Source organism: Lithobates pipiens, unplaced genomic scaffold, assembly GCF_037356315.1.
Source record: "Lithobates pipiens isolate NorthernLeopardFrog02 unplaced genomic scaffold, aLitPip1_a1.2 Scaffold_13, whole genome shotgun sequence".
Taxonomy (NCBI): Eukaryota; Metazoa; Chordata; class Amphibia; order Anura; family Ranidae; genus Lithobates; species Lithobates pipiens.
The window spans coordinates 407237172-407309260 of NW_027507718.1; the positions used below are offsets into that span (position 1 = coordinate 407237172).

The following is a 72089-nucleotide window of genomic DNA, read 5'->3' on the forward strand; positions in this document are numbered from 1 at the left end:
TCCGATTCTGCTGCGGACCAAAAAAAGGGTCCCGTACGAGTTTGTGGCGGGTGCGATGCGAATTCAGCCATACTATCTGTATGGCTGAACTCGCATCGCACAGAGATCGGATGTGATTTGCACTGCAGTGCGGTGCGAATCACATCCGGTTCTCGCTTCCGCAGCAGTGTGAACCCAGCCTTAGTGCTGGTTCACAGTGCAGCAATTTTCAACATCAGATGTGATTTGTACCACACTGCAGTTAAACTCACATGCAATCTCTGTGCGATGCGATTTCAGCCATACAAATAGTATGGCTGAATTCGCATTGCATTCGGACCAAACTCGCACAGGACCATTTTTTTGGTCTGCAGCAGAATAGGAACACGTGGGTGTTCACGCCCATGCGATTCCGATTCCTGTCCAAATTTTCAGTTTGCACTGTGATATGCAAACTGATCTGGGGGTGTCATTAACTTTTAACTGACACTCCCAGCAGTTCGCATAGGGCAGTGTGAACTGCCACCGGGAGACATGCGATGCGGGAACCCGCAGTGGATTCGCTGGGTTCCCACATCGTTGCAGTGTGCACTTAGGCTTGGTTCACATTGGTGCGATGCGAGAACCCTGCAAATCCACTGCGGGTTGCCACATCACACCTGACTCGCAGGCAGTTCACACTGCCTTATACGAAAAGCTGGGAGTGTCAATACAAAGTTAATGACACCCCCGGGTCGGTTCACATATTGCTGTGCAAACTGTCAATTCAGACATGAATCGGATCGCATAAGTGTTTACACCCATGCAATCCGGTTCTGGTGCAGACCAAAAAAGGGTCCTGCATGACCTGGGTCCAAATGCGATGCAAATTCAGCCATACTATCTGTATGGCAGAAATCGCATAGCACAGACTTCACATGTGATTTGCACTGCAGTGTGGTGCAAATCATATGTGAGGTTGCACAGCACGCTGGTGTGAACCGAGCCTAAAGACTGCCCTATAACTGTAATGGCCCAAGGGCTATGGCCGACACTACCATATGGCAGCTTAAGCAGCCACCTCAGGGCGCCAGGATAGGGGGGCAGTAAAATCCTAATCCCCAGCCACTTGCTGGGGATTCTGATTTTTACAGTGCTGAATGTGTTTTTTTTTTACAGACTCCCAGCCCCTATAGTAGCTGGGAGTGTGTGTACTTTAGTAAAGCTGACTGTCACCTTTCATGTGGAAGTGTTACAAGTGGCTGTGAAGCCGCCTATCACTTCCACCATTGCCACGATGTGCAACCCTCTTCACCATGTTTACCAGGCACCACTGTCCCACCTGTGGGCTCGGTGCTGTCATGGTGGGTGGCACTGAGAAGGGCGGCGGTAGCTCAGCAGACCTTCGTCCACTCAGCCACCCTCCTGTACACAGACTGGGAAGTGTCATGTATGATGTCAGGGGCGGACTGGGCCGGGAGGCAGAGTTACAATTGCCCCCTAGGCCACTCTAACCTATGTTAAAAACAGCTGGCAGCCGCTGCCTTTTTTTTCTTCTGTAGGAAGTTGGGCCGGAGGCCCAGCCGGCCGCTGTTTTTTTCCAGGAGTTGTAGTCTGCATTCAAGCTCCTAAGCAGGGCAGAGGAAACTACCACTCTGGTGAGCCTGCATTTATGAACACTGGTGAGGCTGTGGGCACTGATGAGGCGGCACTGGTGAGGCTGCATTGAAAAACCAGGTGAGCATGGATGAGCAGATTCAGTGGTTCAATGGGCCACTTGATTGGACAGGCTGCCAGCCCTCCCCTGTATGACTTCTTGGACCAGGGATAAACAAAAATCCTTGCACCGGCCCTGCGCAGTTTGTTGTTGCCATTTAAAGGGGGACCTCACCTTCTCTCATTTTTTTGAGTGCACTCGAAAACCACTAGGAAACTGCTATTCCTTTAGACACGTTTAAGTTACAGTTGTGTTGCTAAATATTGATTTACCTATTCTCGTATTGATTTTTCTGCTATTGATATAGAGCTGCTTTTATAGATATATTTGTTTACCTTTATTACCTGAGGGCAGTTCTACTCTGCTTTGTGAACTGCGCTTTTTGCCATTTATGCAAGTTCCTAATTCTAGACAAATAATGTCTACCACTAAGCACGTGTGTAATTGTTTAGTGCCTATATCCTACAGTAAGGTGAAAGGTACTATATGCTATGTGTGTTTGTAGTGATTCAATCAACCAGGTGTGTCAGGCCGCGTACACACGCGCGGACTGTTCGCCCAACTTTGTCCGTCCAACAGTTTCGGCAAACAGTCCGCTCAAACTTAGCATGGACGGACATGCCCACACACGACGAACGAACAGTTTGCTGAAACCGTGCGCGATGACGTGAACGGCACGTACGACGGGACGAAAAATACGACGTCCTATACACTGCATTATAGCTTTCGGCGTGAAAATCCTTTCTGAGCATGCGCGCAACTTTGTTTGACGAACAAGCCTACACACGGGCGGACTGTTCGCTCAAACAAGGTTTCAGCGGACAGTTTTTCGGAATTTCCGAAAAACCTTGTCCGTCCAACTGTCCGCTGAAACTGTCCGCTGAAAGCCCACACACGAGCGGACTGTCCGCCCAAACACTGTTCAGCGGACAAAGTTGGGCGAACAGTCCGCCCGTGTGTACGCGGCCTCAGAGGGACTGAGGGTGTTCTTGGAGTTGAGGCGCAGAACAGGGAACCCAAAATTGCCAAGCTGCTCCTTCAGGGGTAGTGCGACACACATTACCCTAGTTGCCCTGTCTCACTTAAGTGCGCCGAACATCTGATCTGTAGCACTTTATTTTAGAGGTGACAGGACATGTTAATACCACTGTGTGAAGGCAACGTTAAGAGCCCTGTTACACTCACCTCTCTTGTAACCTAAGACTCCTGATGTTCTGCCTGCCAGCCAATGAGGACTGATGTTGCATCCGCGCACGTCACTTTTCCTATCCACCACACAAACATCTCAATCTGGGAAGGCCTGCAGCATAGTTCAAGGGCATCAGTGGGGCCTCATGTCTAAGTTTTGCCTAAGGCCTCACAAAGCCTAGAGCCGCCTCCGGGGTTTACTCACTTTTGTTGCCAGCGGTTTAGACATTAATGGCTGTGTGTTGAGTTATTTTGAGGGGACAGCAAATTTACACTGTTATACAAAGTCTAATTTCTTCAGTGTTGTCACACGAAAAGATATAATAAAATATTTACAAAAATGTGAGGGGTGTACTCACTTTTGTGAAATACTGTATATAGAACACCTTTGAGATGAATTAGAGCAGAGACTGCGAGCCAGGTCTTCTCGCCCACATCAGTGCCTGACCTCACAAATGCGCTTTTGGAAGATTGGTCAAACATTCCCATAGACACACTACTAAACCTTGTGGACAGCCTTCCCAGAGGAGTTGAAGCTATTATAGCTGCAAAGGGTGGGCCAACTCAATATTGAACCCACGGACTAAGGTCGTGTGTGTAAAGGCAGGGATGCATTTCTTACTGGATGAATGACCCCTTTTTTTATTTAACTCTACACGGGGACTTAAGCCCATCAATGCAGACACTTTGTGACGGTCAACATTCATAGTTGCCAACAGTCACGGATTTCCCGGGACACTGGCAGGAAACTGACTGATATCCTGGGGAGACTTTGTTCTGAGGAGAATCCTGAAAAATGAACAACATCACTGGCAGCAGCCAGCTTAGACAGCTTAGGCTTTCTCTGGAGCTCAATTTCTGTGGAAAATCACAATAGCTGGGCTTTTTGTCTCTTTTTTTGGGAAAACAAAAGAGAATACCCTCTAGATGGGATTTTGAAAGGACCACCAACACAAATATTGAGTTGAAAATTATTTAATGATAAATAGTAGTAGATCAAATAGAATAATCAATGATAAAAAGACACAAAACATCTAAAAAGTTCATACAATAAAAACAAATGACAAAAACCAAAATATGACCCTAATTGTACCCTAATGCCCGTCACATTTCCAGTTTTTATTACACCTTTGTCAGTGGTAAGGATGAGCCGAACACACCCCGGTTTGATTTGCACCAGAACCTGCGAACGGACTGAAAATTTGCGTGAACTTTAGAACCCCATTAAAGTCTATGGGACTCGAACGTTCAAAATTAAAAGTGCTAATTTTAAAGGCTAATATGCAAGTTATTGTCCTAAAAAGGGTTGGGAACCCGGGTCCTGCCCCAGGGGACATGTATCAATGCAAAAAAAAGTTTTAAAAACTGCCATTTTTCTCGGGAGCAGTGATTTTAATATTTAATATTTCTTTAAATTTCGTACCTAGGGGGTGTGTATAGTAAGCCTGTAAAGGGGCGCATGTTTCCCGTGCTTAGAACGGTCCCTGCACAAAGTGTCATTTCTGCAGGAAAAAAAAACATTTACAAGCACTCGCGGCTATAATGAATTGTCGGCTCCCCGTAATACAGAGAACAGTCATTGAAAGTCATTGATAAAAAAAAATGCGTGGGGGTCCCCCCAAATTCAATAACCAGGCCCTTCAGGTCTGGTATGGATATTAAGGTGAACCCCATGTCAAATTAAAAAAAAAATGACGTGGGGTTCCCCCCAAAAATCCATACCAGACCCTTTATCCGAGCGCGCAACCTGGGTGACCGCAGGAAAAGAGGCCACATGCCCTGAACATTGGGAGGATGTTTTGGGGGTCTGTGACCCCTCAAAGCACCATGTCCCCATGTTGATGGGGACAAGGGCCTCATCCCCACAACCCTTGCCCGGTGGTTGTGGGGATCTGCGGGCAGGGGGCTTAACGGAATCTGGAAGCCCACTTTAACAAGGGGACCCCCAGATCCCGCCCCCCCTGTTTGAAATGGTAACGGGTATATTGTACCCCTAACATTTCACAAAGAAAGTGTAAAACATTGTATAAAAACACACAGACACCATTGGGATAAGTCCTTTATTAAAAATAATAACAAAAAGATTCCAGCAGTGGTAATCCACTCTTGGTATCCTGCGATGGGTGATCATCTCTCCGGGGTCCAGCAATGGATGATCTCTCCTGATGATGTCCAGTGCAGTGCATTCTGTCTCCACCGGAGACCCCGTGGGAATCCTGGCCAGGCTGCCGGGATTCCGTCTGCAGTCTCTGACCATCTCCTCTACCATGCCCACAGTCTCTGACCGTCTCCTGTACCAGTCTGTAAACATCTCTTGTATCATGTCTGCAGTCTCTGACCATCTCTTGTTTTATGCCCGCACTCTCTGACTATCTCTTGTATTGTGTCTACAGTTTTGGACCATCTCTTGTATCATGTCCGCATGCTCTCTGACCATCTCTTGTATCATGTCTGCAGTCTCTGACCATCTCTTTTTTCATGTCTGAAGTCTCTGATCATCTCTTTTATCATGTTCACACTCTCTGACCACCACTTGTATTTCCTGCAGTCTCTAACCCTCTCTTGTAACATATCTGTACTCTCTGACCATCTTTTATATTGTGTCTGCACTCTATGACTATCTCTTTTACTATGTCCGCACACTCTCTGACCATCTCTTGTATCATGTCTGCAGTCTTTGACTATCTCTTTTTTCATGTCCGTACTCTCTGACCATCTCATGTATCATGTCCGCACTCTCTGACCATCTCTTGTATCATGTCTGCACTCTCTAACCATCTCTTGTATCATGTTCGCACTCTCTGACTATCTCTTGTATCATGTCTACAGTCTCTGACCATCTCTTGTAATATTGTCCACACACTTTCTGACATCTCTTGTATCATGTCTGCAGTCTCTGACCATCTCTTTTTTCATGCCCGCACTCTCTGACCATCTTATGTATCATGTCTGGAGTCTCTGACCATCTCTTGTAAAATGTCCACAGTCTCTGACCATCACTTGTATCATTTCCTGCAGTCTCTGGCCCTCTCTTGTATCATATCTGCACTCTCTGAACATGTTTTATATTGTGTCTGCACTGTATGACCATCTCTTGTATCATGTCCGTACACTCTCTGACCATCTCTTGTACCATGTCTGTACTCTCTGACCATCTTTTGTATTGTGTCTGCACTCTCTGACCATTTCTTGTATCATGTCCGGACACTCTCTGACCATCTCTTATACCATAGAAAAGGGGGGGTTGAGGTGCGCTATGGACGTTAAAAAAATTTCTTTTGAAGTCCGAAAACCAAAATGTGAGAACTTATAAACAAAGGAGGATTAATGATGAGAGGAGGGGCTGCCACTACCTTAAATATTCAACCCAAAAGGTTGAAAAACGTAGACAAATATTAAAGAGGTAGTTATGGCGCTCACCTGCTGTTAATTACACCTAGTGTCTGCAGGGAACTCACCTGCTAATAATTGTACCTTATTGTTAAATTATTTGCTGATAATTCTACACATGAATGAAATTAAAACATAAAAATGAAAAATAAAAATAAAAATAAAAATTCCATATGTGCAATATACAAATAACAGTATGAATCGTGCATGAAGGTGTTACAGAAATACTGTTTTAAATTGTCACTAAGTTACTATATATTAGTGCAAAAAATTCAATATACTTTCTATAGAAAAAAGTGCATATGTGCGTTTTTACAAATCACATGTTAAAAAGTGCTAAGTGCTTATGAAAGTGCTACAGTTTCAATATATACTGAAAAAAAGTGTTACGTGCGTCTGTAAGTGCCACAATATGTAAATACAGTACTTTATATTTAGTAGAGTCGCTAAATAAAAGTCGCTAAATAGAAGAATGCAAATGTAAGTTAATACACAAGTCCAGCAGCAGAAAGTTAATATCAGAAAGTCCTTTCTGAAACTGTAGCACTTTCATAAGCACTTAGCACTTTTTAACATGTGATTTGTAAAAACGCACATATGCACTTTTTTCTATAGAAAGTATATTGAATTTTTTGCACTAATATATAGTAACTTAGTGACATATTAAAACAGTATTTCTGTAACACCTTCATGCACGATTCATACTGTTATTTGTAAATATTGCACATATGGAATTTTTATTTGTATTTTTATTTTTCATTTTTATGTTTTAATTTCATTCATGTGTAGAATTATCAGCAAATAATTTAACAATAAGGTACAATTATTAGCAGGTGAGTTCCCTGCAGACACTAGGTGTAATTAACAGCAGGTGAGCGCCATAACTACCTCTTTAATATTTATCTCTTATACCATGTTCGCACACTTTCTGACTATCTCCTGTATTGGGTGTGCACTCTCTGATCATCTCTTGTATCATGTCCTCACTCTCTGACCATCTCATGTATCATGTTTGCACCCTCTGACCATCTCTTGTATCATGTCCACACTGTCTGATGATCTCTTGTATCATGTCCGCACTCTCTGACCATCTCTTGTGTCATGTCCACACTCTCTGTCTATCTCTTGTATCACATCGGCACACTCTCTGACCACCTCTTGTATCATGTTCGCAGTCTTTGACCATCTCTTGTATCATGTCCTCAGTCTCTCACTATCTTTTATATCATGTCTGCAGTCTCTGACGTCTCATGTACTATGTCTGCAGTCTCTGACCAACTCTTGTATCATGCCTGCAATCTCTGACCATCTCTGTACCATGTCTGCAGTATCTGACCATCTCTTGTATCATGTCTGCACTCTCTGACCATCTCCTGTAGCATGTCCGCACACTCTCTGACCATCTCTTGTAGCATGTATGCACATTGTCTGATCATCTCCTGTAGCATGTCCTCACTCTCTGACCATCTCTTGTATCATGTCTACACTCTCTGACCATCTCCTGTAGCATGTTCTCACTCTCTGACCATCTCCTATATCATGTCTACACTCTCTGTCCATCTCCTGTAGCATGTTTGCACACTCTCTGACCATCTCCTGTATCATGTCCGTACTCTCTGACCATCTCTCGTATCTGTTTGATGGGATCTGCCTGGGGGATGGTGTTTGGGGTATCTTTATTTGCTGATTGTTACACTTTCTGGAATACACATATTGCTGTTGTTGTGAAGGATCTGGGCCTGCTGTCCCTCCATCCCTCTTTTTTTCCTTCCTTCTCTCCCTATCTCTTTTTTTCTCCCTCTCTTTTCTTTTCTTTCTTTTTCTCTCTCCCTCTATCCCTCTCTTCCTTCTTTTTCATCTCAGATTCTATTCTTCTCAGACTCTGTTTAACCACACCCCCTTTAACCATTTAAGACCCGGCCCATTTTGCAGCTAAAGGACCAGGCCCCTTTTTGCGATTTGGCACTGCGTCGCTTTAACTGAGAATTGCGCAGTCATGCAACGAGGCTCCCAAACAAAATTGGCGTTATTTTTTTCCCACAAATAGAGCTTTCTTTTGGTGATATTTGATCACCTCTGCGGTTTTTATTTTTTGCGCTATAAACAAAAATAGAGCGACAATTTTGAAAATCCAATATTTTTAACTTTTTGCTATAATATATATATATATATATATATATATATATATATATAAAATATATATAAAAGAAATTCCTCAGTTAAGGCTGATACGCATTTTTCTACATATTTTTGGTTAAAAAAATCGCAAAAAGCGTTTATTGATTGGTTTGCGCAAAAGTTGTAGTGTCTATAAAATAGGGGATCGTTTTATGGCATTTTTATTAATCATTTTTTTTACTAGTAATGGCAGCGATCAGCTATTTTTATTGTGACTGCAAGATTATGGCAGACACGTTGGACAATTTTGACACATTTTTGGGACCATTGGCATTAATACAGCGGTCAGTGTGATTAAAAATGCATTGACTACTGTAAAAATGTCACTGGCAGTGAAGGGGTTAAGTGTGACCTAATGTGTGTTTCTTACTGTAGGGGGGCGTGGCTTGGCATGTGACATCACTGATCTTCGTTCCCTATGACAGGGAACAGACGATCAGTGACAGGCTCACTAGGAAGCACGGGGAGAGGTTTGTTTACCTGTACGTGCTTGTGCCCAGCCGTGCCATTCTGCTGACATATATCGGCGTGAGGTGGTCCTTAAATGGTTAAGCCTTACCCAATATTTAGCATAGTTTTAACCACACTCATTGTCCACGCCATCTAGACCATGCCTACAAATGAATGCCTCTCCCCTAATTAAAATGATACTCTGACAAAAAATTGTCCCTAGCAATTTTTGGAGAATATTGGCAGCTATTGTGACAGGCCACTGCTGTGGGATGTAGTTTAGTACATACTGTATTTGGGGTGGGAGGCTGGGTTACTTTAGATCAGAGTGACTTTTTAACCAAAGTGTTTGTCAAAGAACCAAATATGTCATTTTACGATGTAGAAGAGAATCACCACTTTTCTAAGGCTGAGATCACATGGGTGGTGAAAAGGTGGTAAAAACTGACAGCTGATATGCATTTGATCATCAACCTACATGGTGATATGGCAGCCACTCAGGTCTACCTATATTGCTGCACCCATAATTCTTTGTTTTACAGTACAGCAATTTTATGTCAGCATGTTGGGTTTGACAATGGAGAGAAAACTGTCTAAAAGACACTATTCAGAGAGTAATGATTCATACTCTGAATGGTCTAAGGTTATCAGTACACATGTGCGCTGTCAATAAATTTGTTTTTTCTTGTTCTGTTCCATTTCGTATTAGCCGTTAATTCGTATTTTGTAATTCGTGCCCGAAATTCATTTTGGATTCGTACGAAATACGAATGTTCGTTAGGTTTGTTAACTTTTCTTAACAATTATGAACGTTTGTTATGATAAATTTATCATTATGAGGGGCTCCCATCATCCCTGTGCTGTGCTCATTATGAGGGGTTCTCACCATCCCTGTGCTGTGCTGACTTCCTGAGTTTTTAACTTCCTCATAACGAATAATCGTAATTAACGAACATTCTTATTTTGTCCGATTCTGAATCTCCCATCGACTACCAGTACCAGTCTCCCACTCCCATATTAAAAAAGGTTATTTTCCCAACCCTCACTCAGCAGCAGAAGAAAACCTCTGATTGGTCAACAAAACACCAGTCCCGTTTCCGTTGTAATGGAATTTGGATCCGAAATTCATAAACAAAATTTCGTATTTCGTACAAAATTTGGAAGCATAGCAATTCGTATTTCGGATCCTCCCGATTGTACAAATTTACAGAAATTCGTATGAATTTTCGATTCGTATGGAACTAATCGCACATGCCTAGTTATCAGTGGTGTACCCCAAGGTTCAGTGCTGGCACCCTTACTTTTTAATATCTTTATAAATGATATTGGGTCTGGGATTAAAAGTACCATTTCAGTCTTTGCAGATGACACCAAGTTATGCAGTGAAATAACGTCCTTACAGGATGTCTCCAATTTACAAGCCGACCTCAATAATCTGTCTAATTGGGCAACTATGTGGCAAATGAGGTTTAATGTTGATAATTGTAAATTTATGCATCTGGGGGGCTAAGAATATGCATGCATCATACATACTAGGGGGAGTACAACTGGGGAATTCATAGTAGAGAAGGATCTGGGGGTTTTGGTAGATCATAAGCTCAATAATAGCATGCAATGCCAAGATGCGGTTTCCAAAGCAAGCAAAGTCCTTTCTTGTATTAAGAGAGGTATGGACTCCACAGAGAGAGATATCATTTTGCCCCTGTACAAATCATTAGTAAGACCTCATCTGGAATATGCAGTTCAGTTTTGGGCACCAGTTCTCAAAAAGGATATCGGGGAACTGGAGAAAGTGCAGAGAAGGGCAACCAAACTGATAAGAGGCATGGAGGAACTCAGCTATGAGGAAAGATTAGAGGAACTGAATTTATTCTCTCTTGAGAAGAGGAGATTAACCACTTATGGAAAGCCCGCCGTCATTATACTTTGACTGTTTGAAGAGGGATATCATTGTTATGGCAGCAGCTAGCTGCCATAACCCTGGTATCCCCTTCTTGAGTGAGCGGCCTGCTTTCAGATAAAAGTGGTCTCTGCAGCAGATTTGCCACAAGTTCACTTTAATCGGCGGCGGGAGAGGGCCCCCTCCTCCCACCGCATTCCGGTGCTCTCCGTTGCTTACCGGAGCCACCGGCAGCGGTGGAGGCGATCGTGTCCTCTCCCTGGCTTGGTATGGAGATGAGTGAGGAGAAGATGGCCCCCACCTGTCTCCATACCATTGCAGGGTGGAAGCGACGTCAAAACGTCACCTCCACCCATAGTTCTTAAAGGGACATTTTTTTTTCAAATTACATTTAATTTGTTTTTTTTTATTATTGCATTTTAGTGTAGATATGAGATCTGAGGTCTTTTTGACCCTAGATCTCATATTTAAGAGGTCCTGTCATGTTTTTTTTATATTACAAGGGATATTTACATTCCTTGTAATAGGAATAAATGTGACACATTTTTTTTAAAGGAACAGTGTAAAAATAAAAGGTAAAATAAATAAGAAAAAAAAAACATTGCTTAAATGCACCCTCCCAGCTTGAGTGCAGAAGCGAACACATACGTGAGTAGCATATGAAAACGGTGTTCAAACCACACATGTGAGAAATAATTCTAGCCATAGACCACCTCTGTAACTCAAAACATGCAACCTGTAGAATTTTTTTAAACATCACATATGGGGATTTTTAAGGGTAAATGTTTGTCACCATTCCAACTTTGAAGCGCGACATGTTGGGTGTCAATTTACTCAGCGTAACATCATCTTTCACAATATAAAAATTGGGCTAACTTTACTGTTGTCTTATTTTTCAATTCAAAAAAGTGAATTTTTTCCAAAAAAGTGCGCTTGTAAGACCGCTGCGCAAATATGGTGTGACAAAAAGTATTGCAATGACTGTCATTTTATTCTTTAGGGTGTTAGAAAAAATATATAATGTTTGTGGGTTCTAAGTAATTTTCCAGCAAAAAAAAATTATTTTAACTTGTAAACAATAAGTTTGAAAAATAGGTCCGGTCCTTAAGTGGTTAAAAGGGGATATGATCAACATGTACAAATACATAAGTAGTCCAAATAGCGAACTTGGTGTTGAGTTATTCACTTTAAGGTCATCACAGAGGACAAGGGGGCATTCTTTACTTCTAGCGGAAAAAAGATTTCATCTTCTTCACAGTAAGAGCTGTGAAAATGTGGAATACAAGTAGGACAACAATGTTTGTTGTGCTAAAGCACTTCTAGGCTGAAGCAGGGACACTGGTGGATGGCAATCAACATTTAGTTATAGTGCAATTGCTACATTTTTAATAGAAATAAAAATCGTAAAAAAAAAAAGAATATATGGCATAGGTGAAAAATAGGGGGAATGCTGGGGTTATGTGGGCTGGTAAAAGAGTATAAAAACTGGGTAGTCCAAAGGGGAACAGTCCATATATCCTGGGTTACCTCAGTGATACCTCAGTGAAATGTGACAGTCTGGAGGTTAACACTGAAAGGCAGCACGCTGGAGAACAGAAGCAACTCTGGTAGTAAAGTCATAAAAAACAGAAAAAGCAGCGCCAATCTGAGTGCAGAGATTTTTTAAGGCAAGGTTTAATGACAAGTATTAGGGTCCTTTCACACTGGGCGGATCAGTGCTGATCCGCCCCGTGGATATCCGTTTGCTCAGCGGGGATCACTCCGTCGATCCCCGCTGAGCAGGGAGATGACAGGTCCGTCTCCGCACACTGTGCAGGGACAGACCTGTCACAGCGCCGCTCTGCCCTATGGGAGATCGGATGATGACGGGCCGCAGTGTCCGTTGTCACCCGATCCAATCCGCAGACGGATGGAAAAATAGCTTTTTCCTCCGTTACACTTTTTCGGATCGGAGCAGGTCGGATGTCAGCCGACATGTCACCGCTGACATCCGAAGCTCCATAGAGGTCTATGGAGCATCCGTTCAGGTCCGCCTGAAAAACTGACAGGCGGGCCTGAACGGATCGTCAGTGTGAAAGGGGCCTTACACTCACTAGATCAGCCTTTCTCAACCTTTTCAACACAGAGGAACCCTTGAAATAGTTCTCGGGTCTCGAGGAACCCCTGGTAAAAATTAGAAATCTACAACTCATGATACATTAGTGTAATGATCAGTGAGAGGAATGGTCCTTACACTTGTGGTCATTGGGAAGAATTACCTAGTTACAGATGGCTAAAAAGATCAATGGTGTCGGTGTAAACTTACCTGAGAGGCAGAAAGTGCCCAATGCTGAAGGAACCCCTAGAAACCTCTGGAGGAACCTTAGGGTTTCACGGAACCCTGGTTGAGAATCATTGCACTAGATAGTGGTGGTTATAAGGCACATCTGTGACGGCAACCAAAAACGTCTCAGGAGTCTAGGGCGGCTTCAGACCAGCGCAGTGGTATTGTACTCGGTGGCCTCTGATGTCCTAGGCAGGATGCGGAATGCGCAGTAGGAAGTAGTCAGCAGGACGTCACAGGCGCTCGGCGGTCAGATCCAGGATGATGCATAATTATTAGCATCCTCCTGGAGCTGACCGCCCAACACCTGTGACGACCTGCTGACTACTTCATCTTGCGCACTCCGCATCCTGCCCGGGACACCAGAAGCCACCAGTGCCACTGAGTATGATGCCATTGCGCTGGTCTGAAGCCGTCCTAGACTCCTAAAACGTTCTCGCCTTCTCGGACGCCATCACAGATGTGCCTTATAACCACCACTCTCAAGTGAGGGTAAGCCTTTGTACACACGGTCGGAACATTCCGACGGAAAATGTCTGATCGGACCGTGTTGTCGGATAATCCGACCGTGTGTGGGCTCCATCAGACTGTTTCCGTCGACGTATCTGACGGACCAAGTTTTCCAACTTGTCCGTAAAATTTTCCGACAAAATGCTCCGATCGAACTTTGTCCAATAATGTGTAGAGAATTGCGATCAGACAAAGTGCCACGCATGCTCAGATCAAATTCCTACACCAAAGCTATTGGCTACTAGCCTGAACGTAGTCCCGGCGTAACGAAATAACGTCACCACGTTCTGAACGATCGGATTTTCCCACAACTTTGTCCGACCGTGTGTATGCAACAGTTTCGGACAAAATCCGTCAGAAAAAATCAGACGGATTTGGTTGTCGGAATGTCCGACCGTGTGTACAAGGGCTAATACTTGTCATTAAACCTTGTTTAAAAATCTGCACTCAGATTGGCACTGCTGTTTCTGTTTTTTATTAAAATGTGAAATAGACTCCCTCCAGAGATGGTTCTGGCCAGCTCAGTAGATTGCTTTAAAAAAGGCCTGGATTCTTTCCTAACTGTACATAATATAAATGGAAAATGGATACTCACATTTATAGGTAAAGTTGATCCAAGGAAAATCCAATTGCCTCTCGGGGGATCAGGAAGGAATTTTTTTCCCTGCTGTAGCAAATGGGATCATGCTTTGCTGGGGTTTTTCGCCTTCCTCTGAATCAACTGTGGGTGAAGGATTGTGTATATGGGATTGTATGAAATGATTATTTTTTTGGTTGAACTAGATGGACTTGTGTCTTTTTTCAACCTGACTAATTATGTAACTATGTAACAAGCAGTGCCACTTGCCAAACTCACCCACTGAAATGCACAAGACCGTGCTGAAGACACATGTCAAATGCTTGGCACAGCATCACCTCCTGAATGCCTGTAAACCATCTCTAAACTGCCTCTGAAAAAGTTATCCACCAAAGATTGCTTTTCAAAGGGAATGTAGAGCCTGTGTGAATGAGCCTGTTGTTAGTAGCATCTGAAGTTCTCTGTCCATAGACACCACACTCAGTGGAGCAGAGTAAGAAAGTAGGAGGTAAACAGATTGAGCTGCGTTAGCTCCCAATACTTTTCAAGTATTTGTGAAGGTTCAAATTTTTTTGCAAATAGAAAGCATGTTATTCTTACTTGCTCTGCAATGGGTCTCCTGCAGGTGCCCTGGGTCCCTCCATCAAGCCAAGTGCCCCATAGCAAGTGGTTCATGTGTGCTCGATCCAAGCCACTCCTATGTGTCTATGAGACATACACAGAGTGTGGCTCAGTCCCTCCCCCTGCTCTCTCCTCACTGGCTGTGATTGACAGTAGCGGGAGCCATTTGTTGTGTCTCAGCCAATGAGGAGGGAGAGACTCAAGAGAGCTTCTGCTCTCGGGATTTGGCTCAGGTGAGTATAAGGGGGGACTGAGGGGGGAGCTGCACACTAAAGGTTTTTTATATTTGTGGAAAGAATACATGTGGGTAAAAAACCTTTAGCCTTTACAGCCACTTTCACTTTGAGCCTCCTTATACTGGATCCATCCCATGACGTAACTTGTTGCTGGAGACCATATCAGGGAACAAATAATGCTCAATGGGCTTCTACCAGCCTGAAGAAACTGTAACTCTACAGTGACACCTTCAGGATGGAGAATATACTGCAGTCTATACCTGCCTACACCCTAATACCTTATACCCCAGTCTTCAGGTACACTTTTCTCCAGTGCTGGAATGTGGGTGAGCAATACTACCAGCAGCCACATGATGACATGGCCAGCAGCCCTGCAGTGATTACAGTGTAGTTGTGATGAAGCTAATGACGGTGACAGGAAAAATACTGGTATAAGACCAGCAAGAAGAGTGTCTTTGGCAGACATTGCAGCTGGAACTGGCAAAGAGGAGGATGACAGAACCATCTTTTTAAGTATTACACTTTGTTACCCATCTCGTAGACTAAATTAGAGTAGGCTCCTTCTTCAGCAAAGGGAAGGTGTAGAGATCTTTTTTATTATTACTTTACTGCCCAAAGTGGGCATAAGTCCCCTCAATTATTCTCTTTATTTCAGTTTTATTATATTTGGTCTTTTCTTAATAAATACCTGTCCCCCCAACTATAATGCTTTCATTGTTTGTATGACTATTTTTACTAATGCCTTATGAATATACTAGCAAATGCGTGCCTGTCTGTTGAAGGGGGTAATTTCAGAAGTCCCAGCAGCAGACAGCAGCTAGCTTCTTTTCATTATTATGATGATACTGTGATATTTAGCAAACTAGAATATGTAACATGGAGCATAGTGTTTAGAGTGGAACAGTGGAACTTGCCCTTATTTTTCTGACACAGTACCATGGAGGCAATTACATTCAATCCTATGCAAAATGGCAATAAATAAAAGGCATGCACAGCAGGTGCATATTTTCCCATTTCCAAAGTTGCTTGCTGCCATTTTATGAAAGACTGAATGAATTGTGCACAGTTTTATGATTCACCACAATACCCTCAGCATACCCCAGCATACAACATCCACTACATGCTGAACACACACCCCCATCACATCTCATAACCAGGATTTACCCCCTTAATGGCCAGGCCATTTTTTGCAATACGGCACTGCATCGCTTTAACTGACAATTGTGCCGTCATGCGACTCTGTACCCAAACAAAATGTATGTTGTTTTTTCCCAAACAAATAAAGCTTTTTTTGTCGTATTTGATCGCCTCTGCGGTTTTTATTTTTTGCGCTATGAACAAAAAAAGACTCTCAATTTTGAAAAAAAAACAATATTTTTGACTTTTTCTATAATAAATATCCAAAAAAAAAACAATAAGTGTATATTGATTGGTTTGTGCAAAAGGTCTCCAAAATAGGGTATATATTTATGGCATTTTTTTGTTCAGCATATAGTGGATGTTGTATGCTGAGGGTATTGTGGGGAATGATGAGGATATTTAAAACATCATAAAACTGTGCACAAAGTAAGTTGGAACTTCCACCAGATTACCATTAATGTCTGCTTCCCTGGTAAATACATTTCCTCTACTTCCTTTTTGACTGTGGTTCTTAACTCCTGTCTTCAGGACCCAGTAAAAGGCCAGGTTTGCAAGATAACTGAAATACATCGCAGGTGATATAATTTACTGCTCAGTGATTGCAGTATTCTAGTCTGCATCTCCCCAAGGTAATACTTTAAATCTGGCCTGTTAGTGGGCCCTGAGGACAGGAGTTGAGAACCACTGTTCTATGATCTTTGGACAGAGAACTAGGTTAAATACAACATTTCCTACAGGGACATAGCCAGCAACAATAAAAGCACTTCTAGTTGTGTCAGGAAGAATTAAAACGTTTGTTGGGTGTTTATTGCTGTCTTTACCCCTGCTAGTTTTTCAATTCTACGACTCACCTTCTGCATTTTTATGATACTTCAGCCAAACCATGGGAAAACCTTAAAATACCTGATATATATATATATATATATATATATATATATATATATATATATATATAGATAGATAGATAGATAGATAGATAGATAGATAGATATAGATATCTATCTATATATAAAACTTCTGACATAATTGTGGCATATTTATAACATACTGAAACTAACATTCACTAAACATTTACTACAGGTGAAACTTCAAGGTTTATGTTTTTTAAATGACAGTGATTGGTTCACAGCTTTGTTTTTTGTTTTTTAAATCACTTTAGTCACAATTCAACATTCCATTCATTCTGTTTATAAAACACATAGGGTTTTTTTTTATTATTCTAAAATATAATTTTGGACATTTAAAAGTGCAACAGTTAACACATCTGTGGAGTACATCACAGTCAAAACAAAAAACAAAACAAAAAATAAAAAAAAAATAAAACAAAGGCAGTGATACAGCTTAACATAATTGTTTTGGCAGTATTTAAGGACTATATAGTAATAAAATATACAAATTGATGTATAACATCATCATAGCTTACGTCCTTCATTGCAAAGTAGGACTTTTAACACAAAACATATTTCGTAGAAGTATCTCCTGATAGCAGTGTTCATTGGAAAATAAAAAAAAATATTGCATTTATAGTTGAATTAGTTCAACTTTCTTTCTATTGAACTAAAAAGAAACTACCAATACCGTAAATAAAAGGAATGTATCATGGAACCATCACCCCTAACACTGCATAATATATTAAACAATCTTGTAGATTTGGTCCACTTGGTTGGTTCTTTGAACCAGTTTCCAGTTTATATTGCGTGTCATTTGGATTATTATCAGTATTTAGCAGTGGCTAATTAATGCTAATGGCTAGTCAATAAAATTGAATTATTTCATAATTATATAATAAGACAATTTAGATGTTTCATGGCAATCAACCTTTCCTGCATGACCATTTTAGATCATGTCAAAAACAACATAGGCATCAACACTGTAGTTTTTAAAAGTCCAATGCCTCATGCTGTTTAGGAACCTTACTTAAAAATTTGAGAATTTATTAAAATTTTTATATTTTAAATATCAGGGAAATTATTAAAATGTTTGTATTTTATAACATGTGTGTTATAATCTAGAGAAGCATAGATGTTCACAGTTGTCTATTGCTAGAGGATTAGCTCAAGCTCATAAAATGTCCTGAAGTCAACTTCTGTAATATCATGCCATACATTCTATACAGTTGCCCTCCCCATCAAATTCTAGGCTTCTGATATCCATTACAGATCAAGTGCATAGGCTTACTTTTTCAGTGGAACAACCCCACTCAGTAAAGTCATTTAAGGCTATTATTGCTCTGGGCCCTCTTCTAGACTTGTTTCACTAACAATAGTCATGACATTACTGTCACTAATATATTTTTACTCAATGAATGCTTGTTTAGCTAATTTAAAGGACACCATCCGTACCATTAACACGTAAATCTAGACCTATATAATCTGATTAACAGTTTAGTGTATCATAATACAGTTAGAAATACTTAGTATTAGTTTGGTTTACTTTGTAACACTGTAAGAAATGCTAAACCAAAGAGCTAGCTCTATTCTCTATGCTTCATCAATGTAAACTCTAGTGGTCAACACTATTCTGCCAAACCTAAAGTCACTTCTACCACATGTTAGCAGAATCTTGTTTTAAGCACTATTTCATAATCTGTATTAATCCACGGACACAACACCACATGACTTTATGTTAGTTTGTGTAATACCTAAAGTCCCCTGTAAAAAAATATTAATTTCAATTTATTACAATGGGTTACCAAAAATACTTCTAATATTAATGTAAATACTTGCGTTACTTGCAGAGAACAATAGTTATGAGAACGCTGATGGTTACTGAGGCCCCAAGCCTCATAATTTTTACACCAACTTCTGTTAAAGTTCATTAAAGAAATGTATACTTTATAAGTCTTCATCAGTCATTTAAAGTGGTTTAAAAGGTGTTTGTCAGTTGTTTAACAGCAGCCAATGAAAAGGAACAGCATGCAGAAGTCTTGAGTGGTCTGTTCGCATTAGTTCATATAATAAGTTTATATTTTCATTATTTACATAATTACACAGATGAAATCCAGCTGCTGGTTGATGCCTGTTTTGTATAGGCCAGAATGCCCTTGAAACACATAGCTACTGTTTAAAGGTCTTTTCCGATGTAAAAAAATATAGGAAGGATATACTGAGATGCTACGATGTACCGCATGATAAAAAAAAATGAACTTGGAAGAGCTCAGAAAGTTGACCTTTGTTATGGCCATTGATTCCAGTTCCTACTTGTGTTCTAGGTGCATAAAAATAAAGTAGAAAGTACCATGTGGTTGGCAAGGCTAAAAGTTCCTTGTCATATTGTCCATTGCAATAAAGTGGTCTTCTGAGTAAAAAAATAGAAATCCCTGGATGTCATGTCTCTTGCTCCTATTATTTCCATGGAATGATGAGAGGAAAGGATGCTGTACGTATTCTAGAGGAAACTGTCCTCAACTAGATCTGAAGAATCTATTCCAATGTCATCCATCATTTCAATGTCTTCAATGGTCTCATCCTCTCTCTTGACAATTGTCGAGCTGCTGGATCCAGTCTCAATTGCACTTTCTTCAGATGTCTGAGAACTGAAATTAAAAGTATTTTTATAGTATAGTTGATTTTTATAGTATAATATAAGATGAATAAAAAATGTACAAGATAATTCTGTTTTTTGGGTTTATGTCTAAACTACCTGGAAATACATTTTAAGTCCAGCTTGTTTTTTGGGAGGGTCTATAATTTCTGGTTCAAATACTACCTTCTGCATTTATGAAAAGTACTTCATAAGCTGATGTAAGAAGCAAAACGCCCATGAAACCTAGCCCTGAAGCTTTCCTGTCCAGCCACTTTTCCGGTATGCCAGACTCCTTCCATTAGGTGGTAGGCACACAAAAGTCTATTATTGCTCTACAACAACCAATGGAGATGAAGATGTTGAGCAATGGATTCTGGAAGTAGATTGAATCAAGATTTAAAGCAGCCCCATGGAATAAAAAGGGCTTTTATAATTAAGGTAATTTACCAGTTACACTCACTAATGCAAGTCTAGTCTTTTTTTAATTAACTTCTTCTCATTCAAACATTTAAAGTACATTTTTGTTCTTTTGGATAGAGTAAGGATGGGCTATAACCTTGACTTTCTGTCCCATAGACCAAAACAATAAAGCATAGTACACACGGGCTGAATGCCGGGCAACATCGGCCGGTTCAATGAAAACCAGCCATCATTCGACCCGTGTGTATGGCAGCAAGTCTGACAGAAGCCGGCCATTCAGCTGGCTTCTGTCGGACAAGCATGCTGGAAAACCAGCAGCCTACCAGCTCCCAATCAGCGCTCTCAGCCCTTTTGCTGAAAGCTCTGACCAGAGTGTTCAGGCAGGGGGGACATCCCCCTTTCAGAAAACAATAGCTCAGTGGGAAAGATCGCTATACTAACATCGGATTGTTAATACATCGGCTCCAACCCGAGCTGTCAGTTATTTTCCGTTCAACCCACTGGGTTAAATGATAAAAAAACCGAATAGTGTGTACTAAGCTTTAGTGAAAGGAAATCCCTGCAAATGAAAGGAATTCCTTGGGGACCTCCAGGCCACCAGAACTAGTGTCCCCATTGGAATATTTCCCCTCTATTACTTTTTCTGGGCGACAACCCAAAATTTGGGATTTTCTTTTACTTTAACTTTCAATGCTAATGGTAAATAGGACAAATGAAGAGTGTGAATAGGGGCACAGACAGTAAGAAAAACTGTCAGGTGTTCTAATCTCTCTCTGTCCAAAATGTTAAAAAAAGTTTTGCCTTTAATTATACTTTACGTCAACGTCAAGCCCAATCTTGGTTAGGTGTGTCTGCTTTTTAATTTAAGCAAGTTTTAAGCCATTTAAATAAAATAAAGTTTCTGTAATTACCTGTGTCTGTTTCTTTTGCCTGACTCATCCTCTGATACAGGATCAATATCTGGAAGAGGGATGATGTAACCACTATCAGCACTGAGTCTTTGTTCATCAAATACATTCTCTCTGTCCTTCATTTTGTTCTCATTCTTGTAAGTCACCCCAATGTAGGAATTGTCAGTTTCACAACCCATACGAGTTACAGCTGGATGGTCACTTTTCAGGAAGTCATGGAGAATCTTCTCATAGCACTGTAGAGAAAGAGACACTCATAAGTTGGGGAGAACTTTTATATCATTCAAAATAAAAGCACAATCAAACAACAGACCCCACCATTAGGGGAGTTTGTGTAAAGCATGTTCAGTTAACTGTCCATTTGCTTACAACTCTATTTATGGTTGAAAACTGATAAGCTGCCTATAATTTCCTGTTTTGGTAGTCTATGTTACACAGATGTGAGAGGTTCTTCTGCTGCCCTCAGCAATTCTGGGATCTCTTCAGGTTGTACTTTTAGGAAGGTCTACTTTTACCTTTATGTAAGCTTTCTTTAAAGAAGTAAACTTCCCTGGATTGTTTGCACCTATAGGTAAGCCTATAATAAGGCTTACCTATAGGTACTGTAAATATCTCCTAAGCTTGTACTGTTTAGGAGATAGACATGTGTAGTTCGTTTCATACGAATCGAAAATTCGTGCGAAATTACGAAAATTCATACATTTGGAAGCATCCGAAATACGAATTTCTATGCTTCCGAATTGTATACGAAATACGAAATTTTGTTGACAAATTTCAGATACACATTCCGTTACAATGGAAGCGTGACTGGTGTTTTGTTGACCAATCAGAGGTTTTCTTCTGCTGCTGAGTGAGGGTTGGGAAAATTACCTTTTTTAATATGGGAGTGGAAGACTGGTACTGCTAGTCGATGGGAGATTCAGAATCGGACAAAATAAGAATGTTCGTTAATATTGTTTTATTATTGTCATAATAATTATGATTATTCGTTATGATGAACTTAAAAACCTAGGAAGTCAGCACAGCACAAGGATGGTGGAAGCCCCTCATAATGAGCACAGTACAGGGATGGTGGGAGCCCCTTATAATGAGCACAGCACAGGGATAATGGGAGCCCCTCATAATGAGCACAGTAGGGTACAGCCCCAGGAAGAAGTCAGCACAGTGATGGTGGGTGCCCCTGATAATGAGCACAGCAGGGGTACAGCCCCAGGTGGAAGTCAGTATAGTACAGGGATGGTGGGAGCCCCTCATAATGAGCACAGCAGGGGTATAGCCCCAGGAGGAAGTAAGCACAGCACAGGGATGGTGGGAGCCCCTCATAATGAGCACAGCAGGGGTACAGCCCCAGGAGGAAGTCAGCACAGTACAGGGATGATGGGAGCCCCTTATAATGAGCACAGCAGGGGTACAAACCTAGGAAGTCAGCACAGCACAGGGATGGTGGGAGCCCTTCATAATGAGCACAGCAGGGGTACAGCCCCAGGAGGAAGTCAGCACAGCACAGGGATGGTGGGAGCTCCTCATAATGAGCATAATGAGTCGACGACTGCCTTATTGAGAAAGGTATTTTTTGCTTTTTAAATTCATCATAACGAACGTTCGTAATTGTTACGGTGCACATGTCTATTAGGAGATATTTACTGTACACGCTGCCAATGACAGCATCGGCGCATGCATTCTGAAGGACCAGCCACCCATTCCGTTATATCAGAGCCCTGTGCTGTGACCAGCGACACTTGTGTGCACGAGCAGAAGTGATATCATGCGGCTCTGGCCAGTCACATAGCAGGAGTCTCCGGAACCTGAAGGAATACAGGCGAAGATAGATGCGGCCTCCGGCGGTGACAACGAGGGCTTCATTTGCAGGTAAGTTTCACATTATGTGCTAGTATGTGATGCATACTAGCACTTTATGACTTTACTTTGCAGGTCAGCAAAAAATAAAGAGGCAATGTTTACTTCCTCTTTAAATGTAGTCATTGCTACAGATGTCCCTACACTGGCACTTCATAAATGACTGTATAAACCACTTTTAAAGGAACTTTTTTTTTTTACACCATTTGATTTCCCTCTATGTTTGCAAGTGTATGAAACTGAGACCTTCATTTTTTTTATACTGTTAGAGATTTAATTATATCCTCTTAGCTGGAATATGTTTTTTTTTTTTGACTAGTTCCGCTATCTGCCCATATCTGTAATTCACATTTCTATTGACACCTGCAGCGGTTCGCAGAGTGCAGTGTGAACTGCCTGTGAGTGACATGTGGTATGGGAACCCCGCACAGGAATCACGCTGGTTCCCGCATCGCATATGTGTAAACACAGCCTTATTCAAGCTGTGCAACTGGTACTGCCTTTGGAAATGGAGGGGTTAACTCAATGCCTCTCTAAAGGAATTTCTCAGACTGAAAGACTGAATGATAAAAGTGAGGCTTACTGAAAAAATTTAATTAACTTAAATTTTCTTCTATAGTACTGTAAAGCCAGCCATACATGGATCAAAAATTTGGCTGGTTCAGCAGGGATCAGCCAAATTTCGATCCATGTATGGGTAGGGAGATTGTATAGAAGTTGATCTAGAGATGGACTTCAGTAGAACCACCCTGTCATATTTTCACCGCTCGATCAGCACTGCAGGCTTTAGCATGCAATGCTGATCAGTATATCCTGATGGCAGGAAAGTCTCCCCGCTGTCGGAATACAATAGCTCAGTGGGTCAATGAAGTCAATTTTTTTTTGTTCAACTAATCTATGGACTGCCTAAGATTTGTCATTGCACTAGATCATTTGAAAATCTGTTAACATATTACATGCAGCAGACACTAATGCTACAAACAGTCTTTGTACCGTTTTATACTCTGCAGGTAGAAGACTTTCAACTATTTCACTCAGATGGTAGAAGGAAGGTCTCTTCTCTGGCTCACTGTTCCAACATTTCACCATAATGTCATACCTGGAATTTAAAGAAAATTAAAAGAAAAATTAAGTTGTCTTCATAATTACCAGCAGCACAACATACAAATACTTTGTAGGGCAATTTTATTACACGTATATACTTACACTTCATGTGTCGCATACTCTGGTTTTGCCATTCTGTAGCCACTTTTGATCTTGTTATAAAAAGAAGAATCCACTACCATCCCAGGGTATGGTGTTCCACCTTAACACAAAAGAAAAATTCATATGGGTGCTGTTTCATGCACAATAGGCATCTCTGATCAATGTTGACCCAAGATTTCTAGTACAAACCTGTCGGGGGGAAAAACATAACAAAGCAGAAGTACTCAAGATGATATACCGCCTTGTACACGCGGTCGGACTTTCTGACGGAAAATGTACGATCGGCTCTTGTTGTCAGAAAATCTGATTGTGGGCTCCATCGGACTTTTTCCATCAGAATTTCCGATACACAAAGTTTGAGAGCAGGATCTAAAATTTTCCAACAACAAAATCCGATCGTTTAGATTCCGATTGCGTGTAGACAATTCCGACGGACAAAGTGCCACGCATGCTCAGAATAAATTAAGAGATGAAAGCTATTGGCTACTGCCCTCTTTATAGTCCCGTCGTACGTGTTCTCATTCAGAATTACAACTTTGTGCGACCGTGTGTATGCAAGACAAGTTTGGGCCAAAATCCGTCTGAAAAAATCAGACGGATTTTGTCGTCAGAAAGTCCGACCGCGTGTTCAGGGCATATCATTCATCACTCAAGCATCATCTACTGCCCTACTAAACTGGATATGCATTGAGCAGCTTTCTGATGGTTACACATTGCAGTGTAAGATTGAAGCAAACAGGTGCAGGTATTTCCAATTCAAGTAATTTGAGACACAGTAGCAGTGCTGGAGGGACTATAGTAGTTTGGAGTGAATTTTATTTTGTTTTCAGTTTATAGGTTTTTGTCCTTTTTTTACACCTTTAGTTAAATATTTAGCTTACAAATAAACATTGAATACACAAATGTGACAACGTAGTATGGTTTTCTAAAGATAGCACACAGTAAAAGTATATTCCTTTTAGACCTCTAATAAAAAGTCTGGTGGGAGCCCTACCAGAAAAAAAACATACATTTGTTTTGGGTTAAATGTTGTGGTTGCGTGCTCATAGACAATGCTCTCAGTTCACTACTCCTATTGTTGGTTTAGTATATATTGGTCCCCACCAATTTGCTTTAAAGCTATAAAGCTTATAGACCTCCAATGCTGAAAAAGTAATGTGAGTGGCTGAGGTTGTCACATACCATAGTATTTACTCTGCCACTGAAAAAGGTGGGTCAAACTCAGCTCATGGTTTTTCACGGCGCTGCTGATGCCAAACAAAATCTTTGCCTTATACTTTTTAGGTACTTTTCCCTAAGTATAATCACAATGCAGTATAACATTTCTCAGTGAAATGGGGTACACACAATGCTGGTATCCATACTTCTTTCCACTAATGTAACATCATAATTATAAACACCTACCAAGAGAAAATATTTCCCAAAGAAGAATGCCAAATGACCACACGTCACTCAGGGTTGTGTAGAGGTTATCAAAGATGCTTTCTGGTGCCATCCATTTTACGGGAAGAAAAGTCTGCAGAGCAGAGAAATAGAAATGCAACAGTGAAGCCCAAGTCATTACCTTAATACAAATAACCAGACAGGCCAACAAGATGTGTCTATAAGGAACATTTAGGGATGTTTTTAGCATGTGGCATTTGAAATCTCCTTGGAACTAGCCCTGAGATGCGGACAGCTTAGTATAGGCCATAACATAGCAAAGGATATAATCTCAACAAATATTTACAGGACTAGCTCTTGTTTGTGTATAGAGTAAAACATTTATCCTAGGCAGACTTTGGGTGTGCCTGGCTAAATTGAGCTAGTGATTTAGGGTTTGCATATGTTAGAGAAATGATATGTAATTTACTCTGACCTACACTTCCACCAAGCATCAGTGCTCTAAAATCAAGCATGGCCATGAAAATTATAATCTTCTATCTGTGTTAAACTGTAAAGCAAGGGTAGAATTGATACGTACGCTGCCCTTTGAAACATAATTAGAGTCATGCATGATGTCTCTGGCCAGACCAAAGTCACAGATCTTGACTATTTTTCCTTGTGCCAGCAGAACATTTCGAGCTGCCAAGTCACGGTGCACACACTGTAAGAGGACAAACAACACAACGAAATTAGGGGCTTTACAGGGCGTGGATTAGAAACAACTCTGGAATAAGTATGTAACATTGACTTACATTTTTTGAAGCTAGGAACTCCATGCCTCGGGCAACCTGGTAGGTAAAACTTAGCAAATCCAGCATCGTCAAACCCTCAAAGCCCTCATCTGAGAAAAGGTTTTTCACCTCTATTTAAAGAAAAATTAGAAACATTATATGGTCAGCCGCTAGATTTGAGGAATTGTTTAAAAATTAAAAAGCAATTCTAGTTATACATTAAAAACACAACTATGTCTTGGTACTTTGACATATTATATATTATAAACTTGATATATTATTCAATACATTAGGAATGCCTGTGTTGTCCATTTTAGGATGGTAAGAGGCTGACCTAGTGAGTAGATACACTAATATACAGTAGGAACTGTATACGCTGCAACAATAATACACATAACAGCCATTTCTCAAAAATCTTCAGTCATGAGTAGTGTTTAAGGAAATTTCCTTAAATTATATGACTTCATTATAAAATAAAATTATAATTTAAAATATAAATTATAAGTGAAGATGGTGTCTACTGTTAAGAACCAGACCATAGCACTGAAACCAATAATGATAATAATTTTCCTGTTGTAATACTCATTTGTAATAATAGAATTCTAAAAAGCTGATGCAGGTGCCTATTTACTTAAAGCTGACATAAGGGCTTATTTACCTGACATAGGCCTCTTTTTGTAAGACGCTGGACGATCATACCAGGACCTCTGAATATCAGAATATTTAGACACCTCGTTCATTTCATGCATTGGAACATACTGGGTATTGTCAGCTTGCTTCATGTCCATATAGTCACCATTATTTTCAAAAGATAAAATTACATAGCTGCAATAGAAAAAGAAATGACATTTGAACCTATTTATTGGTGCCTTATAATCAAGGTCAGATACATACATGCATCTACAAACGTTTAATTCATAAATTATGTACAGCAATTTAATCCAAGTAACATGCTATTAATTTGCATGCAGAAAAAGCACAACATTTCGGTGAACCTTTCCCAATATGGTCAGTTTGGTTGGCTATTTTGTCAGCCAAATTACCTAGAAAAGGATATAATGGCTAGACATTTTTAACATTAGTAATCATCCTAGGTCTATGCAATGCAGTGGTTCTCAACTCCTGTGCTTAAGATTCACTAACAGGCCAGATTTTAAGTATTACCTTGGGGAGATGCAGACTAGAATAGTGCAATCACTGAGCATCAAATAATATCACATCTGATGTATTTCAGTTATCTTGCAAACCTGGCTTGTTCATGGGTCATGTGGACAGGAGTTGAGAACCACTGATGTAATGTTTAAACTGTAAAGAGATATAATGTGCTTTTATAGAAATAATAGCATATTGAGAGGGTGAAGATCATATTATGGTTCATCAATGAATGGACAGTAGTCAAAATTGTAGCTGGTTTCAGACACTGACCAGAGGGGGTGACATTATATCTTTAATGGGTGGGCACCCTTATATAGGAAAACACAGAATTCATTTTGATGGGAAATTACCACACTATACTGGTCTGTTATTGTATGTACACAGTTGTGTTTGTATGTATGTTTGTATATTTTGTGGGGCGGAGTTTCTAGTGCTGACATCACACCACTGCACGATCCCGGGTCAGTAGGATTTCTACGTGAATGTTTTTTCATTTGCACTTGTCTATTTATGATTTTACCATCAATAGCGCTTTTGGCTTCCTGAGCCCCAGGCCAAGACAAGAGAAGCCTCTTGGCCTGGCACTCAGGAAGCCAAAGCGCTATTGATGGAAAGGTTTGCTTTGTGAGAAAAAGAAAAGTGTGGGTATTCCACGAACGTGTCAGTTCATTTGACTCTGAATGGGAGAAAGCTGTGTTTTCATTTGTGAACCGGTCAAATATTGTCTGAGAGGAGTACAGCGATTGGACGAGTTGATAAGCATTCGTTGATATTTAAGTGCATACGACCCTCTGTAATTTAAAGGGTCCATACGATGAGGTGAGCAGCCAATTTTACCATTGGTGGTGGTCCCCCCCTTGGCACTAAGTCACTTTATGCATGAACTGACTGTATACCACTGAAGATTCCTCACGTGGATTTTTTGACACAAAAGCTATTTTGGACTTTTAATTAATTTTAATATGTTAGTAATCATTTTATTTTAGTTAGAGCGCTGTACCATCTGTTTGATATATTGTATTTTGGGATTTGGTAATTGATCCTTGGTGTTCAGCAGCTTTTTGTAAAGAGGTTGTACTGTGCTGATTTTTCTGTATTTATATTTATGATTTTATATTATTTTAATAAAACTACTGCACTATTAGCACATCATTTCTGGCTTGTGGTGAGCTTTATCTCTCCATAGTTGGAGTTTATCAGAAGGTCCCATGAAATGTGGATCGCTGCACTTGCTTCAAGGATACTCTTATGAGTCACAAGCGGTTTTGTTGTTGTAATAACAGCCTTATGTTTCAGTGAGTGTTGAATTTACAATGAGTTGGTGGTTGGTTTCTCGAGTAAGCATATCATTGGTGATATTGTTTTTTTTACTGGAACCTCAAGAGGGCAGTACCTAAGAAGTAACAGCAATACCAATGAAACAATCTGACCTTTATTCTACCCAGTACAAATGATGATTTTGTTTTTTCAAGATATGAAACCAAAAAAAACTCCTGTATGTAATAGAATAATAGTAACCTGACAGTTTGGTGGTTTTGGTTGCTATAGTACATATACCAGTAATTAAAAAAAGGCTTCTGCATACTGTGGCATCTTTCTTAGTATAGTAACCAATCTGGAATGCTGTGGACTTTATGACAACATGAAAAATAGATGAAATATATAAATACAAATGCTAGATTAAAGATCATCTCAAGCTAGCATGCTTTTGGTGAGGATAATAAATATGTTTCCATCAAATTAGTTAGCATGAAAAGTCACAACAACCATATTAGTATAAGGATAGAAAGTAAAAAGGTGCCATACTTTTCATACCTTCTGGTGCTCTCATCAACTGGGTTCAGGCCAAAGATGTCGAGATCTTTCTTTAGCTTCTCTGGATGTCGACTCTGAAAGCTATCCCGGTTTTTATGCAGATGATTCACCAGGTCCCCATAAAAGCAGTATTCAGTAATTATATAAATAGGACCTGAAAGAGAGTAATTACCAAGCTAAGCCATTGCTTTCAACCGTTTTATGTAAAGTGGTCTAACTGCACCTCTGTGGTGTTTTGGACAGATCTAACAAATCTAACTAAGCATTTCTAAAGTCTAATTTCTAAGTTAGACGATTATTAAAGTCACTGCAAGCGGTTGGAAATTTCAGTTTCAAATATTGGAGAAGCATTCCTTCTGATATGCTGTCAGAGGTTTCATAAAGATGAAGAAGGTAAGATCAAAAAAAATATTAGATACCTGACTTGGTACATGCTGCTAACAAGTTGACTATGTTTAGATGAGGTCCAAGATGAGTCATGATTTTCAGTTCAGACATTAGAGCTTGTTTCTCACTGGATCTGGCAGTGGCTGTTGAGGGAGAAATATATTAATATATTTACATTTGTTCAAAAATTATCATATGTATCATTAAATGTTTTTATCATGATAGATCGATAGATAGATAGATAGATAGATAGATAGATAGACTGTTGTATAAATAGATTATAAATAGCAAGATAGAAAGAGCACCTACGTTTAAGCATTTTCACAGCAACTTTCATCACAGGCTGTGATCGGCTAAGTCCATATGCAGCTCCTTCTACTACCTTTCCAAAGGCACCAGATCCAAGGATTCGACCTAAATAATATAAATGAAGATACTAATTGTTTATTCTATAAAATTATAATAAATTATATTCATAATACATTTATTATCATAAATTGTAATAAATGAGCAGTTTTAAACTGCAAAGATGAGCACGATAACATGCCCCATGATTGCATTGTCACACTAATAACAAATGTGCCAGTTTTTTGGGCAGGTGCTTTAACCACTTCCGGACCAGCTCATACCGATATACATCAGCACTTTGAAGGGGGATAACATTGGTATGGCAGCAGCTAGCTACCATAAACCTATTATCCTCTTCTTAGGTGAGCGGTCTGGTTTCAGATAAAATAGGTCTCTGCAGTGGATTCGCCGCGAGATCAATTTTATCAGCGGCGGTGCCCTCCACCGCTTAACGGAGCCATCTGTCGTGGCGGAGGCAATTCTCTTCCTAGCTTGGTATGGAGACGAGTGAGGGGAAGATGGCCCCCGCCCATCTCCATACCATTGCAGGGCGGAAGCAACATCATAACTTCACTTTCGCCCATAGCTCTTAAAGCAACATTTTTATTATTTTTTACATTTAATTTTTTTTATTGCATTTTATTGTAAATATGAGATCTGAGGTCTTTTTTGACCCCAGATCTCATATTTAAGAGGTCCTGTCATGCTTTTTTCTATTACAAGGGATGGTTACATTCCTTGTAATAGGAATAAAAGTGACACTTTTTCTTTAAGAACAGTGTAAAAAAAAATAATAATAAAAAAATTGTAAACACGCCCCGTCCCGCCAAGCTCACGCGCAGAAGCGAACGCATACGTGAGCAGCGCCAACATATGAAAACGTTGGTCAAACCACACATGTGAGGTATCGCTGCAATCGGAGCGAAAGCAATTCTAGCCCTAGACCTCCCTTAACTCAAGACATGCAACCTGTGGAATTTTTTAAACATTGCCTATGGAGATTTTTAAGGGTGAAAGTTTGTCACCATTCCACGAGCAGGCACAATTTTGAAGCGTGACATGTTGGGTATTATAAATGGTATCAATTTGCATTATCTTTCACAATATAAAAAGAAAGGGGCTAAATTTACTGTTGTCTTATTTTTTAATTCAAAAAAGTGTATTTATTCCAAAAAAAGTGCTCTTGTTAGACCGCTGCGGAAGTATTGCCGCCATTTTATTCTCTAGGGTGTTAGGGAAAAAAAGTATATAATGTTTGGGGGTTAGGGGGTTAGGTCTAAGTAATTATCCTCAAAAAACATGTTTTTAACTTGTAAACAACAAATCTCTGTAAGAGGCTCGGTCCTTCAGTGGTTAAATGGCCATTCCATGCAATAATATCATGGTCCCACACCTAAAACATCATTTTGTCCATGAATTTACCATTTATAGGAAAAAATTATTATGAGATAAAATATTGAACCAACGTGAACGGTAAGCCAACAAAAAAGTGATATTTTAGTTGTAGGTCGGCTATTGCCTTTTTAGATGGATATTCCAACACTGAGCTTCTCTTGCCCTAGTTCCTGATCACATCATGATGGTCAAATCAGATGTGCAAACCCAAGAACTCAAGTGCAGAGATTTCACCATTAGAGTTCCTGAGAGATACAACAAACTGTCAAGTTGTTTATAAATTGCTGAATATAATGGTTTTTGGTGGACTGATACTTTAAAATAACTCCATCTTAATAAATTAAAAGGGAAGTAAACCCTTCCAAACAACTTGGACCTATAGGTAAGCCTAGATTAAGGCTTACCTGTAGGTCCAAGCAATATCTCCTAAACCTATATGGTTTAGGAGATATTTGCCCGAAAATGGGCACCGCTGTCTACGGCGCACGCGCCGTAGACAGCGGCGCGCATGCGCACTAAATGCGGCAAGTCCAAGAATGGATTTGCCAAATTTGTCGACTCCCGTGCGCATGCGCGGGAGTGACGTCATCGCGGCCTCGCCGTATGACAGCGGCGGAGCTGCGAGGCGCGACTCCCGTGCGCATGCGCGGGAGTGACGTCATCGCGGCTTCGCCGCTGTCATTGGTCGGAGCTGCGAGACGCCACCAGCAAGATGGACGCGGCGGACTACAGGGATCAGCGGCGACTTCGCTGGCTCCTGTGTCAGGTAAGTGACACATAATGAGCTACTATGCGATGCATAGTAGTCCATTATGCTTTACCTTTGCAGGGAAAAAAAGAGGAAGTAAACCCATCAGGGTTTACTTCCTCTTTAAGTCTACTCTGTGACTAAAATGGCATTTGAATGTATCTAAATGTTGGGGGCTATATCAAATCTATAAATTAACTATGCTTTTCTTACCAAGAACAAGGCCATCTCTTGGAAATTCCCAACGTGAGTCATAGGGCAACTGCATTGGGTCTACGTATATATATTCATGGCCATCCGGGCTGATTGACTCAATCACTCGCCATCTAATCTCATATCTTGGTTTCTGAAAGATTAAAAAAGGGGTGTCAGAATGCTAATGAACAAATACGATGTTGACCATTGTCTTATGGTATGTGCCAGCCATTCCTTACCTGCTTCCATATGATGACTAGGACTATGAGTGATATGATAACAATCACAAGGAGAACGAGCACCGCAGCAGCCACTGTCAGTTCTGAGCGTAGGGCTGTGAAGAGAAATTCAATTATTACATTACGGTATCTTAAAACACTGTACTAAAGGGCTATATTGACAAATAAAGTTAGGTGCTTTCCACCAATAAATTATTTTTATTTTTTTGCTTTTTAGGTATTTTAAATGTTAACGCTAGAAAAATATGCGCTGAAGCTTTCAAAACAATATCAAGAAGAAATTGGGGTACTGGAATGAGTGTGTTTACTGGAGTATCAAGTGTGAGATAGTAACTAAGATAAACAACTAACCCTTCAAAATATTTTTTTAGAAAAATGCATTGTCTTTGTACTTACTAGGCGCAACCAATTTCAGCTCCCTTGCAACAACCCCAAGATCATTCTTTGCTATACACCGGACTGCTACAGTCTCCTCCACCTTCTTGAAAATCACTTGACTCTCCACTGTGTTCTCATTGTCTTGATGAGTCTCCATGCTGATTTCTGTGCCATTGGTTACCAAAACAGACCAGGAGCTGTCATTATTACACCTGCAAAAAAAAGCATATTGTCAGGAATTGGTTTTGCAATGTCATCGAACAAATATTGCCACACTGCACAAAATGTTAGCTCTTTACCTTTTTATATCCCTGCAAACCAACCATTCCACATCTGGAATGGGCATCCCTTTAGCTAGACACTCCACGGTTTGCTGACCAGATGAGCCATGGTGATCATCCACTAGTGTTAATATCAAAGCAGGGACTGTGAGAAATTTAAGAAAATCAAAATGTAATACTCTCCAAGGTGTCTATTTATACATTTTTTTCACACAGGATGCACACAGGTTTCACACACAATTTACACATTCTTGTATTTAGGTTCAACAGGAAAAATGCATATGGGACATATGGGTGGAAGTTGTGCATCCTGTGTGAAAACAATTATAAAAGTAAATAACATATATTCAACTATGCAAGATAAAAAAAAAAGTAAAAATTGCGTAAATTTTACATTAATAGCATTATAAAACTAATGAAATAATATCTAAAGCATATGTGTATTACATGCAGATCAAATGTTCAAGGTGTAAGTCGGTCTTGTGGTGTTATCATTATCATTAGTAGGTTCAAGAACCTTCAGAAATTAGGATGACCTTTTGTCAACCAATCAGTTCCATAGGTAAAGAAAAGGTAGCTATTTAAGAGTCTATGGTGTAGATTTACTAAAATTGGTTCACTCAGAATCTGGTGCAGCTGTGCATTGTAGTCAATCAGCTTCTAACTTCAGCTTGTTCAATTAAGCTTTGGCAATAAAACCTGGAAGCTGATTGGTTTACGTGCAAGTTTACACCAGATTTTGCACTCTCCAGTCACAGTAAATAACCCCTATGTATTGGAGTAGGACAAGTTGTCCTACTTCGAGGGATGTGCTTCGAGTTTGAGTCGAACATAAATTTGACTCGAACATCGGGCATTCGCCCGTTCGCCGAGCAGCAAATTTTATGGAGCACTCTCGGCAAATTTGAACACCCCATAATGCACTGCAAAACCGCAGTGAATTGCTGTATGATGATTGGCCAAACCATACACCTGACCTTAATGGCTCAGGGGGACTAAGTCCATGCCCCACACTATATAAGGCTGCTTACACAGCATAGTATAGTGTGTTATAGTGGACAGAGATAGAGAGCTAGATCAGGCAGGCAGGTTAGTTAGTTAGTGGCAGTATATTTGATATATATATATATATATATACAGCCAGACTAATATATATATATATATATATATATATATATATATATATATATATATATATATACTCTGTATTCAGCGTAGCCTATATATACAGTGCATTCGGTGGTGTACAGTAGATAACTCAGTGCAGGCGGTGTACACAGTATATAATACAGTGTAGTGCGATGTTAAAAAAAAATCCCATCATGTCCAGAAGGCCTCCAAGGAGAGGCAAACACTCAAAGGACACTAAAAGAGGACAAGCAGCCTCTGAAATAATATTTAACAGTAGGGACCGTTCCTGCACCCAACAAGAGTAACTGTGAAGGGTTACAGTGTTGTGGCACCACCAACACCTAAGGTCCAATCTTTCTGCCCCTGTTTAACAGGGGCATGTTATTACAATTTTTTAAATAATATTTAACAGCTGTGCCCATTCCTGCGCCCAACAAGAGTAACTGTGAGGGGTTACCGTGTTCTGCCATCACCAACAACATCATCTAAAGCCCAATTTTTCAGCAGAGTATATAGTGCAGTCCGCATAGTATATATACTGCAATTCAGAGTATATCGTGTAATCAGTCCGTATTGTATATATACTGCAATTCAGAGTATATAGTACCCTTAGTGTAGTATGCATAATACAGTGCAGGGTATATAGAGCAGTGTACAATATATAATATAGTGTATATAGTTTATAGTGTATTGACATGGGTTCCCCCTGTCCATACCAGGCCCTTTGGGTCTGGTATGGATTTAGGGGGTGACTCACACGCTATCGCACTAATTCTTTATCTGTTCGCAAGTTCTGGTGCGAACAGAACCGGGGGGTGTTCATCTCATCACTAGTGGCTATGACTGACACTTGTTAGGAGATGTCCAAGCAACTGTCACTTAGGAAACTGGTATAATCAAAGAGAGCCACTGCCATTCATATTAGTTGGGAAGTGAATTTTGGGAATTCTACGATTGAATACATGGTACTGTACATTTATCTTTTATAGCACTTGTAAGCTCTGCTGTTAAAAAGATTACCAGTACATTTCTGAGGACCTGGAAACTGAAGTGCCATGGTAGTTGAGTAAGCAGACAGATCCAGGGCTCTGGGAGGGTCAGGTCAGGTGTGAGAGAGTCTCTCCTACAGAAAGGGTAGGTTTGGAATAACCTATGGGGTCTGATCATATGATACATCCTCAGTATGGGTGGGCTAAAATAGAATCCATACTGAGGATGGGTTTTGAACTGTTGATAAACCACGGTACCTGGAACAAACAGACTCCCAATCTATATTAGCCTATGTGCCTAGAATACTAATTCATACTGTGACAAAGACAATTGTGTTATTTGCACTACAAACATAATCACCTTTAAAAAATGGGGTATTTACCTTTAATTTGCAGCTCAAATGAGGACGTTTTTGTTTCTGCATCATTCTGAACTACAAGTGTGTACACGCCGCCATCCTCCTCTTTGACACGGATGAGGTTCAATCTACTTGTATATCTGATAAAAAAACAAAATGCATACACTATATAAAAATAAGGTATTTTTTATGGTATCTAAAAGTAAAAACATAGCTACACACTGTGACATCTAGAGTGGTTCATAGAATACTATATATTACTGGAGCACGCCTCTTTACATATTAGATAACTTGTTGGTAACCATTGATATGAGGACCATACCAGGAGAATAAATACACCAAATGATGTGAACCAATGTTTTATAGCTATTCTTACTTAACATGTATCTTTATTCAAAACAAAAAAGCGTGCAGGGTTCAGATATAGTAAAGCCTCGTACACACGGTACGATTGTTGGACAACCGAGCATCTGATTTTTGTCAAAAGGGCGTGTGCCGGGAACTTGTCTTGCATACTAACGTTACACAAATTGTTGCGCCACAAACACAAAGGTAATGGCGTACTACGAGGAATTTCAGCTCTTGAGTGCTACCCTTTGGGCCCCCTCTGCTAATTTCTTGTTTGGTGAGCATGGATTCCAAGCATGCGTGTTTGTACTTTCGACTTTTGTTTGACAGCTGTCATTTTGACAAAAATTTACGAGCCTGTCATCCAACATTTGCTGGCCGAAAATTAGAAAATAATTGTTGAAAGGGGTGTACTAACGGTAAGAACTTTGGACAACAGCCTGTCAAACGACAATCCCCTTCTGATTTTCGTACCATGTGTATGAGGCTATAGGCTCAGCATCTGTGCGCTAGACTAAAGCTGAGTAAACACTATGAGGTTTTTATTTTTTTGCCCAGCCAGCAGGCTGAATGAAAAAAATACTAGCAATTCCTGCATCCGCACAAGCAAGGTGGATCCAGAAATCCTCTCTGGCCCTGCTGTGCTATTGTATTCTGACAATCAGCTTCTGTCGAACAGAGAGGGTTACACACAGGTCAAAATTTGGTCCATGCCTGTTGAAGCTGCCAAATATTAATTTGTGTGCAACCAGCTTAAGTAAGCGATAAAATCTATTCAGATTAATGCTTTTTAACGTATTACTGCAACTATATGTACTCTGATGCGGTGCAATTGATTCTCATCTCTGTTGTGGTGTGTTGGCAGCCCAATCTGACAAATTGGCTGTTTTAATGCACCCCATCAGACAGATTAAGTCTAAATGGGTCCTAAGAAAATATAAATGTAAAACATTGATTTACTCCAAGACATTACTTTTTTTTTTACATATTATAAGGATCTTACTTAGCTTCCTCGCTCCTGATGGTGCTCATAGTGATCTCTGTCATGCTGTCGTTGAGGGTGGCATTGTCCTTTAACCATACGATCTTTGGTGCTGGGTAAGCCTCCACCTCCACAGAAAAAGCTTTTACTTCATGGAGATTTGCGAATTCCAGCTGTCTAAACTTAGGGTTTAGTGTTACAAATCCTTTATCTGCAAATCAAAATGTTTTACAGAAATTATAGGAACTGTTAGAGAAATTTTGAAATGTAATAACTTCCTCAAAATTGTAAAAATGTCCTTGAAAAAATACATTTAGAAGATCATAGCTACTGTTTTTGCAGCTTCAACATGTCAAAAATCCAATCATGTGCAGCAATTTTTTGAAAATATGGAACAACCCCACTAGTGTAATTTCCTTACACTCACCATGAACTGTAACATTAACTTGCTGTATTTCTTTGTCTTCTCCTGTAGCAGGAATGACCACACATTCATATTCCCCAGAATCCTTCTCTGTAACATTTGGGATGGTTAGTGTATATTCCAGTCTTATCGTAGGCTTCTTGCTTTCTTCAACTTTTATAGTACCAGCTTTTCTCTGCAATTACAATATGTACTCTTTAGGGCACAAAAGAAATAACATTTTAACACGTAATGCTTTGGAGAATAAGTTAATTTTACAAATCAATTTTACAAATGTAGTATGTAGAAACAATTATTGCGCAGATAAAAAAAAGAAGATATGCAAATATAAATTTAAAACAAAGCTACTGGCAATAGCACAACAGAACAAATTGCGTGAAAACATATAAAACATGAATTGCTCCGCTCACATGTTTTATAATTTTACAAATGTACAGCAATGTTTTGATCCTGTAGAATATAGATGTATTTAATATAACCCTTCCATCTTGCTCTTTGTGATTTTATTTATTATTGTAGCAATAGTATCCATCAATGTAATTTTTTCATTATAAATATTAAAAAATTAAAAAATTCCAATGATAGGCTTAAATTTATCCAAAAGCCTATTTTCTATCACAACTGTTTGAAGACATGTGCTGTGTACAAGTAAAACAACTATAAGCATTGGTGCTATTTTGCTGTTATCTGATCTAGATTAAATAAAAATGGTCTTAAAGAGGAGTGAATGATTGATCACTATTCTCTACTGGTTTTAAATTGATTATCCATGGTCCATGTACCATCAAGGAAAAGAAAGCATACCAGAATATAATTTTTTCTTTGCATTTGATTATGGAAAAGATCTAAATATAAACATGGCATACCATTTGGCTTCTATGGTGCCTTATGGCACAAGGCTCCCAGAAATGTCTTAATACACAGTTGTTTAATGCGGTAGGAATAGCATTTGACAAATGTGTTTGTGTAAAATTAATGTATATAGTTTTTTGGAAATGAATGCAACTAGTATTCTTGGGGGGGGGGGGCTTAAAATTTTGCTATGGAGTCCCATAATAAAGCCCTGGATCAATACCACTACACCTTCTATATGTGGGACATTAATGAGTGCAGCTTTAGCTGTGTTTTGCAAACTTTAGAGAGGATTGATATGTATTGGATATAAAACCAAATAGATGCAGCACATTTCTTTTCAGTGCATGTTTTATAATGTTACATTTATGGTAATTGATGCTATTGATAAGCAAAATCAACAGCCGAATACAGAAGGTGCTAGAGTTACTTTTCTATTGTAATGTGTTGTTATCCTTTAAATGATATAGAGTAAAAATTAACATAAGGTGGATCTGCAGTTTAATGTGGGCATGATTCCTCATTGGCTGCCCTGTACCCTTTGCCTTGTTAAAAGCCATCTTGCTATTTTTACCTGCTTTCCTGGGTAATTCCACTGCAGGTCAACCACCTCATTCTCTAGAACGATGCAAGAAATAATGATGGTTTCACCCGTTCTGAAAACTGTTTTTTGGGCTTGCATTTCCACGGCAAGGTTATTACTGGCTGTAAGACATAAGAAGGTCAATGTAACAAATATTACTAAATTAAAACTCTCTGCAACCGCACACGATGAGCAATTTTTTAATTCTGCACTCATTTGTAAAAATATTTTAGCATTTCCATTTTAAATTGATAAAAGTTGACAACTAGTATCAACAAATAAGTGAAAGACCTTTAGGTTGGTGGCCTATTATATAGAAGAAATCTTGAAGTCCACTGTGATATAGACATAATCAGTGTTACAACAACTGTTTAGCTAATCTCTAATCCTTTGTTATGAGAAAGGGGCACTGTGTTTAGCTAATAGCTTTATGTATTTCTGTTAATTGCTACTTTTATTTTATTTTTGTATCCCATTATTTGAGTAAAAACGTAAGCTTTAAGAGCAGCTAAAAAAAAAGAGGAAAAAAATGCTTCCCATGGGAGTATTTTTCAAAGACTTACAACAATCATGGCATTTATGTCTCAAAAGATTGATTGGGTATAATGAGTTCATTCAAAGCTCTCAGAGATCAAGACCTGTGAAATAATCACACACTGAATACATTCTGAAATCTGTGCTGGAAACACAATCCTCATAATTAGTTACTGATTCTGTTATGAACACTGTACAGCTATAAAAACTAGAAGGGTCGGGCAGAATTGATGTCCAGTGAAACTAGTCAGATGCCTCCTTTCCAGTAAAAAAAATAGCAAGTAAAAGCTGCCTGGTCACAGGTATTGATCCCTCTTATCTTTCCTTCCATCATTTTATAAGAGATTTAGTAAAGCAAAGAAAATCACAATACACAAACATCATGCAGCATTAAATAAAGTATATTTTAGGAAACCAACAGACATCAAATTAATGCAACATTTAGCCCAAAAAGTTGGGTTTATAAGCGATTTGTCTGTTGTTATTTTCCACATATACCCCCTGGATGACATGGGAAGGGATCAATTATCTGAAATAGATTTTCCCAATTAGGCCTCGTGTACACTGCTGCTGGTAAACGGTTGTCTAGGAGCAGTTGGGCATTTTTTTTCAACTGCTCCTGAACTCTTCTCTGTTATCTTATCTGTCCATGTACACAGGGTAATTTATAGTCATTTCTAGGCAGTTGAGTTTAGAGGCTTGTTTGGAATGCAAAAAAATGGGTTCAGAAGCTGGGTTCAGAGGCATTTCAACCACCAACCACTGCTAAATGCGGCTAACCGCGGTAACTCGCGTTTAGCTGTAGTTCGTTTACAAGCCTTTTTCATTTTTGGCTATTTGATCAAATATATATATATATATATATATATATATATATATATATACATATATATATATATATACATACATATATATATATATATATTTTTTTTTTTTTTTTTTTAACGTTTCTAAACACAAGTTAAATCGTTCAGGAGAGGTTATAAAAACATCCCGTGTACATGAAGCCTTACTGTTGTTTTCGTAACAAATGGCGAACACCAAAGGGTTTCTGTAAAATGCATATACCCGTCCCTTCATCTAAATAGATTGTGCATGTTTATGAAATAGTAATGTTATGCTAATGCTATGACATAAACATATTCTAACTCTCAGATCTGACAACCACCATTTATGGATAGGCTTAGAGAACACATTGGGGCCCTTTTAGCTGCAAGCCATCGTATTAAGTCTTGTACACTCTATGTTCAACCCAGTGGGTGTAATGAAAAAAACTGACAGCTCAGGTCAGAACTGCTTTACATACAATCTAATGTTAGTCTAATGTTAGTACAGCTATCTCCCCTGCTATGGCTATGTTACCAATGGCAGGTACAATGTTTGGATCTTAAATTCTATGCTGTCTGAGCAGAGGAAAAGGTAGGAGAGAGACCTAACCTGACTTTGGGCCCCTTGTTCTTGTTGGGCAAAGTGGCAACTTTTTTTACTCAGTGTGGGCATTTTTTTCTCTGGAAAAGAGATTTAGGCCTGTCCCATATACCCTAATAATAGTTAGAAGTATGTGGCATAGTGCCACCAAATGAATGACAAACCCATAGAAGTGGTAAATAGGTAGACAAAAATACATATTTATGTATAAATAACAGCCAATAGATAATTTTATGACATTAAAAGTACCTTTCCATGTCTGTAAGTTGTAATCATCGGTTTTGAAGAGCACCCCATTTACCATGGTTTCACAAATGTAGACACCTGATTCGAAATTGCCAACAAAACCTTGCTTGCTGTCATAGAAGGCATTGACATTCTTTTCCATATCTTTGTTTCTAAGTGTCACTTGGCTGTTGGGATCAGTTGTCCGACAAGGAACGATAGCAGATTCATCTTCTTCCACTACAATAATGTGGTCAAACGTAGTAGATGGAACAAAGGGAACTGTGGGATCTAAATAAACAGCCTGTGTATGAGTAATATTGCCTTTATTTTTATTTTTTTATCATTTCAAAATACATACACATGTACAAATAAAAAACAAAAAAAAACAAAAAAACAAAGAGAAATAGATCTATCCCTTAACATCACATCTTGAATGCCCATATTTCTAAAGATTCATAATCAATTTTTTAAGTGAAGAGATAGAGGTACTGCACCCTTTGCTCCCCATCCCTGAGGAAAGAGAAAGAGTGAAAAAAAAAGATCCCCTACTCCCCTTCTACTTTCCTCCACTCTTAATGTAATTTTATGTATGACTCAAAGAAGAAGCTTTGCCGTTTTGGAATAATGCATTAGCGCATCCTAAACAAACACATTGATCACAATAGGGGTTAATTACGAAAGGTAAATCCACTTTGCACTGCAAGTGCACTTGGAAGTGCAGTCGCTCTAAATCTAAGGGGTAGATCAGAAATGAGGGGAAGCTCTGCTGATTTTATCATCCAATCATGTGCAAGCTAAAATGCTGTTTTTTATTTTCCTTGCATGTCCCCCTCGGATCTACAGCGACTTCACTTCCAAGTGCACTTGCAGTGCAAAGTGGATTTGCCTTTAGTAAATGACCCACAGAGTGTAATATACATTTAACCCTGTTGACTACAGGTTTACGTAACACTGTATTTTTCCATTAATTTTAAATGAATAATACAAAACAACTGAGTACTGTCCGTGATACTTTTTTGATTTCCACCCACGTCCAAATTTTCAGGACAAGCTTTCATGGTGTATCCCCTTCTTTAAAGTGATATTAAAATCTCTGGGGTTTTTTAGATAAAAATAACAAATATGTCATACTTACCTGCTCTGTGCAGTTGGCTTTGCACAAAGCAGCCTGAATCCTTTTCTTCTCGGTCCCTCTTTGGTGCTCCTGGTTCCTACCTTCTGTTGAGTGCCCCCACAGCAAGCAGCTTGCTCTGGGGATACCCGAGTGGAGCCACCGCTCCATGTATCCATTCATACACAGAGCTGTGTCCTGGCCCCGCCCCCTTTCTCTCTTCATTGGCTGACTTATTTTGATTGACAGCAGCAGGAGCCAACGGTGGCATGCTGCTGTCTCAGCCAATGAGGAGGGGAGTCCTGGGAAGCTGAGAGATTCCTGCAACATTGCTGGATCTAGATGGACCTTAGGTAATTTTTTGGGGGGCTGCTGCACACAGAAGGCTTTTTATCTTACTGCATAGAATGCAGTAAGATAAAAAAAAAAACTTCTGCCTTTACAATCACTTTAATGGCTACTAACTTTCCAAATTTAATTTCCATTGCTGTGTATGGTTGTGTGATTTGTCCTTCCCTGGGAGACCATCTTATTAAAATTTGGCTAAATCTTTGTGTATTAGTACTGCTTGGATCATGAAGAAGGGGGTACACCCCGAAAGCTTGTCCTGAAAATTGTAATGTTAGTGATTTAAAAAAGTATCCCAGACAGTAATAAATTGTTTTTGTTGCAAGTGAACTAAATACGGCTACAATCGTCTCAGAAATTACCAATACAACATTTTATAAAACAAACATCTGTAGTTGGAAGTTGGTGGTAAGTGGACAAACCTGGAACATAAATGTACTTGTCCATGCCTTCAAGCTCAAAGTCATCTGTCTGGGTTTGATTGTAATAGCAGGTATAAACTCCTGTGTGATAGGAAGACGCGTTCTTCACTTCTAGCACTGACACAAAGAGTCCGCTGTTGTTTTCTTCATGTCGGATGTCTACATTGTCATCACCATCCTCCTTAGTGGGATAATGCCAGTTCAGCTCACTCTCACCACTGCAGCGTATTGAAAAGGAATTGTGTAACTGTACTACCATTTCTTCACTTTCTGGAAAGAGCATTGGCAAGGGGCTTGTACCATAAGTATACAATGGAGCTGTAAAGCAAACACAACAATTTCCAATCAGCCTATAGTACATGCCATTTTTGTTCAAATACATCCGTCTTAATAATCAACTATGAAGAAGAAATGTTGAATTTTGTGGACAGATGTCTTCATTTCAAGTTAAGCCTAGACGTCTTTTGTTTAAGCGCCAAAATGGAAAGATTTCATGTTTCTTATAGCAACCAGTCAGGCTGCCAATTGCCAAGAAGCCAGCTGAATGCTTGGGTACTAGAGGTACTTGAGATCCATGGGTTTATTGTACTGTGACAATTCTAGAAGCATAGTGGTTCCACCAAACCCAGTACTTAATGTACACTAAATTAATGTTTGAGCCATATACAGAGGAGATTTCCATTGGTTTGCATTTTGCTGGTGAAACAGAAACCTTTCAGGAAAAAGCTAATTCTGTGATTCTGAATTGTGCACATTTTTTTGTGGAGAATCATGGAATATATAAAACTAGGAATCAGGAGTCATTAATTGTGCAAGTGAATCAGTATTTAACTAAGTAAAAGGATCAGAGCTCTGCCATTCCCTGGAAAAATGACCTTCCTGATATGAATTGACAATTAAATCATCCATCATTAATTACATTTATTTTCTGTTAAAACAATCTGCTAAATGACATAAAATAACATCACCTATTGTGTTCGATGCATTATTTATTGCTATCGACACATTGCTTTTTGGTTACTGTTAATGTCCTTTGCGATACTATAAGCACTTTAATAAATGTACCATTCATCTGAGGATTCAGTAGTTGCTAAGAGCAATAACAAAGATAGGGGCTGATGTCAAGGCTGAATTTCAGGCACACAGTAAGTGTGCACACAGAATGATTTATGATCACATTCAGTCAGTCCTGTGATGCCGGTGTCTTATCACATATGGTCCCCCATCGGATAGTGTCCGCTGTGTACTGCGCATGCGCAGTACACAGCAACACAGATTCTGAAAATTGCCGAGGATGAACGGCGCCTGCGCACTGAGTCCAGGTTCTATCCCCACTATCCAAGTGGACATAGAGTAAGAATATAAAAGAGCCGAGCGCAGCGAGGCCGAGCCCGAAGCGCGGCGAGCTAAGCTCGCCCGCGAGGGGCCCTCTAATATTCACAACCCTATGTCAGCTTGGATGGTGGGGCTACCACCTCCACTCATGGCGCAGGCGCCGTTCAGCTTCGGAGATTTTCCGAAGCTTCGTCTGCTCCGTACTGCGCATGCGCAGTACGGCGCGGACACTATATCATGGCCGGACAGTATATGCCAGAACACCGGCATTTCTGCTAAACAAGCCGGGTTGGTGAACTCAGTTGGTGAACTCACCAACTCATCATCATCAAAATCATCAGGTTGGTAAACCCACTGCAGGTAAAGTAGAACAAAATTCTCCCAATCAACATTAACTATTTTTAATACTTATATTTTCTTATTTTACATTTATTTTACATTTGATCAGTTGCTTTCTGGTTTCTGGCCTAGGCCAAAGTCATGTAATTTATCCCAGGAGTCTTCATGGGCATTTTTTCTTGCATCTGATGGAGGGGAGAAGGGGTTGTCTCAGCTAAGCACCCCCCCCCCCCCCTCTGCCTACATGACTGAGCCAAGTTAAGATGGATTCCAGGAAGTAAATGCTACATGAATCATCTGACTTTACTCAAGATAGCCATGGGGGGGGGGGGGGGGGGGGTGCAAAGTGCAGCATGCAAAATAAATCATGGAGACATGGATGGATGGGTGAGTTTGCTTTGAAAATTAAAGATGAATTAAATAGCATTTTCAGTTTGTGATGCTCAGGTACAATTTAGTTTCTCTTTCAGAAATACAGTTTCATTAATGACCCAAGCCCAATATGTTGATTGGACAATGATAGTAATACACCACACTAAAGTGATCATCTGAACCACAAAAACACATGACAAATCCATTTAACATTATTTCCTATTGGTCCCATTCATGTCTATGCAGTTTCCTGTGGTGTGTTTTTTGGAAAGGCGCAGGAACTTTTTTTACATGCAGGGCAGTGCATTTTTGGGTCTATAGACTTCAATGGAAGTGCATTAAAAACACATGTGCATGCATTTTCGGTAGGGTTTTGTGTTTAGCAATCAGTCTCCTCCTGAAAAAAAATGCATGAAGCATGAAAACGCATCAAAAGTGCAATTGAAAAATGTGCCACAAGAATGCACTAAAAAATGCATCAACTGCACCTGCACAGTCAACCTAGCCTAACAGCACTGTGGGAATCAGTACATCTCACAGTGCAGTCCTTTCCTCTTCCAGTCTGAATCTATTAGTTCAGGGGCTTACAGCATATATATATAGAAAGATATATATATATATATATATATATATATATATATATATATATATAAAGATATATATATATATATATATATATATATATATGTATATATATATATATATATATATATATATATATATATATATATATATATATAGAGAGAGAGAGAGAGAGAGAAAGAGATATATATATATATATATATATATATATATATATATATATATAGAAAGATATATATATAGAAAGATATATATATAGAAGGATATATATATATATATATATATATATATATATATATATATATATATATATATATATAGAAAGATATATATATATATATATACAGAGAGAGAAAGAGATATATATATATATATATATATATATATATATATATAGAAAGAGATAGATAGATAGATAGATAGATAGATAGATAGATAGATAGATAGATAGATAGATAGATTTCTATACTACACAAATTTTACTGCCTGATTTAAAAATATATATTTCATCTTTACATAAAGAATACATTTTGGGATTTAATTGTGGTATTTACTTTTGCCTGAAAGTATGTTTTAATCCATACTATGCAGATGCATTCATTCGACTTATACAGGTATTACAAAATGTTCATACTTACCAATAAGCAGGAAGCATCCCAAAATTAGGGATGTCCTTGGGGCACGCGCCATTTTTCCTGAAACTGCAATGATAGAAAACATAATTAGCAGATATTACACTGAAAACAGCAGGAAATAAAAGTTATTGGCTGTAGTAATACTTTCTTTATTGTCTTGCATGGCTTTTATATACATATTCTGGTGTGCAGTAAAGGTATTAAAATGTCTTAGTATATTCATCTATGGAGCTTAAATGGAATAACTGGTGAAACGCCACAAAAAGCCACTACCACAGTCACATAAATATAAAAAGCTCAAAAAGATACATATGAAAGGATAGAATGCACATGGAAGGGTACAGAAATAAATATTAATGTGACCCCCCCCCCCCCCCCCCCAGGAAATTTCCATGGAATGAAGAGTAAAAACGCAGACTTTGTGAAACAGATGTCAGAATAGCCCTCCTCTACACTGCCCTCTACTGGTCTCTAGCTCTGCTTTTTATGTGTTGCCACATGGCTGGAAGTGAGCCATTCCCAGTCTACCAGATGTCATGTAAGACGCTACCTGAAAACACTATTCATAATCTTATAGGGGGACAACACAGTTCAATCTGCTTCAGGATCTGTTCATCAGATCTACTGTATACATTGCATATCTCATGAAAGTGTAATTGTCAACTTTCATATGATTGATATGATATGTTATGTTAACCAAGAGCAGAACATTAATTCTAAAATAAAAGATCAATGGACTCTCATAGAGAAAGAAAAAATGCAATGATATCATTCAATCAAAATGTATGTTATCTATAGGTCTAAAATGCTTTCTGTCAGTATGTCAGCAGTAAGAAAGTAATGATATCACTTTTTAGGAATCACAATTACATATTCAAAAATAAATGTAACAAAGATGCACAGGAAGCCAAAATTTGTAAATCTTTTCTTGCATTCAACATGCCTTAGTGTTCTTATACATATAAAATAAACGTCCAAAATGGATTGGCTAGATATACTGTATATGCCCATTGCATCCAAGAAGCTAGATCGATATCGTATGGGTATGAAAAACTTCAAAGGATCCCAGAGCTGAGCCTGTCTGTCTTTTATCAGGGTAGCCTTTGTAATTTCTATCTTTTGTCTAAAGCAAACAAAATCCTTTATCTATAAAGTGACTGTATGCTACAAGCCTGATTAAGAAAGACCAATTTGTCTCAGAAACATAATAAAAACATGTTAATTTAGAAACACTCTTTATCAAAATGCTTTGGGTAAAGGGACATTTGAAAAGAAATACATAAAACATTCTGCACATGCAGTATAATAAAATTGAATATTCCTGTTGTATGAAAATGAATACCTTTAGTCCAATGCAGATATGATTTGGGGGTGTTTCGTCACATATGGCGACCCATCACATTTGGTTACCCACTGGACTGCGCATGCGCGACGCTGCCATATACATTCCAACACTGTGGCAATTTGTGCTTGCGCAGAATTTTGTGCCCACACCCCTGAGTCCAGGTTCAAGCCCCACCATCCAAGTGGACATAGACATTATAGAGTTAGATTATAATTAAGCCAAGCAAAGCGAGGTCATGCCCGAAGCATGGCGAGCGAAGCAAGAGCGCAAGGGGCACTATGGCAAAGTGGTCTTACAACAGTGTTGGAATGCATATGGCGGCGTCGCGCATGCACACTCCTGCGGATAGCAAAATGTGATGGGTTGCCGAATGTGACGTGACAGGGGCATAAAATGCAGATCATTCTGAGTGATCAATGTCATCCAAAAGTGATACTTCAGTTTGCATTGTTGTTGTCACACCAGGTTTCATTTGGGATTCTTATGAATTTCCAGCAACCAATACCCCCAGATTCACCTGGTTGACACAGTCATTACAAAGCATGTACCCCATTCCTCAATTCACCTTTATGTAGTCGTGTCTTCCCACTGTCCTTCATTTAGAGCAGGGGTCTCAAAACTTTATCTGACCCTTGGAGTACTATTTCTCCCAATGATATGAGACACTATTTTACCCATTGACACCTACTATGGGGCACTATTTGTTCCACTAATACCAATTTTGGTGTACTATTTCTCCCACTAATACCAATTATGGGGTACTACTCCTCCTCCTACTGACCACCAACACTACGGCCATGTTGATTCTCACTGATACTGGGTGCGGGACATTGTCTACCCCCACTGGCCACAATCCGGCCCCCCTAAAGTCTGAAGGATAGTAAACTGGCCCTTTGTTTGAAAGGTTTAGAGACCCCTGATTTAGAAACCAAATCCCTCTGTCCTTCTTTCCTCCTTATTTGTCCCTCTTTTTGGACAGATGTGCAGACCTCTATAAAAAATGCAATAATTAACTGTCACACTACACTAAAACTTTCACTCAGATCTTTTAATTATCACATTAATATTTGCACTCATCCATTTTTCATGCTCCACATAACTGGAAGCATAGCATGGGGGGTGTCTTTTGCTCACACACTTTGTGCTAATGGATGGCCCTCATTTCCATCTCATGAAGTTGGGAGATGAGTGGAGAGTACATAAGTGGGGCAGAGATATCAATTGGGTGAATGTACAAGGGCCAGAGAATCATGCCAAGCACCCCAACAGGGGGGGGGGGGGGTGGACTAATGCCATCAAGTGTAGAACTGCCTCTTTTTGTTACAGTATAACTCTTTAGATAAACACCGTTCTACAATTCTGCAACATTTTGGCACTAAATTGCTCTTTCCCAAACACACACAGTCAACTTTGGAAACAAAGGTTTGTGCCTTTTTATATCACAAATCTAACACATTAAATCAATCAGAAACCAAAAATGTTACCAACAGGAAGACCCCAAAACTATTCGATAATTATTTATTTTTGCATGTAATGGATCTTTAAGCTATATGGGCTACCTAGAGCTATGGTATTTATATATATATATATATATATATATATATATATATATATATATATATATATATATATATATATCTTTATACCCGAAATACACAAGTCAGATATGGTCCTCCAGGTTATGTAAAGTGCCCCCCAGTAAGATCACAGCTATCCTTCCAGAACATATTTCACAAAGGAACAACAATGTGATAAGTTCCTGGTATACTTTTTTTAGTGTGCCACATTAAGTACCATATTGGGTGAAGCATAACAGAGAGTTGATGTACTAAAAACAAAAAAAAGGGTTATATAAATGCAGATGCCCTTCTGTTCATATACCCAAGCTAAAAAATATAAATTTCTACACACCTTATTTGGTGTTAAGTTTAATGTCAGCCATATAATAGTGAGAAGAATTGAGAGATAGCTAGAATATTGCTGTCCATAACCATGGTCATAAAAATAAAGCTGCGTATTACCAAGACATTATCTGTGTGACTATGAAGCATTAAAGGGAAACTATAACGATCTTGAGTCAATTGTATAAATATTTAAATGTTTGTGTTTAATCTGCTATACAGTAATTACAATATATATAGTATATATAAGTAGTGAATACATGACAAAGAATTCCTGCAGCACTATGGGTTAGCTTAAGTGACAAGCACAGCAGATTCTGCTTTATTTGACACTGAAAATTCTCTAAATGCAACTTTAGGTGGAGCCTAACTCATTTGTTTGTGTAAATTTCAGCCTAAGCATTTAAGTTCTGCAAATAGTAGGATTTTCAAATAGAAATGAAAAGCTTGGAACATTTTAAAGGGAATCTAAAATTCCACCTACTAGTTTAAGTGCAAAGGGAAATAATAATATTCAGTATTTTATAGTAAAATAAAATAAAAAGTTGATCTCATCATAATAAATAAAGAAATAGTGTACATAAACACAATGGGGGAGATATACTAAAACGGGTGCACACAAAGTCCGGAGGAGCTGTATACAGCAACCAATCAGCTTCTCGGTTTTATTATCAAAGCTTAATTGAACAAGCTGAAGTTAGAAGCTGATTGGCTTCTATGCACAGCTGCACCAAATTCTGTGTGCTCCAGCTTTCTTAAATCTCTCCCTATATCTTCCAAAATCACTATCTATATAAGTGAGTTTTAATAGCGGGTCCTGTAGTTGTTTTGGTAAGATGAAATTTGATTGGTTGCTATGGTTTACTGCATTTTACCTTGTTACTTCACTATACACTACCTTCCTGAATGGCTTGTCATTCTGTGACATTTTTTTTTTTTTTTTTTAAGCAAGCAGTGAAAACTTTTACCTTACAGAATACTAGCAGATTCAGTTTTATTACAAAATGTGTTCCATGTGCCAGTGTGGAATCACACCAGAATGGAACCAATTTAGAGAAAGGGGAAAGGAAATGTATTTTTATTATTGCTGATTTTTTTATTTTTTCATAGGGCAATAAATGGAAACTAGGATAACTGAAATTCATGGAAGGCTTATTGGAAAGTGAACATTTAGTAATGCATATTGTTTGTTACCAAATCATTAAAATATTGCATAAGAAAGCACATGGGTTTGTAATTGTTCATAGATAAAACTAGAACTCTTCTATTTGGACATATGCAATAAGAAAACATTGTAACTAGAAAAAACAATGCAAATTAAAAAAGTAATTATCTCAGGAATTTCTAGAAACTTTACTGACACTGTGAGCATGACAGCAACTTCTCTGTGTTATGTTGCATTCAGATTTTACTTTTACATAGCATTTCAAGTCTTCACTGTTAATAAGATTACAAACACGCCTGCTGAGCTCACTCTGTATAATGTATGCTGAAAAGCTTTTAGGATTTTGGATAGAAAATCTAATAGGGAAAAAATGTCATGAGCAGTGAAAAAAACACACTGACAAGAGCCATCTACTGCTGAAATAAGCCACCTTTCGTTTTACATTGCTAGTGTGCAATATGTATATTTACCACTAGAGGGCAGTGGTACACTACACATACACATGGGTGGACAATCTGGATCCAGATGCTTTCAACCATCAGCAAGACCCCTTGTATCATCTCTTTATTGCATAGTCATTTCATTCATGCAGATAGGCTTAATCGTGAGTTCGTGACTATAATTTCAATTACAAACTGTTATTACAGTCTGCATGTAAATCCATGTACTGATGATCCTTTACTATATAAATTAAATAATACCAATACAGAACACTTGTGTGGCTTTTTTAATAAGCACATCACTGGGGTTGATAAAGAATGCTTATTGAAAATAATAATGATAATAATAATTATTAGAAGAGTCAGAAAAGAAGATTGTATTATTATTGTTGTTATTATTATACACAATTTATACCATGAACAGTTTATACAGTGTTTTACAATTAAAGGGATACTATCACTTCAAATAATTATGTGGTAGCATGATTGGGTATTCGAAGTGAACACACTTTCACTCATTTTACTGACATTCCCTATGCTAAGTGAACATCCTCTAGTCCTTTAGTAAAACAAAACCCAATGTGTATAGGTTTACTGTTATTCAAAATGTAGGAATACAGCAAAAACTGGTGTTACTTTGAAATGTTTTTTTTTTTTAAAGGCTGTATAGTAAAATAATGCAGATCAGGGCTCATTTTCTAAAGAAAGAGGCAACTCATTTAGTCTATGTCCACTCCAAATACTCATTCAGATCTGGTGGAGCTCACAGAGGATTCTCCGAAATATGTTTGGCTAAATGTGAGCATCAACTAGTATCCTTCTGTAAATCAGGCACATACCTATATGAACTGTTTATACACTTCCACTGTCATCAATGTGTCTACCAAACTACCTTTTCTTCCATTGTAACTTATAAGTAAAACAGACAATACAGAAGCAAATCATCAATCAAAGGTAAAACATGGGAACATCATGAAAACAGAAGTTCTCTGTACAATGGCTACATATAGATACTACAGTGTGTCTAGTTGACCCCATATAAGAACTTTAAACAGTCAGCAGGGACCAGCCAGGTTTGAAGATGAAGTAAATGGATTGAACAGAAGGTAAGAAGTTAAGATTTGCTTGAAGTCTCTCCCAGCTGACAAAACACCGGAATTTATTTTCCAGAGTCAGAAACTGGGGTCACCAAGGTTTGCCACTGGTACAGGCAGGGGGCAAAGTGACATAACAGACACCCTCTACACCAATGAGACACAGTGCCTGGGATCAGTCCTAATAAAGCCTTCATTATATTAATTTGGTTATGAATATAATAAGAGATTCCTAATAACATATAAAAGGTATAGAAAGAAGTGGACATTGTCTCAATAGATAAGGAAGCAGCCCAAGTGCAAAAGAATAATAATATGAATTATTATTATTGTTGTTATTATTATTATTACTATAATATTTTTCATTTTTAGTTAAAAAAAAACTAAAAGCTACAGTTCTTACATGAAAGATTGCAGAAGTCCTTTAAAACAGATTTGATATAATAATAATAATAATAATAATAATAATAATAATAATAATAGATTCTCCACTGTTTTACTAGCCAAACGTATCAAGATCAGCAAGAATATTATTGTTAAAGTGAAAACATAACTGTGAATAAATGGTGTAATAAATATCGGATGTTTAACCATGATGATGCAGTTCTTATGTATAAATGTAAGACAATTATATCACAAGCTAAGAAAGTTCCCCTTTAAATAAATATATATATATATATATATATATATATATATATATATATATATATATATATATATATATATATATATATATATATATATATATATATATATATATTGTAAATACATCTTCATTTTGTCATTTTGTACGCAACAAAACAAGTTTCCTTGACAGAGTAAACAATTGTTTCCTGCTAATCTGACATAAAAGGCTGATTTCCTAAATAATTATCTTAAATGTTGGCTGTTTTTTTTAGTTTTCTCCAAATATATATATGGTTTGGTGGCATTTTTTTTTAAATCAAAACTGTAGGCATCAGCTAAATAAATACATAATAAAAAAAAGTAAAAAAAATATTACTATTATACGCGAAATTATATACTCATTTCACGAAATAGGTATTTGAAATTTTTTTTTATTGTAAAGCCATCCATCCTGTTTGCAAAAGTTTCTACAAGGACATTACAATCCGATGAAAACTGCGTTTATAGATAAATCCGGTTCCAAAATTGTGCGTTCGTTGCAGTTCGGCTATTAGGATGACGGCAATGGCCACTAGAGGGCAGCAGAGACTTAAGGCAGACCCGTGGGGCTTCATAGTCCACCCAAGTCCTCTCCAGGGACCCTTTGGACTGTGGCTCCAGCCTTATCCTACACATCCGTCAGGCACCACCCAAAACAACTCTGCCTCCCTTTATCATCATGTCAAGCTGCCCACGCCAATGTTGGCTCATTTGTTTTTCTTCTTTTTTGTGTCTATATAAGTCCTACTGTATATCTGAACTGGTGCCAAAATGTCTATCTTCATTTATCTGCTGCTGAATTAGTCTTACAATTCTTCACTCAAAGTTATTTATCTCAAACAAAGTATAACAAGAGAAAAAAATACAACACAGCTGAAAACATCGTACACTATGAGACCAATGGGCTACAATAAGATTTTCACATACGCTTTCAGATTTGCATAAAAGAGGAATCTGCAGGAGAACAGCCAGAGCATCCTGAGCAAGTCCACATCCCCCATTACCAGCATAGCCAGAGTGGGAATAGCGCATTACCCCCCCCCCCCCCCCCCCCTCTCCTAGGGCACATCTGGAAGAAGGGAGGAGTAATTGTAGCCTGCCTATAATGTCTTCCATACCAGTCATCTGGCGTCTCCTTCCCTATCAGACTTTGGCAATCTCCAGAGCCAATCTTGATACCATCAATTTGTTTATACAATATTTCCATCTGCATCTACACAGTGTCCCCTACATTCTGACCTGTCCCTAGATACCAGAACACACCACTTCAATTGGAGCAGAGGTCACTGCAGGTAATATTACTAAGATATTATAAACAATCATATGCATTCAATAAATATCCGTTAATACATCAGTATCATCAACATGGTCATTACATCTTGGAAGAAGTAGATCTGGACACATGTATTGAAAGTCTTCAAAGCAACCATCTCCACAGAGGCAGCAGCTAGATGGAGAGAATCAGAAATGTTCCTCTGTATGAAAAGTGTATATCTATGTCCCTGTGCTGTCTGTACATATGAATGGTACAGGTATACCCCACTTTTAAGTACAGAATGGGGTTTATTTATTAAAGCTAGAAAATGCAAAATCAGGCTCACTTCTGTATAGAAACCAATGAGCTTCTAACCCCAGCTTGTTCAATTAAGCTTTGGCAATAAAACCTGGAAGCTCATTGGTTTCTATGCAGAAGTGAGCCTGATTTTTCCATCTTTAGTAAATAAACCCCATTGTGTACTTAAAAGTGGGGTATGCCTGTGTTCAACAAATGATTGTTACATATTTTTTTTCCTTTTTTGTTTTTGCTGCTCCATTTACCTATAAAAAAAAGCCTATGGTTAGCAAAGGAAAATGTCTGCGCAATGGGGCAGATTTACCAAAGAGAATGTTCACTGAGTTTATCAAACAAGCTGTAAATCACCCAAACATGTGCAAAGCAAAATCCTGTTTCATGAAAATCTCCTGATTGGGTAAAAGTTAACACAGCTTAACTTTATTAACTAAGCTAAATTAATAATCATAACCCTTTTAGTAGATCAAAACTATACCATTACATGTTATGCTACTATCAAAATAAAAATCTGAATCTGGTTTATAAAAAAAAAACGTATTCATCACTCAATAAATTGTTCAATCATCTGAAATACTTTTTGTTTACTTTAAATAGCCAGTCATGAAATAAGTACAAAAAAATGTGCTTTTCACATGATTGAATAACTAAAGAAAATATTTAGTAAATCAGCCTGTATAATTATAATAATCATCTCATGCATAATTAAATATTCAAATATCATAGATTGTAAGCTCTAGGGAGCAGGACCCTCTGATTCCCCTTTTATTGAATTGTATTTTAACTGTATCGTCTGCCTTAATTTTGTAAAGCACTGCACAAACTGTTGGTGCTATATAAATCCTGTATTATAATAATAATAATAATAATAATAATAATAATAATAATAATAATAATAATAATAATATCATCTATTCTCTGTTGATGCAGTTACCTCCCCAGCAACTTCTGCTTTTCCAGCTTCACATCGTTTATTTCTACCATATCTACTCCAATGTCATTCCTTGAAGATTTTATGGTCATCCCAGGTCCCTAGATGCCTTTATACCAATCCCTATGACATATATTACAATTGCACAATATCTTATGTATAAGCCTATAACTCCACCATGGTGTAATGGCTCCACCAATGTCTTAAGAACTCCCATTTGACTTTTTTCTTTAATGTAAATACATCTAAAGAGGTTGATTTACTAAAGGAGTGGAGACTGTTAACTTAGCAAAGTGAAAGTTCACTAATCTTAGTAAATAATGTGAAACAGTGAGTACTTCCGTCACCAACACACCTGCAAAAAAAAAACTGCTTTTTTTTTTAATTTCCTTTGCACTTGATTGGGTAATAAGTTATTTAATAAGCTCACATTGCTAAGTAAACAGTCATTACTCCTTTAGCAAATCAACTTCAAAGTCTGGCGATTATTCCTGCTGGTACCAAGCCATCTTCCAAGACTTGTGCCTATGACAACTTACTATACTTCCCATTCTATTTAAATATATTTAATTAACACATCAGGGGTTTATCCTGTCTCCCTAATTATCTCGTCTAAATAATTAGTGTTAATCCTATCTTCTCAATATCTCTTGCTGTCACATCTCTGATGGTGACTGCTAATCCAATCTCCCCTAATACCATGCATACACTATCACCCCATGCCCCTTCTCCTTCCAAGTTGGGCTTATTATGTGTCTTGGTGCAACAACCAATGTATAGCACAGTGCCTATCTGATCATCTCAGCTGTATGTACATAACATAACACTGTGGATGAGCTCTAGGCAGGAAAAGTAGGCTGGAGTGAAGTGAGAAGTGTGAATGGATAACAAGTCTGAGGAATGATTTCACAAACAGATGTTCTGTATCTTGCCCAAACCTTTATATAGACCTCAATGAGATCAGTCTTATCTTATCTCTTCCCAGCTCAGTTGTTATAAGCAGGATCGTTCCAGTTATGCATGGGAATGGGTTCAGGTAATGACAGCCACCAAAGTAATGACAACTGAACATCTAAAGACTTGTTTTCCAGGGAAAGTTTGGGGACAAACCTGACCTCCTTGGAGCAGCCACACAATCTATGTACTATTTATACACTCAACAAGATATAACCCTTACATATAGACAATGCTTATTTACACTGCTTTAGTCAAGCTTTCCAAAGCATTTTTTTTTCAGATCTTCTAAATCTTTTCAGGAGGAAGATACATTTGTAAACGTAAAAACAAACAAACAAACAAAAATAAAAATAAAAAACAAGCTGACCTTAAAATATTATTTTGTTTAGCAATGTAACTTGGATGATAACCTATAGAAAGGCTGTCCAAAATGTTCAACACAGAGCAGGAGAGCCAAATATCCTGGACCATGACTAGACGGTTCCTGCCAAGCTGAGCACAATAAATCTGAGCTTCATCTGGTGCTAGAACCTCACCAGAACACTAGCCCACAGTATGTGCCTTGCTGTGAACAGTCACCCTTATCATTTCCGACCGGTGATGGACTCCAGAGCCACAGAGAATGCCAACCAATGGCTCCCTATCAGAGTAGAGTGGGCTGCTAGGGTGAGAGGAGGAATGGGGGCTCTCAGGAGATTTAACAGCTCTGGAGCCCAGCAGGGGACTGGAAATGACATCTAAAGCTCTTTTCACTCCTTTGACTCCACTAACTGTTAAAAAACAATTGACATGGCAAGAGGATGCAAACAAGTGGCAGTGAAAGATGCTGAATGGCACAACTGCACATAAAGCAATACTACAAGCATTGGACATGCAGAACATTGTGGGAAAGGTGGGAGATATAGGAGATCAGGGGAGAAACACAAATTATCTTACATTATAAGAAGAGAAAATTAAAGTTAGATTACTGATGGTCAAGGGGAAGCCTAAAACTTGAAGAACTTATAGTTATGTGCTCAGGAGGTAAAACTCACTATAGCAGTCCTGGAGGAAATGTCACAAGTCAGAAGCACGGGAGAATTCATAGTGAAGAAATACTGGTCCAGTATGGCAACTTACAAAGAAAACCTATAGTAGCCTAGGAGGGATCTCTCTAAGAACTAAGGCTATAGCAGTCCAGAAGGGAAAGCCACAGAAATAAAGTTATAAGAGCAAAGTAGAGAAAGTCACAAAGTAAGGTTATAGCAGCACAGGAGGGAAAGTCCTATAGACATTTTACATAAATAAAAGTCACAAAGTGCAGCTACTAGCCAAGATAAAAGGTGAGAGTATAGTAGCCAAGGAAGGAATGGAGGTTACATATTTAGGTTATAATAGCTAAAGAGGGAAAGTCACAAAGTGAGGGTATAGTAGCTAAGGATGATAAGTTACAAAGTGGAGTTATACTGGCTAAGGAGGGAAAGTTACAATGTGAGTGTATAGTAGCCAAGGAAGAAATGAAGGTTACATAGTAAGGTTATAGTAGCCAAAGAGGGTAAGTCACAAAGTAAGGTAATAGTAGCCAAGGAAGAAAAGTTGCAATGTGAGGTTATACCAGCCAAGGAGGGAAAGTTACAAAGTGAGGTTATAGTAGCTTAGGATGGTAAGTTACAGATTCGAGATATAAGGAGGGAAAGTGAGGGTATAGTAGCCAAGGAGGGAACATCATATAGGTTATAATAACCTAGGAGGGAAAGTAACAAAGTAAGGCTATGGTAACATTGAAATAAAATCCAGGTCACTGTAGCTCAAAAGCGATAAGTATATTTACAAAGTATCAATGGCATGACACAAACGTATTACATTAGTCAAATCTTAACAAGCTTACCTTCCTTTCAAGCTCAGCACATAACCTCTATATACAACAAAACAACACCAATAACTGTTGCTACTTACCACTCTTCCGTTATATTTTCAAGGTATACCCAAGAATTCCAAATATTATTAAGTAATCCGTGTTATCTGAGTGTTTTCCGCAATATAATTTAATTGAGATCATACAATTTGAACATTGATGTCGGTGCTCTTGGATAACAATTCCCAAATCCTGAGCGAGCCCCCGAATCCAGCTCTCAATTCCAGAAATCCACGTTCCAAAACTGTGGAGGAGCCTTCCCCCTTCTCAATGTGGTTGTCATTAGCTGTGAATTGCTGGTGCCCCAGAGGAAAAATACAAGCAATCCTTAAAGAAGAACCATCCAAAGGAGCCCCAGGCGGACAAATGTAGTCCTTCCTCAGACCTTCACCAGCAGCACGAAATCATCTCCAGTAAGGCAATCCTTCTTTGTACATCCATGGTGCCAGAGACCATCATGATGGCAACAGCTTACTTGCTGTAGATCCTTAGGAGGTTCCCAGAGTAGACTTGAAGGAGAAATGTCCACCAACATCAATTCACATCCATCCCAAACAACCAGGAGCGCTCATACAAGCCCAAGAGCAGCTGCCAAACTATTCCTGGACTTTGGAAACCTGACTTCTGAGAGCTATCTGCATACCCAATGGCACTTCACAGCATAATCAGTATTATGGGTTTTACTCAGTGCCCTACCAGAAGCCACCATAAACTTTATCACTGCCTAACACAACCCAGATGCCAATTATATTGCCTCATTGGTCTAATAAGATGGAGGATGTCAACACGTCCCCAAAAAAGTTGTCTACCACTTGCAGTTATGGGTTCTGACACATTTAAGGAGCTATCATGATGTCATCAAGCAAAATTATGATTGCAGGGAATATTTATATGCAAGCAGATAAACTCTTACCTTTTCAGTATATAGTAAATAGCAATATGTAACCTATGCTGCATAAAATAAAAAGGTGGATGTGTTAGAGAGTTGGTGATCAACCTTCTTCTAGATGGAGCGGTAATAGAATGGTGCCCCGAGACTTGGAATTGATTTAGTGCGATAGCCCATCCTTCCAAAAAAACTGATCACCCTCATAGATGTCAGACCTCCTCCTCTCCTTCACAATAGGAGACAGCATCTGGAATAAAGCCCTCCCCCTAGTCTAGCTGACTTTTTCATACACAAACACTTCCAGCTATACAGCCTGGCTACAAACAAGTCTTTCACTGCTGTAATGTGGAATGAAAAGCTTTACCATAAACATTGCTGGCTGGATAGCATTACACATAAAGAACTAAACTCATTACTTGCCCTTTGTTCTATGTGGTCCTTGTCTGTCCATCCAGCCCAGAATAAAAATCATGAGATCCAGCTTTGTGAATATCATCAGGCTATCCTGGTCAATCACAGGCAGAAAAGGTTATATTACATATAATATTTCTGAATCAGGATTATAAAATATAATTTATAAACAAAGTACAGTTAGTTTTAGCAGAACTCTCAAAGTTTCCAGATTCTTTCCTTGTTTTGGTTGGCAGGGGGCGCTGTTGCTCCAAAATTAAACAGCAAGGCACTAGAGATTTGCAGTAATCATAACCATATGTTTAAATAAATACACTTCAACTTGGACAATGGGCTTTTCAACATATATTATTTGACTATATTCTGCAACAAATGCTCTTAATAAATATGTCGTTATTAATGCAGTTGGACGGGGTGTGTTAATAGTTATTAAATGTTTTAATGTTTATTACAACATCATGTTTATATTTTGTGTGTGGGTGTTTTTTTTTTTGTTTGTTTGTTTTCTTTGTTTTATTTCATTGTACTTATATTTTTTTTCATGTGTTTGTAAGGTAAAACTAAGAGCAGGGAATGTGCTGGCAGCATATATCAGTGTACATGGGGTCCTGGTTGGTTTGCACATAGCCAGCAGCAGCTCTTTGCTTACTTTTCACTAATATATCTTCAGCTGGGGTGACTGCAGAGCCATACTATTGCTTCCATATGTTTTTTCAGGAAATCATTGGAGGCTAATGTATGAGCAGATTTTACTCAGGAATGCTAACAGGATACCGATCTGCTTCTAAACAATGTGCGGGACACATGGCAATATGCCACTTTTGTTGCTGCTAGGGTGACCATTACACATGCATATATGTTACATGCTCATGTATGATACTTACCTAATCAATCATCCCTTTTCCATATGTATTTGATTTCAAACACTGCTCAGTAAATTGATTTACCATTGTTAAATATTCAATGTGAACATTTTTGTTAACTAAATTAATGTTCCAAAAACTGCTATTTTCAAAGCTGGTTTTGTTGTCAGTGCTGTGTTGTATTATAGTATCATGTATATTTTAATTAAAATAATTAAATTAAACCATTTGAACCTTTAGTTTAACTTAGCTAATCCAATTCTAGGTAAAACAAAACAAAATGTGTGTAAAGCCACGGAGAGGGTTAACACCAGCCCATCGTAGTAATGCACAGTAAAATGTGCAAATTACTGCAAAATGCGGTAATTAATTATTATTATACAGGATTTATATAGCGCCAACAGTTTATGCAGTGCTTTACAATATAGTGCAATGTTTGCTCCTTAGTGCAATGTGGCATCATTTTTTTTTTTTAAATGGCATCCCAATGTATCTCTGCAACAAAGCTGCACCGCAGTGCATAAAAATACATGATGCAGTGTACTGTAGGCCAGGGCCGTTTTTAAGGCAGGGAAAAAGGGGCAGCTGCCCTGGGCACTGTCATTGTTGTGGGGCCCAAAGCAGCTGGCTCATACTTGCCAACTATCCTGGTGTAAATTCCCTCGTCCCTTGAGATTTTAGTCCTTTGCTGTGTCCCGATATCTCAGTGTGAAGTGCTGCTACTAATGCTGCCCTATTGTTGTGTACAGGTGACTCACCTGCAGACCCTGTGTTTACATGCAAATTACCAGCATTCATATGTAAATAGCGGTGAGTGGCGGCATTGACATGTATATCTTGCCCCGTTGAGATCATATCCCCAGTAATCTCTAGCAACCAATCAACAAGCAAAAATCATGTGCTGTAACCTCTAGCAACTAAAAAGTGAGCCGTAATGTGTGCTGTAACCTCTAGCCAGGGAGTGGTCAGGGAGTGGTAATGATACACTGTAACCTCTGGCAAACAATCGCAATAGCCGCCTGATCTGATTCAGTAAACTGATTTTGAGTCTAGCTGCTATTTATTGTATGTCTCAGAGCAGGTGGAGAGCGAAACTGCATGGGGGGAGGGGTTAAAGAAAAATTTTGCCCATGGTCCAATCAATATTAAAGATGGCCCTGCTGTAGACAAACAAAAAAAATTACCACTTAATACTCCTATCACTGATATCAGCCAACATGACATGTCATGAACTGGTGCAGATCATATAAAAGTGTCAGGCTACAATATGCTACAGAAAAATGGCAACCGATCGCACACAGGATGCTGACTCAATGTGACCAAAACAAAACCAGGTAATGTAAGATGGCTTCAGCTTTGCTCTCCCCCACCCCCCGCAGGAGAGGTCCTCCAGATGCATTTCGACCTTCTAGTTGAGGCCTCAACAATTAAGCCCACTAGGGGGCAAAACGTCTTTGAGGGATCTCTCCTATGGGTGAAAACCTCTTACATTACCTGGTTTAGTTTTGGTCACAGTGAGTCAACATCTTGTGCACGATTGGTTGCCGTTTTTCTGTTGCAGTGCACTGTGCTGCAAAAAAATGCAGCAAGCCCTTTTTTCCATGCATTGTGGCCCTTATTTATTCAGTTTGAATGGGCTGCCTAATGTAGTGTATGAAAACGTGTGTTGCAATACAATACGATGACGTGGCAACAAGCCCTTTCAGTTAATTTCCTATGGAAAGCTGCCACTGCCTGAGTATTAAAGCATATCCTTTGCCAACATTCCGCAGAGAAGGACCCTTTGCTCTTTGGGTGGAAGCTATGTTTTTTTTTTTTTGCAGAGGCCCAACACATCTTGCTAAATCAACCCTTTAGCTCTGCAATCAGAAAAGCTAATGCTTCAATTAACACAGTAGGTATGTCGGACCTGTGCAGAGAGACCATTGCTTCCACATAGAGAGCAAGGGTCCCTCTCTGCCGCATACTGGTGGGACACAGGTTTCCATGTTAATGCTGTGGCTGCTTTTGTATCATATCCATCTATGCACATGATTTTTTTAAGATGTTTGAAGCATTGAAGCATTGCAATGTCATTTATTTAAAATGGCATCTCAATAAACCTCCACAACACATGTGTAATGTGCAAATGTGTATGTTGCAGTGCAGTGTGATGAGGTATAACCATTCTCTAATGCCGCATACACACGATCAGATTTCTCATTGGAAAAAGATATGAGGCTTTTCCGACGGGATTCCTCTCAAGTTTGCCCTGCATACACCCGGTCACGCAAAAGTTTGTTGAAATTACGACCATCAAGAATGCAGGGACGTACAACACTACCATGAGCCGAGAAAATTAAGTTCAATGCTTCCGAGCATGCCTCAAATTGTTTCTGACATGCGTAGGAATTTTGCACGTCGGAATTGCCACAGATGATCGCATTTTTGGATAGGAACTATTCCCGACCGAAAAATTGAGAGCTTGCTCTCAATCTTTTGCTGGCTGGAATTCCACCAGCAAAAGACAGATGGAGCATACGCACAGTCGCATTTTCCGTCAAAAAACTATCCTCGGTCTTTTGCAGGCCGAAATTTCGACCGTGTACACATTACAGTTAATTTTCTATGGAAAGCAGACACAGAAAGAGTAGAAAAGTATGCCCACTGCAAAACATCTATAGAGAAGGACCCTTTCTCTTGTGTGGAAGCATGACATTTGTAGGACTCAACCCAGTGTTGTATCTATATACCTCGTAACCTTAAACCCGGCTTCCCGCCCCCTCCCAACCTTGTCCCTCTTAAAAAATGACTGGACAGATTTTGGAGTAAATGGCCATCAGGCCTAAACTTTTTTATTATTAACCAAAATATAATCTTTAATAAATACCAACATTAACCACTTTCAGACCGGACCAATTTGCTGGTCAAAGACCAGACCACTTTTTGCGATTCGGCACTGCGTCGCTTTAACTGACAATTGCGCGGTCGTGCGACGTGGCTCCCAAACAAAATTGACGTCCTTTTTTTCCCACAAATAGAGCTTTCTTTTGGTGGTATTTGATCACCCCTGCGGTTTTTATTTTTTGCGCTATAAACAAAAATAGAGCGACAATTTTGAAAAAAACGCATTCTTTTTTACTTTTTGTTATAATAAATATCCCCCAAAAATATATAAAAAAACATTTTTTTCCCTCAATTTAGGCCGATACGTATTCTTCTACATATTTTTGGTAAAAAAAACGCAATAAGTGATTATTGATTGGTTTGCGCAAAAGTTATAGCGTTTACAAAATAGGGATAGTTTTATAGCATTTTTATTAATAATTTTTTATAATTTTTTTTTTTTACTAGTAATGGCGGCGATCTGCGATTTTTATTGTGACTGCGACATTGTCGGGGACCCATTGGACATTTTTGACACATTTTTGGGACCATTGTCATTTATACAGTAATCACTGCTATATAAATGCAGTGATTCCTGTGTAAATGACACTGGCAGTGAAAGGGTTAACCTGTGGGTGGCAGTGTAGGGGTTAAGTGTTCCTAGGGGTGTGTTACTAACTGTGGGGGGGTTGGGCTTTCATTTAGTGTACACTGATCTCTGCTCCAATCACATGGAGCAGAGATCAGCGTCACTAGTTGCTAGGCAGAATGGGAAAATGTTGTTTATACAGCATTTCCTCCATTCGGCCGGGGGTCCCGACCAGCGCGGGAGCGCGCCGCCGGCGGCGCGCTCCCGATGGCACGGCGGCAACGAATATTGGACGTACATGTACGCCAATAAGCCTGACCGTGCCATGCTGTCGACGTACATCGTCGTGCGCTGGTCGGGAAGTGGTTAAATACGAAAATAACTTTCCCAGCCTTTCCAAGGGGTCATGGGTACGTAGCATCCCAACATCAAATTGGTCACTGCCTACAACTTCAACTGTAACCTTTTGACCTCCAGACGGCAACCCCTGTCTCGGAGGCAATAACCAACTGTAGCAGTGACCTACCCGTTTTAAACCCTTCCAGGTTAAACCCTCGTAACCTGGAAGTACCTACAACCACTCCCATCCCATGGATGGGTACAACAGGCCTTTTTACCTGTACCTCACTTCTTCATCTAAAGACCCCTGAACCGCCCAATGAAGCAAACGAGCACCCGAGACCAAAACCCCGTACCAAAAAACCAGGGAGGGTGGGTGGGGATTCCTTCCTCCTCCGCTCTGCAACTGTTCTCACTGACCCTTGCTGGCACGAAATGGCCGCCGTGGCTCCGCCCACCCCACGTTCTTAAAGCGGCCACACCTCCCCTTAAAACGGCGACTGTGCAGTCCAGCACATGTCATGCCGTCCCTGCGCCTACCTCCCCCTAGTGGATGCTAGCTGCGGGACTCCCTATTGTCTCTTTTTGCAGAGGTCCAACACACCTCCTGAGCTAATCATACTTTTAGTCCTGCAATCAGCAGCGCAGGAGATATGTTGGATATTTACAGAGAGACTACTGCTTCCACATAGAGAGCAAGGGCCCTTCTCTGCAGCATGCTTCCATACGCAGGTTTTTCTGCTCAGGCTGTGGCTGCTTTCTGCTTTAGTTTTGATGCACATGGCTGATTTAGCTGTCATGTAAAAAGCTACATTGATGCTTTGTGCAGTGGCTGCACACTGATGTATGGACTAAGTAAGTGCATTGTTGATGTTGGTGCAGGTTCTATTGAACAGGGCACATTTGTCCTCAGTCCTCTGGTTCCAGAGCAGCAGACATGCTGCTGACCACAGCAAACAATACTCAAGATACTATAAATGACATAGCAATAAAACAAGTGAGAAATCCTTATCCAATCATTATTGCATTCTCCTAATATAAACGGCAGCAGATATACCTGGCACCTGCTCTTACCTTTCTCACACAACATGCCTACTTGGGCAGGAGTCTTTTGGAGGACATTCAGACTGTGCCAGCATGTGATCAATGACCATCCCCTGATGTCCATACCAATTTAATTAATACAAATATGGTAACTGTCTCTGGTGACTCACTGCTGGACTGTCATTTGTATCTACAGACTAATATACTGACCTTGCACATGATTTTTTCCAAATCAGTGACTACCATATAGTGAAGTAAGTAATAACAATGATAGCCCCACCTGTGCATCTCTGTCCTGAGAAGTTCCTTTTCAGAGCTTCTGCTCTGTATGGAAATGGAGCCTTCTGGTAATAATGTAGAAGGTCCATACTCTCATGACTATATCATTGAAGGTTTTTTGATGACACTACAGTATATCCATGTAGCTAGGGTAATGTTATTGCTGTCCTGGTACCCAGAGGAGAAACGGAGTGTTAAGATATCAGCCATATGAAAGAGAGTATTGTTTTCAGAGGGTTGCCAACTCATAGAACTACATTGTGAAAAGGTACAATGAAGCATGACCATGTGTAGCGCTGCAAAGCAGATCTTGCACATGTAATGAACAAATATGGCTGCCTCCACAATAATATATAATTACAAACTACACAAGGGTTTTAAATCATTTACATGCATGGATAAGATTTTCATTGAGATGACATATATTATATACACAAAACTATTCATTGACTGTACATTTTCTTTAGGGTGACTATTCAGATGTTGGCTATTGGCACAGAAACATGTTAGATTCTATGTATTAAAAGCAGCATGTGTATACAATTCTTTCTTCTTTGCTTTCTTATTATTATCCATTCCACTTGGATATTAATCATAGAAGATAGAGAATCCAGTCGTTTAATAGCCAGCATTTGATTAAGATGCAAATGTTCTTGTCTCCCCTAACCAATCCTAAAGATTAGTTGGGGTGTTGAGGGACTAGATTGCACAGATTTACTTATACACATGCATGGCCAAATCTGGCAAATTTAGACCTTAGAAATGTTAATTTCCCCTTATACGTTTCTGTGTGGTCCAGGCTGTGTAATACTGGGATGTGAGCTGTCACTGTAGCACATATCTGATACAAATCAAGAAAAAAACAAGGCATTATGAAACTGTGACAAGAGAGTTTTATTTTCATGTTAGTTGCTTGTCCCTGACCCTGGATATGCTTAGAAATCTTCCAGTTGGCCAGCCAAGCTAAAGAAACAGAAACTTTTCCATCTTCAGCACTTCGCATTCCTGTGGAATTTTGTTGTTTCATATCTTTCCTGTTTTATGGGAAAGCTAAATATAAAGACACCCCGTCTCTAGAACAAAATGCAAAATTGCTGCAGGTATAAATTTCAGGCACCTAAAGGTTGCTACACAGCAGCCTCCAGACAAGGCCAAATAGCAGGCCAGTCTGACAGTCAAAAGTTCGGCAGTTCCTGAGAGTGCCAAAGAATGCCTGCCCTTTCCTGCCTCCTGCACATTTCCATTGGCCAAAGAGGCAACACATCAAATGATGGGCCAAAAGCAACATAGGTTAATAAATAGGCACTCATGACAGGCGATGAACGAAAAAGAAATTTATCACAATACATGGACAATTAAATGCAGGATCAATTTCTGTATCCCAGTCTGCTCTGTTCTCACCTCTCATACTGTACCTCTGCTCTAGTTGCATGAAGCAGTTGCATGCAGGCAGATGTGACAATGCATAGAAGACAACCATCTTTTATTGTGACAATGCACAATAAAAGACGACAATCACAACATGCAGACAATAAATTATCAATCACAGCAACACACAGTAAATAAGTAGCCAATGACAATACATACATAGGCAATAAAATGATTGGACAACCATTAGAGTCCAGTCCTTCTCCAATTAAACCTTATGCTTGTTTCAGCGCTGCCAGCAGCTTTTAATCTTGGGCCACACACTCAGGGGTCGACTTTATAAAACTGGAGAGTGCAAATTCTGGTGCGGCTCTGCATAGAAAAACCCAATCTGCACCAGATTTTGCACTCTCCAGTTTTAGTAAATCAACTCATACTGCCAATGTCCATAGAGAGGTACTACAATTGGAGGTTAGACAAGACTATACCTTCTCTCATTTCTTTCCTTTGCCATAGGGAGAATTCTCTACTTCAGTCACAATTAGGACTGAGAAGAGTGATGTTGTACTCACTATTAAAGTCAACCAACCAATGTAAAGGCCAAAGAGAATACCTGGCTCTCCAGAGACACAGCATATACATTGATTAGTAGCCTAAGGCTGACCATAGTTGGTTCAAATCTAATCTCGGTTGGTTCAGCAGGGACCAGCTGATATTTGAACCATCTATGTACAGCTCCCCACATTCACCCCTCCCCACCACTGGGAAAACACAATATCTCTGTGGGACAGATTGCCCCGTCAACATTGACTTTGTTGATGGGGAAATAGAGAGAATTTCTTGCTTGTTTTGGATAGATCAGAAAAAGGTTAGGATGTCTGTTGGGTGTACATTGCTGTTTGTGTTTCTGTTAGGGAGATCCACCCTCTCTATTTGTCATCATGACTGTTGCCATTGGGATGGACAGTGAGGGAAAGCCTAAAAAATTCCAGTTTTGTGCTACATATAGGGGAAATCTTTCAATGGTAACAACTGGCAAGGCAGGATTTTCACTTACATCCTTTGGACAGGAAGTAAAGGGCAGTTTCCACGAGAGAAGCACATATTGCAGCAAATATACCTTTAATGAATGGTTACCTCTTAATTCTTGCTGCCAAATTCCATGAAGGCATAACAGAGTTGCCTCTGGGACTCTGAGTCTCTCATTCACCACCTGCGAGACCTGTTCCACTATGGAAACTTCTAACATTTGCTTATCTCAGGGTTCCTTCTGCAATGCAATGTTGTTTTATCCAATCTCTGTTCTACCCTGATCTTTACCAGTTATCTCCCATTTCTCCAGGCTCCAGTTGGCTGTCATAAAGCCACCAATGCAAGCCAACCATGAAAGAGAAACAAATCTAATTGAAAGCTGAAAAGAAAGACAGAAAGAGATAGAAAATGAAGAGATACAAAAAGAAGAGGAAGAGAGAAAAATGAATAGGTAGAAAATAAAAAATACAATGTGCTCTTACAGGAAAAGCCCCCCAGAAAACAATACAATCTACTCTTCTTTAGCTAACAACCCCACCCATTACCAAAAAAACTAAGCTAAATGCGCAAAATGCTTACCTAAAACTATGGACACGTGACAGGTTTCTTCACCGCAGAGTAGGAGAGTTCTCTGGTTTTCTGTGTTCAAGGTGGGTGTTGTGGGCACCTACATTTGGGTCCATCACCAAGGTCCTGAAGAGTGGCGATATGATGATGACAAGAGGTGGCGAAAAAAAACTGTCAGAAAGGAAGAGGCACCACAGAGGTTCTTGTGAAAGTGCATTCAGTTGTGTACAATGGGAAAAGTTTATTAAAGAAAAAAATAAATGGTTGAGAGTGGGATGGGAGAATGGGATGGGAGGATTTTTCCCAGAGATTAGCTTTGAAAATATACTATTATTTATTTAAAGTGTTACTAAACCCAGGACCCTGCATTTGCTATATCTGGTCTCCCACAGTACACAGAACATGGAAGTGCAATTATTTTAGTAAATATACAAATATAAACTGCTGAATACCTTTCCTCATCAGCAGTATATAGCAGTCGTGTGACTTCTATCAGTGTCTGGCAGAGCACTGATTAAAGCTTGTAGGAGGAGTTTTCATTCTTCCCTGAATGTCCTATGTGGCTGCACTGATTGGGCCTGTGCTGATCGCATGAATCCTCCCAAAGAAAAAAAAACTCTAGCAATACACACCAAACTGAGCATGTGCAGATTGCCTGCAATGCCCTCTACTATCAACAGATGAATTGGGGACAATAAAAAAAAAAGGGTAGGATCAGAGAATACAGGATCAAGCAGCCTTTTTACAAAATTTAGAGGATTAACCCCTTAGGTCCCACAGTGAGTATAACAAGTATGCTTTACTGCATATACAGACTAATTTTACTGTTGTGAGTTTAGTAACACTTTAAATATATATAGCACTGACACTTCTTCCACAGTATTTCACATATGCTTACCCAATCTAGGAACAGTTTAGAGGAAGGCCAATCAATGTATTTGTGGGTTGATACCCAGGAAAGCACATGGATTAATGTCCAATTCAAGTGCCCTTGAAAACACAAAAGTTACATAGTCAGGCTGAAAAAAAAACCACAAATCCATCTAGTTCAACCAATAGAAAAAATAAATAAACTCCATACACAGAATTCTATTCCCACACTTGATCCAGAGGAAGGCAAAAATCCCAATAAAGCATGGCCAACTATGTTCCAACAGGGAAAAAATAAATTCCTTCCTGATCCCCCAGTCGGATTTTCCTTGGATGAACAATTCTTGGTGTTATTACCTATATATGGTAGTATATTGTTTATTCAGGAATGCATCCATCTCTTTTTTAAAACAATCTACAGAACTGGCCAGAACTAGTTCTTGAGCCTATTCCACATATTCACAACTCTTGCTGTAAAACAGCATTTATATATGAGGATGTTAAATATATTTTCCTCCAGATGTAAAGAGTGCACCTTTGTCCTTTGTGATGACCTTTAAGTGAATAACCCTACATTCACTGTATGGACCTCTTGTATATTTATACATGGTGATCATATCCCCTTAATCTCCTCTTCTCAAGAGAGAAGAAATTCAGTTCCTCTAATTTGTCCTCATAGCTGAGCTCCTCCATGCCTCTTATCAGTTTGTTACAAGACAAACATGCTAACCACGTAACCACCATACACCTTCTAAAGAACTATTTGTTTTTGCAAGCCTATTGTTTCCATTAAAGATCCAGTCCACACATACAGACCTGGTCAAAGGTTTTGAACATGACACAAATATTCATTTTAAATAAGTCTGCTGCTTCAGTGTTTTGACTTCTTTTTTGACAAATCTTGCTATGGTATACTGAAGAATACTTACAAGCATTTCATAAGTTTCAAAGGCTTTTATTGACAATTACATTAATTTTATGCAAAGAGTCAATATTTGCAGTGTTGACCCTTCTTTTTCAAGACCTGTGCAATTTGCCCTGGCATGCTGCCAATCAACTTCTAGGCCACATCCTGACTGATTGCAGCCCATTCTTGCATAATCAATGCTGGGAACTTGTCAGAATTTGTGGGGATTTTTTTGTTCACTCGAGGATTGCCCACAAGTTCCCAATGGGATTAGGGTCTGGGGAGTTTCCTGACCATGGACCCAAAATGTTGATGTTTTGTTCCCCAAGCAACTTAGTTATCCCTCTTGCATTATGAAAGGCATGTCCAAAGTTCAGCCCGCATTCCGGTTTGAAACGGCCCACCTGGTAATTTTGACATATATCTTTTGTGGCCCCCCCAACGAATCTCCGAGCACCGGGGCCACAAAAGATATATATGCTTGCTGCCTTGAAGGGGACAGGGAGGGGGTGGAACCAGCGCTGTACATCCAGGAGTATTTCCTGTTTACGTGGCAGCCTCTGGAATAGGAAGTCTCATTTCCTGTGCCACCACTGGATGACTGTTCTGTCCATCAAAGGAGGTGGGACTTTCTATTAAAGAGGCAGCCGAGAAAACAGGAATTTCTCCCGTATGTAATCTATTGGTGCTTGTCCCACCCCCCTCCCTGTCCCGTTCAAGGTTGCAGATGGGCATTGATCAGGCTGCACCAATGGCAATGGTGAGTCTGCATTCATGGCAATGGTGGGGCTGCTGCATTCATGGCAATGGTGGGTCTGCTGCATTCATGGCAATGATGGGGCTGCTGCATTCATGGCAATGGTGGACCTGCTGCATTTATGGCAATGGGGGTGTTAATGCATTCATGGCAATGGTGGGGCTTCTGCATTCAGGGCAATGGTGGGGCTTCTGCATTCATGGCAATCGTGTGGCTGCTGCATTCAGGGCACTTGTGAGTCTGCAGATGGGCACTGATTAGGCTGCATTGATGGGCACTGACCCATATTTTTCTTCACAGTTTTATTTAAAATGTATGTTTTTTCCTGAAACTTCCCTCTTAAAGTGAATGTGCGTGTTATACGCTGATAAATACAGTATATCTAAATAACACGCCCAAGCTAATCTCTTCACCACACACAGCCACAAAGGCAATATAATTCTTGTTGGGCAGTGTATTAGTGCTCGGGTGAACACACTTAGACCGAATTTTAATGGTTCAAAGAATGTCAGGCAAAATAGACGGCCCTCACGCATGTTCGCTTCATCAAATATGGCCCTCTTTGAAAAAAGTTTGGATACCCCTGCCTTATGGCAAGGTGCTCCATCATGCTGTTCTTGGATGGTTAGGAAAAGTTGCTCTAGGAGGATGTTTTGGTACCATTCTTTATTCATGGCTGTATTCTTAGTCAAAATTGTGAGTGAGCCCCTCCCTTGGCTGAGAGGCAACCACACACATGAATGGTCTCAGGATGCTATACTGTTGGCATGACATATGATTATGGTAGTGCTCACCTTTTCTTCTCCAGACAAGGTTTTTTCCGGATGCCCCAAACAATCGGAAAGGGGATTCAGAGAAAATTAATCCCTGTACCTTTTGCAGAATACCAGTCTGTCTCTGGTGTTTTTCCTGGACAGAAGTGGCTTCTTTGCTGCCCTTCTTGACACATGGCCATCCTCCAAAAGTCTCTGCCTCACTGTGTGTGCAGATGCACTCACAATTGTCTGCTGCCATTCCTGAGGAAGCTCTGCACTGGTGGCGCCCTGAGCTGAATCAACTGTAGGAGGCTGTCTTTGCACTTGCTGGAATTTCTTGGGCGCCCTAAAGCCTTCTTCACAACAATTGAACCTCTCTTCTTGA

At 39.3% G+C, this 72089-nt stretch overlaps 1 protein-coding gene across 3 annotated transcripts; it reads right to left on the reverse strand.

The window, feature by feature from the left end:
- Positions 1-17369: 17369 nt before the first annotated feature.
- PDGFRA (platelet derived growth factor receptor alpha) lies at positions 17370-59264 on the reverse strand. Of its 3 annotated transcripts, none has more exons than XM_077477478.1 (23): positions 59083-59264; positions 46210-46272; positions 42944-43261; positions 41084-41350; positions 38864-38994; positions 37441-37612; positions 37035-37224; positions 35708-35823; positions 33223-33349; positions 32942-33135; positions 32546-32640; positions 32325-32457; positions 29930-30034; positions 29653-29763; positions 29225-29387; positions 26922-27088; positions 26285-26394; positions 26071-26193; positions 25512-25623; positions 24108-24207; positions 23895-24000; positions 21045-21280; positions 17370-19723 (listed from the first exon to the last, which is right to left on the reverse strand). In XM_077477478.1, the coding sequence occupies exons 2-23, from the start codon at positions 46259-46261 to the stop codon at positions 19576-19578; spliced, it is 3276 nt and encodes a 1091-aa protein (XP_077333604.1). In that variant the 5' UTR covers positions 46262-46272; positions 59083-59264; the 3' UTR covers positions 17370-19575. The 3 variants fall into 3 exon arrangements, with proteins under 3 accessions (XP_077333604.1, XP_077333606.1, XP_077333605.1); XM_077477480.1 differs by having other exon boundaries at positions 29234-29387; positions 59083-59261; XM_077477479.1 differs by lacking the exon at positions 59083-59264 and adding an exon at positions 58211-59070.
- Positions 59265-72089: the final 12825 nt, after the last annotated feature.

What these genes read in the sequence shown, in the direction of transcription:
- PDGFRA (XM_077477478.1), bottom strand. Translation starts at nt 46,261, where the DNA reads ATGGCGCGTGCCCCAAGGACATCCCTAATTTTGGGATGCTTCCTGCTT. An exon ending in ATTTGAGCTGCAAATTAAAG is followed by an intron (nt 33,350 to 35,707) that starts GTAAATACCCCA and finishes AATTTCTCACAG; the next exon opens with TCCCTGCTTTGATATTAACA. An exon ending in TTGGGAAATATTTTCTCTTG is followed by an intron (nt 24,208 to 25,511) that starts GTAGGTGTTTAT and finishes TTTTGTGTTAAG; the next exon opens with GTGGAACACCATACCCTGGG.